Source organism: Plecotus auritus, assembly GCF_963455305.1.
Source record: "Plecotus auritus genome assembly, chromosome: 4".
Taxonomy (NCBI): Eukaryota; Metazoa; Chordata; class Mammalia; order Chiroptera; family Vespertilionidae; genus Plecotus; species Plecotus auritus.
The window spans coordinates 154,610,632-154,682,720 of record NC_137775.1 but is presented as its reverse complement, the minus strand read 5'-3'; the positions used below and the strand labels follow the sequence as shown (position 1 = coordinate 154,682,720).

At 37.1% G+C, this 72,089-nt stretch overlaps 1 protein-coding gene across 1 annotated transcript; it reads left to right on the top strand.

The window, feature by feature from the left end:
• Window positions 1-15,809: 15,809 nt before the first annotated feature.
• On the top strand, window positions 15,810-61,527 carry GNAT3 (G protein subunit alpha transducin 3; the record flags this gene model as incomplete). The annotated part of the gene is made up of 8 exons (XM_080667023.1): window positions 15,810-15,927; window positions 28,551-28,593; window positions 33,642-33,783; window positions 41,808-41,965; window positions 47,351-47,479; window positions 57,954-58,083; window positions 58,271-58,424; window positions 61,337-61,527. 8 exons carry the CDS (start codon window positions 15,810-15,812, stop codon window positions 61,525-61,527), a joined length of 1,065 nt encoding a protein of 354 aa, XP_080523149.1.
• Window positions 61,528-72,089: the final 10,562 nt, after the last annotated feature.

Here is a 72,089-nt window from a genome sequence, read left to right as displayed (position 1 = left end):
GGCACCAATTAGTCTGCTATTACAATAAATGAGAGAAGAAATAAATGAACAAAAGCAGTGGCAATATAAATGAAAAGGAGTCATGGTTCACATGTTAGAACTTGGAAGTCGTCACTACATCCTAACAAGTAAAAAGCTGAACAAACTGGACAATCTGCAACTCTTTTTAGATCCCTAAGAGAAGGTCAGAGGGGAAACTGTTGCCCCTGGATTGGAGAGACATAAAGGCAAAGGCAGAGAATCACAACCTAGCAGGCAGAAACCTCTGCAGGAACCACAGCCAGGTTAAGAAAACATAAACTAGAGCTGACAAATTGCTGCAGACTAATGTGGACACATCTCAAAGATAAAAACTCCAGGGGGAGCCAGTCATAGGAGGGGCCCCTATTTTGATGAGTTTTACCTCTTGGAGCCTGACCAGGTCCTCACAGTGAATATCAGAAGAATTCTTTTACGCTTCCAGCAAGGGGAGGGGAAAAGAAACCATTTTGAAACATGACAGAGCACTTTGTTCTTCTTAGCAAGGTCTGTCCTCAGCAGAAGCCATTTAACCAGAGCCTAACCTGTTGGGGATTTATCAGAACCTAAGTAAACCCGGGCAAGGAAAATGCACAACCCTAGTCTTCTGCAGACATCCCATCCCACCAAAGGGAGAGTGAGGGAGGCCTGAGAAGCACTTGGGAAGTTCACAGTCCAGAGGCACAGGCTTACTGAACTGAGACCTAATCGTAGCACTAAAGACTGCTTTTCGTCCACCACCATGCTGTACCACTACAGTACTAAAGGCCAATTTACAGCAGTTTCTTTTACCCAGTACAAGTACAAGGCATTCTAAAAGGCAAAACAAAACACACACACACAGTTTGAAGAGACAAAGCAAGCATCAGAACCAGACTCAGAGATGTGGCAGGGATGGGGGAATTACTACACTGGGAATTTAAAACAACTGTGATTAAGATGCCAGGGGATTTAGCAAATAAAGTTGAATTCATGCAAGAACAGATGGGCGATGTAAGCAGATATAGAAATTCTAAAACAAACAAACAAAACCCTCAAAAATAAGTGCTAGAGATTTTTTTTTTAAAAAAAGCACTAACATAAAGGAAAAAATGCCTCTTGAATAGGCCATTTATATTAAAAAGAGAGGTAACACAAATTACTAAAGTTAGAAATGAAAGAGAAGACATCATCCAGAACCCATAGAAATTAAAATAAATAGTAGTTCTATGCCCACAAATTTGATAATAATTAAGGTGAATTTGATAACCTAGACAAATTTTTGTAAGACACAAAGGAAGATACATACATGACAAATAAGCATATAAAAAGATGATCCACATCATCTGTCATCAGGGAAATAAAAATTAAAACAAAGATATATTCCTACACAGCTGTGAGAATAGGCAAAATTCAAAACACTGACAACACCAACTGCTGACGAGCATGTGGAGCAACAAGAACTCTCATCCATAGCTGGTGGGAATGCAAAATAGTACAGCCATTTTGAAAGACATTTAGTATTTTCTTACAAAACTAAACATACTCTTATGATATAATTCAGCAATTCCGCTCCCTGATCTTAACCAAAGAGTTCAAAACTTATGTCCACAGTAAAACCAGATGTTTATAGCAGCTTTAGTTTTAATTGCCAAAATGAGGGAGCAACCAAGATATCCTTCAGTGGGTGATTGAAATATAAATCTAGACAATGGAATATTTATTATTCAGTGATAAAAATAAACAAACTCTCAAGCCATAAGAAGACATGGAGGAAATTTAAATACCTATTGCTAAGTGAAAGAAGCCATTCTGAAAAGGCTACCTATGTTTTTTCAAATCCATAAAATATACATCACCAAAAGGCAATCTAATGTAAACTATGAATTTTGGGTGATGATGGCATGTCAATATAGGTTCATTAATTGTCGCAGAGGTATCATTCTGGTGTGGAGGCTATGCATGTGTTGGGAAGAGAGTATATGAGAAACCTCTGTAGCTTCTTCTCCGTTTTGCAGTAAACCTAAAACTGATCTAAAAAAAATAAAGTCTACTTTAAAAAAGTAAATAGACTGAGTGTTTCCACAGATGTGGGAATGAAGTGAAAGTGAGTAAGGAGGATGCCCTGGATGCCTGAGTCAAGATGGTGCTGTTCAGCACACACAAAAAATGCAGTGAGAGTTACAGGTTTGCTGGAGGTTGTAGTGGTGGCACTGGTGTTGTTGATAGTGGTGATCTGTTTTGGCTTGAGGCATGTTTCTTGGTGTGGTTCCCTGGGGAGCCAACTCTGAAACAGATTATTGGAAAGGAAGCTTATCAAGGAGTGTTCCTAGAATCAACATCTGTGGGGGAAGTAAAAGCAGCCGAGTTAGGCAGATGAAGTTGGACTTCAGTACAGTAATAATACTTCAGCCAGTCCCACAGGGAGCTCTGAAGCTCGGATGGCCCTCAGATTTGTCCTGACTTGAGACACCAGTCATCAAATGCAGACAGATGTGTAACCTTGGGGGAGGTGGACATGTGCAGCTGAAGGAAATTTCTAGGGAGAACTGACAGCTCACAGCTATCAGGCAGCACATTCTGGCAAGTAAGGAGGGTGTGGGTGACCAGGCACAACATCTACAATAGGATATCTTTGGAAATCCTAGTAAACATAGCCATTATTCCACCCACAGGATAAAGAGCTGTGCTGGAGATGTAATTATCACTGGTTACCTAGGTGAATGCTGTCAGAACATCTCTTTTCTGGAATAGGATCAGGAAGAATATCATTTTTTTTTTTAAACTGCCATATGCAAGGCACTGTTCTAACATTCTCTTGTGTGTTAGTTCATTTATTTGTGACAATAGGTACATTTTAATATCTTAATTTTTAGGGAAGACTTAAGCTCCTAGAGATCTGCCTGACTTCCCATTCTCCTATATTTTTCACTAAAAAGCTTTGATAGATTGATCTTTAGAGGTTAGAATAGGTCTGAATTATGAGGCTCTGTCTAGGCAGCCGTGGGCAAACTACGGCCCGCGGGCCGGATCCGGCCCGTTCGGCTGTTCTATCCAGCCCGTGAAGCTGAAAGAGCGGAGGGTTCTCTTGCTCTCCCCTCTGCTCCTTTACTTTGAATTTATATTAGTTCACACAAACACTCCATCCATGCTTTTGTTCCGGCCCTCTGGTCCAGTTTAAGAACCCATTGTGGCCCTCGAGTCAAAAAGTTTGCCCACCCCTGGAGTGGGAGGGTTTGGGGAAAGTGTGCCATTTGAAAAATGGGAAGTTCTGGGAGGCCGCTGAGCTTTTAAGAAAGAATGTGTCAGGAGAACAGAATAGATAAACTCTCAAAAGTGGGTTGGATGGTGAAAATAACTATTTCACTCACTTTTTAGTGTAAAAAAATTATCAGGCCAAATAAAATTAAGCCAGTGATTATTCAGTAATGTCAGCTGTACTTTCTAGGCAAATTCCATGGTAAATAATAAAACCTTTACTTTCTTTTTTTGTGTGTGTTTGTTTGTTTGTTAATTCTCACTCGAGGATATTTTTTTCATTGATTTTTAGAGAGAGTGGAAGAGAGAGGAATATATATATATATAAAGAGAGAGAGAGAGAGAGAGAGAGAAAGACATGGATGTGTCACATCGATTGGTTGTCTCCCACACAAACCCAGACCAAGGCCGGGGATGGACCCTCAACAAATATATATATGCCCTTGATTAGAATCAAACCTGGGACCCTTCAGTGTGCAGGCCAACACTCTATCCACTTAGCCAAACTGGCTAAGACAAGCCTTTTCTACATTCTACCAATGGTCTGTTACTACTCATAATGAGAAATGTTTGGGTGTGCATTATTGTTTTAAAGCTAATAAAAAGGAGAAACAACCTGAATCTTATTTTGCATCTGACCCACATTGAGTCAACACATAACACAATATAAATCCAATACCCTGACTGCACTTACTTAAAAGAAATTTTCCAATTTACATAGCACATTCTTTCAAGTTTAAAATGAATACAACCCTGATTTCCTGGGAATATATAGGATTCATGAAAATGATTCACATAGAAATAACTTCAGGGCACAGAGAGATAAAGCAAAGCATTTGTTTTGAGGAGCATTGAAAAACCATGGGAGATTTTGCCTTCAAAAGCACAGAACTGATGGAAGTGTGATGAGGTATGTTGGAGCCATATGGCAAAGAGATAAGGACTTCAAGACTCCCAATTTAATGGAGATTTCTGAATGGAGCTTGGGAAAATATATTTGGCCATACTTTGGAGACTGAATGAGAGAAGTGAGAGCACTCTGTCAGGTGAGGAAACCTATTATCATGGTTAAAATTTCATCATGATTTGAACTCAGGGATGGAGTGTTTTATATTCATAAACCTCACAAATTTGTGCCATCCCAGCCTAGATTTCTTCCTCAAAATTCTAAAATATTTTCCATTTTCAAAATAAAATAATGGTCTCTCTGTTGAGTACTAATCATGTATTTTCAAATGCCTACTATATGTTAGCTCAAGAAAATCTTGCTGTTATATCAACTTATAAAGTGTTAGTCTTATTATTTCTATTTCAAGTGTGTTTTCCTTCTTCCCAACTCCTGTCCATTTATATCATTATCTCTATTCAAAATAAAAAATTATTTACTATTTCATTATATTATCATCACAGTAAATTCACTGGTAACACTTTTATTTTACAAATGAGCTTAGTGAGGTTCAGAAAGATTGAATATATGATTAAATTTATAAAACAACATGCAGGCAGGATTTGAGGCCAAGGCTCTCTGTCTCCACAAATGTGCTCCTTTCACTGCACCAAATATTTATTCCATGTTCCTCTTTTTATCGAGAAATTATTACCTGCCCTGGCTGCTGTGGCTCAGCTATTTGGGCATCATCCAGTGCACTGAAGGGTTACAGGTTTGATTCCCAGTCAGGGCATATGCAAGAATTTCAGGCTAGATACCCAGGAGGGGGCCGTGCAGGACGCAGCAAATCAATGTTGCACTCTCACATCCCCTCCCTCAATGTTTCTCTCTCTCCCGCCTCCCTTTTTCTCCCTCTCTCTCTCAAAAAAAAAAAAAATTATTACCTTTTCCTAGGTATTGTTTCTTGTATTTGTACATTATTTTGAAATTACTTTCCCACATTTTGTATCCTAATACTCATCCTTTTTTGCTAATGTTTCAATTACTATGCTGGAATCCTGATTTGGTTTTCTGCTTCTATTCCCCTTTCTTCCAAGCCAGCTCACAAATCACTGTTAGTTTTTCTATTCTCAAAACACTGCTTCTATTTGGCTACTTCCTTACTCAAAAAAATATTTCTTGGCTTCTTCCAACCCTTACAATAAACTCCTTACCTTGGAAAACAATGCCCTTCACAATCTGTTTCAATCTGCTTTTCTAAATGTGTCTCACTGCTCCCAAATACACACAGTCCTCAAGTCAAACTGATCTATTCATGATAAGTCACACACTGAACTCACCGGTATCTGTGGAAATTCCTGCCTCTGGTTCTCACACATGCGGTTTCCTTCATCTGGAAAAATCATAAATGCTACCCTGTAGTGAATTCCTGTGACCCTCCAGGCACCATGATTTTTTTTACAGACATGATTTCTAATCTTCAAAAGAACTTTCTAAGTCTCTATTTCACAAGGAAAATAATAAGTCTTTCAATGTTAAGAAATTTGTACGAGATGACACAACTACTAAAAGAATGGTGTGGCTGCCTGGTATGTCTGCCTACAAATTCCATGAACTTTGAATATTCTATACTGAGCTCTGGATGCCTTTTCTTTTATCTACTTGAAATTTTAACTATAACTCAAAGTCTAGCTGAAAGCCTAACTTTCTCTTTTGAATTCATTAAATCTTGTTTGTGTTTGTATGTGTGTGAAACAATTAATTTGACATTGACCATAATCCCTTTCAGCCATAATTGTTTTTTTCATTTGCACTTGTACTATTGACTTAACTATATTTTGTAGTCATCAGGTGTGTCATCCTTTAGTATAACCATAGTTCAGAATTTTAGTAGAGTTGTAAATAGTGTTGAATAGGCAAAGATATTATTTAAGGATTATCTAGGGAAAAATAATTCAATGGAGACATGAAATTATTAAGAAGGAGAAATTATTAAAAAGGAGAAAAAATGCACAGTTATTAAAACCGATTAATTTCTCTTCCTGCTATCACTGAACAAGCAGTAATGCCTCTGACCCCTAGATGAATAGAAAATAGAAACTATGACAAAAATATGAAAATACTGGAACATGAGTTAGTGTCAGGAGAGTAATGGCTTTGTGATTGGTTTCAGACTTTCATGAGTTTCAGGTGGTGTGTCGAAAAAGAAAAATAGCCAGGTAGCATGGTTCATAGAAAAAAGACCAATATTGGTATATACAGTAAAGTTGGGAAGTAGAAAATATGACTGTAGTATTGATGCCTGTTGCTGAAAGTCATAAATTCACTGAAGACAATGGAAGTCCAAAAGTGATTAATTACCAACTTAGTGCAAAACCCAGAGGATCATCTGAGCTGCATGAAAGGTACTCTCATCTCCTACAGTGAAGATGGAGGTAGAACAAGTGATAATCAGACACAGGACTTAATTATAAGGTTAGGAAAGTTCCATAGAAAATTGAATTTTCAACTTTGGCAAGACTGCTATACCAAACTCAAGGTCCTCATTAAAAAAAAAGTTGGCGGGGGGGGGGGGGGGGGCGGGGGCGGCAGAGTCAGAGTAGTGATGCCTGGGTTGCTACACCAAAAAAATCTTGAATCCTTAGATTTCACTTGGACCCTCTGGGCTGGCAAAAGTGGTACTGTCTTCCCATTTAAAGGCTAGCACTCCCCCTTGCCTGAAGACAATGCAAAGGCCTTTGTCAGATGACATTCAACCTAGTGAGAATCTACGACCATTGCTCCTAGAGATCTGGCCAGTAACAATAATCTACTTATGACATAATCTGGCCAGGAAGTTCTGGACCTGTTATAGGAAGAAAGAGCCTGCAGACCATAAAAGCAGCAGAAACTAACCAGCATGTAGGAGCTGGAAGAGTGTGTATGTGTTTATGATTATATTCTAACTAGTGGCCCGGTGCATGAAATTCGTGCACAGGGGGTGGGTATCCCTCAGCCTGGTCTGCACCCTCTTCAATATGGGACCCCTCAGTGGAGGTCCAACTGCCGGTTTAGGCCCAATCCCTGATCAGGCAGGCAGGCAGGCAAGCAGTTGGGAGCCAGCAGTCCTGGATTGTGAGAGGGATGTCCAACTGCCCATTTAGGCCTGATCCCTAAATGGGCCTAAACGGGCAGTCAGACATCCCTCTCACAATCCAGGACTGCTGGCTCCCAACCGCTTGCCTGCCTGCCTGCCTGATTGCCCCTAACCATTTCTGCCTGCCAGCCTGATCACCCCCTAACCACTCCCCTGCCAGCCTGATCGACACCTAACCCTCCCCTGACAACCTGGTCACCCCTAACTGCCCTCCCCTGCTGGCCTGGTTGCCCCTAACTTCCCTCCCCTGCAGGCCAGGTCACCCCTAACTTCCCTCCCCGGCCAGCCTGGTCACCCCTAACTGCCCTCCCGGGTAGGCCTGGTCCCCCCCCAACTGCCCTCCCCTGCAGGGCTGGTCTCCCCCAACTGACCTCCCCTGCAGGCCTAGGTCCCCCCTAAATGCCCTCCCCTGCCAGCCATCTTGTGGTGGCCATCTTGTGTCCACATGGGGGCGGCCATCTTGTGTGTTGGAGTGATGGTTAATTTGCATATTACCTCTTTATTATATAGGATGGTGCTTGAACAAAGAAAGGTGGAACATAAAGATGAATAAAGGAGAGGTATTGTAGGAAAGCCCCTTCCTGTATTACAGGGTGCCAATACCCTGGGAGATTGTATTAACATGTTTTCTAGGATGGCTCTTGAAAACTTGGCTATAGAATTGTTCCCTGACAAATGGTAGACAAAGGTAACAAAAGGCTGAGGGAAGTTGGCATCCTAGATTGAGAAACCAATCAGACTTTTGAAAATGACCACATAGCTTTCCATGTATCAAAATAATAAGAAATGTACTAGTGAGGGGGGATTTCAGTATTATTAAGACAGTGTTATAGGCAGGGGTTAATGATAGAAAGTGCAGTTAGAGAGCTAGGCTTCCTCAAAGCAATGGAAATAATAATGCAAAATAATAGAGACCAAGTGCCAGCATTTAATTATGAGAACCAAAGTAGGTGTAACATTGTAATGATAGTCACAGTAGGAGTGATAGCTAGGAGAGCCTGATGTGCAGAGACCTATGGAAATCTACACGAATAAAAGAGAAATATGCAAATTGGCCGTGCCTTCATGACACCCACCAGCCAATCAGGAGTGAGTATGCAAATTAATCCAACAAAGATGATGGGTTAATTTGTATACACAGGCACTGAGTGGCTGGGGGTGAAGTGGCCACTTGCTGGGGACAGGTGTCCTTGGGACCCAGGCCACTCTGAGCTTGTAGGCCAGCCTTGGGCAAACTACGGCCCATGGGCTGGATCCGGCTATTCTATTCGGTTCTCTGGCTCTCCCCTCAGCTCCTTTACTTTGAATTTATATTAGTTCACACAAACACTCCATCCATGCTTTTGTTCCAGCTCTCCGGTCCAATTTAAGAACCCATTGTGGCCCTTGAGTCAAAAAGTTTGCCCACCCCTGCTGTAGGCCCATGCATAGGCCCAGAGCAGCCGGGGTCCTGGAGCGACTCCTGGACACTCCAGGCTTATGCGCACAGGTGCGGAGCAGCCGGGAGTGAGGCGGGAACATCCACTGTGTTCCTGTGGCAACGTGGCAGATGTTCCTGCCCCGCGACAGCGAGGGGCAAGCAGGGCCCCCACAGAGAACAATCCCAGGTCCCTGCTTGCCCTGTGGCGGCAAGCCAGAGAGCAGACAGCAGGGCCTTACTTGCCCCACCCTGGCGGCTAAGGGCAAGCAGGCCCCCACAGAGAGCAGACACCAGGGCCTGCAGTGGCATCAAGCAGGCAGGTCCACAGAGAGCAGAGAACCATGTGGAGCAGGCCTAAGCTGTCAGTTGGACATCCCCTGAGGGCTCCCAGATTGGAGAGGGTGCAGGTCGGGCTGAGGGACCCCCCCCGACCGGCCACAAATTTCATGCACCAGGCCCCTAGTAGTTAATAAAACAAAGTGTTTCCAAAGCCAAAATAAATGAGCAGGCAATATGAGTATTGCTCAACTTAACCAGAAAAGTCAAGTGTAATCGTTAGGCGGATAATGTCAAAAAATATCATGATCCCTTGTCCTATTTTCAGACCTAAGCTATTTCTCAAGCCATAACCCAATTACTGAAAGTTCCTCACAAAGGAAAAATTTGCAACTAAGACAAATACATATAGTGAAGATTTACTAAAGGTATTTTATGAGAGCTGAGTGGACCTTGATACTTGGGAACCAGCAGTAACATCATGGCCCTCATGTTACAGTAGAGACATATGGTTGCCAGGTAATAAATGGTGTCCTGGACCATATCAAGGTTACAGTGGATCCAGTGGATTCACAGACCCAGACAATAGTCATTTCTCAAGTACCCGAGTGTGTAATTGGAATGAAAATACATGGCATTTGGCAGAATCCCCACAATCACTCTTTTTATTTGTACAGTGAGTTATAGTGAATCATATCAAAAGGAATCTTCTGATATTCCCCAGCTGTTATGATCCTTAAAGGGGATATATGGGTCCAGTTTTTCATTCCAGCCTATATATATGAACAACTCATCTTGGGATTGATCTCTCATAGGATTGGCTAATTCTATGTTGCAACTACATTATAATCCAATTTCTCAATTTTTCCTTCTGCCAGTATTTCTTCCTTCAGTCATTTATATGGATTGTTCCAAAGGACACTTTCCAATAAACTTTCTACATGCATTTTTTATCTTTTTTTTTAAATATACTTTATTGATTTTTTACAGAGAGGAAGGGAGAGGGATAGAGAGTTAGAAACATCGATGAGAGAGAAACATCGATCAGCTGCCTCCTGCACACCTCCTACTGGGGATGTGCCCACAACCAAGGTACATGCCCTTGAACGGAATCGAACTTGGGACCTTTCAGTCCGCAGGCCGACACTCTATCCACTGAGCCAAACCAGTTAGGGCGCATTTTTTATCTTAAACTGTTTCATGGAACTTAATTTAAAACAATGACCTTCTTATTTCTTTCTTCCCTGAACATCCTATCTAATAAAAGGGTAATATGCAAATTAACCATCACTCCCTCACAAAGATGGTGGCGCCCATAGCCACAAGATGGTGGCACCCAGTCCTCTCAGGCCCGCCAGAGTCCCCCAGTCCCTGGGGAGTGGCAGCTGAGAGCGAGCAGCACGAGCAGCCTGGTGAAATGCTTGTTTCATTGCTGCACCCAGCTCGGGCCAGCCCCCTGGAGCCAGAGCAAACATGGACAGGGACAGGGGGCCGGCCCGCAGCCTCTGCAGCTGAGCGCAGGCCTGGAAAGGAGACAGCGGGTCCGCCTCCCGCAGAAGCAGCATGAGTCCCTCCCGCCTCCCGCAGAAGCCGCATGGCTCCTGTGGAAGCAGCGCGGCTCCTGTGGAAGCAGCGGGGCGCCCAGCAGCACACTGTGGTTCCCGCCAGCTCCCGCGGAAGCAGCGAGCAGCCTACTGTGCGCGATATCACGCAATGGGCTACTAGTACTATATAATAAAATGCTAACATGCAAATTGTTCCCTCAGGAGTTTGACCAACCAGGATTTCAACCACTTGCTGTAGCATGCGCTGACCACCAGGGAGCGGCATGGAATGAAGGAAGGCCCCAGCCGGCAGCTGGCAGCCAGCAGCCGGGGAAAGGAAGGCCCCGATTGGCCCTGATTGCTGGCCAGGCCTAGGGACCCTATCTGTGAAAGAATTTCATGCACCAGGCCTCTAGTATTATATAAAATTGTAATCTCTTATGCTCTCCACCACCCCATACTCTTTATGCCCATTCTGTTTTTGTTTTTTCTTAACATCACCATCTAAATTCTATGAACTTTAAATATTTATCATGTTTATTATCTTTGTGAACCCTGTACATACTCATACACTATAGAATTTAAGTATTTGAGAGATGATATCTGACTATTTTATTTATTGTTGAATCTTCAATGCCTGGTACATAACAATTGTTGAATATATCAATTGCTGAATAAGTGAATTCATGCAATTCTAGAGGTAATATTTCATACTTGCAATCATTTGGGGAAGCAGAATTATGTATTTCCAAGGTGGAGCAAAATGCTGTCAAACATCATATATTTATTGGTCACTCACTATACATTAATTATTTCAGTAAACACTGTTTTCTTCTGTGTACTCTCAGGGAAGAGCCAGCACAGTAGAGAAGAACCAGAGAGTGCAATTACTGAACAGTATCCTGACCATTTAATGAGGAAGGACAAATTCACTGGCAGAACATTCCTCTTAGGAATTGGGAAAGTAAAGAATCACCCAGTGGGTGGCAGTAGATTTGAAGCACAATGGAGAACATATATATTAGGTTCTTTCTTAAAGAAGGGGTACTATGGGAAAAGTCAGCTATGGAAGAAGATATTCTTAGTGAAGAAAATAAAAGCATGAGTGAAAGGTAAATTGGGACACCTAATTAGGAAAGACATAATAGTGGAGCTAAATTAGAGAATGTGTTAGGAGAAGTAACGGGAAATACATTTGCATTGTTGGGTTCTGCTAACTAGATTACTGAGAGTATGGCAGCAGGACTAACACAGGTGTCAGTAAAAAAATAAGGAGTTCTGTGTGTGTGTGTGTGTGTGTGTGTGTGTGTGTGTGTGTGTGTGTTCATTAAGAAAATATAATAGTAAAACTTGGGTTTTAGAGAATTTAACCTGGCACATACAGGTTAGACTGGGATAGGGCAGAGACCAGAATCATGAAACCAAAGTAGGAGGTGGTTGCAATAATCAGGACTGAAATTACTGAGAAATAAGATTAAGGGAACATGTAGTGGAAATGCTGTATTAAAGGTACATATAAAAAATCTTGAAAGAGACAGAGTTTGGGACAAGAAGAAGCCCCTTGAAAAGTAATTCTGACTCTCATCTTTGTCCGTTAGGCTTATAACATTTTTTATCTCCAAAAATCATTATATATAATTATACGCTTATCCATAAAGAAGAGTATGTGGCATAAGTAAGGTGGAAATACTCAACTCCAATGAATAAATATACACATTTGTGTCACCTCTTAAGATATAAGAGCTGCTTAATATTGGCATTGTAAACTTATTGCACTATCTGAATGTGCTAATTTGAAACGGCAAGTTTTGTTGGTCCTATTCCCTGAAGATCAAAAGACTTCTCTCAGAAGTCCCCAAAGACATGAACTATCTGGAGGAAATACCATGCACAGAGCTCCCAGAAGTGCAAATGTGAGTACCATTAGCAAAGGAGAGAGGGTTTGCCGCAAATTCCATGGGAATATGCATGGATAAAAGTCATTGCTAAGGCAGCTACGACTCAAACTACCCAGGGACCCAATACTTGAAGTAAACAATTCCTATAAGATATGAAAACAAAATAAAAACGAATACAGATAGCAGCCTGTATTGATAATTTCCAGAAGGAAATTGAGCCTTTGGAGACACTCCTTGTAGTCAGCCACATGTCACATGCTCAGGGGAAATCCAGTTTGATAACTGCAGAAGCCTAGGTAATACTGACAAAAGAGACATCTGCAAAAGCATAGGTTAAAAACTCCATATTAAAAGCAGATGGGAAATAATTGCATGTGACTGCAAGCTAGGTATTGAATAATAAATTTAAAATAGTGATTACTCAAAGCTTTCAAAAGCTAATGTCTTCTTCTGAAGGTTCCACAGAGACCTTGACCCAAAATAGCAAGAGGAAAAATTACTCATGCCACCTTGCTTGTGGGTTTTCAGTGACCTTTAGCGCTGAGGGCTCATTCTCTGTATTTTACTTTAAGTCCATTTTTCTTTCCTGCACAGCCTGGTACCAAAACAAGATATTCCAAATCAGGTGATGCTGTGATTTTAAAAAGAAAATCCAACAAGGTCCTTAGAAGTCATTTTCAATAATTATTCTTAAAAAAATCGCAATGTTCCAACATAATGTCTCCTGCTTTCTGTGGGTGTGTGCGTGGGTTGTGCTTCCAAGTGTGTGTGCACGCGCATGTGTGCACACAGGGCAATCTATCTCTTTTAGCTGGTTAATATGTGGAACTCTAACATGACAGTGTCTGTGATAGTTGCTTATCTTCTAAAATAAAATTTATGGCCATATGTTTCCCTGAATAAAAACATCTAATTTCCTATTGTCATCTTCTATCAATTTTTCCTCACTATGGAACAAGATTTAAAGATAGAAAGGGAATGTGCAGGTGTTATTTTTAAGGCTGATAAAAAAGTGTAAATGTTGGGCTAACAGTTGTAATTGTATTTATTGACATTATTTCAGACTAACATTGGACTTCATTGATTTTTTTAATGACTCTAAAATTTCTAGGGTATTGCAAGAGACCAATTATGACATTGAACCTTGGGAAGAATCCCTAACCATACTGTCACCTCAGCATAGCACAACAAGAAGAAGAGACCCTAAGTCTCTATCAATTCATTAGCAAGAAATCATTTTTTAACATTTCCTATGGCTAGCACTGTGCAAAATAAACTGGAGGACATCCAAGTTAATAAGATATTGTCACCACTCTAGTGTAATTTTTTATTTTACTTTCATCATTTTCTTAAGTCCAAAAAGCTGTAATCCTAAGTGAAGCAACATGGACTAAAAACTCCAGCTTATTAGTGAAGCTGTGTCCCAGGCACCCGGGGGAAAGGGCTGAGAAAAGAACCTTCCTTTCCTCTCTGGTTCACACAAACTCCCTCCCCTAAATATAGATGCATCTTGATATTTTTGCAAAGAATTTTTAGTCATTGATGAAAAAAAAATCTCATAATGTTGATGATGAAAGATTCTGGGATACACCAAAAAGTGGAAATTCATAATTTTATATGATGAAAAAAATGTACACTTCTACTCCTAAAAAACTTGGTCAGTTTAGCCAGTAACTCTCTTAAGAGACTTAGTAAAACCCATACCCTTTCAAAACCAGAAAAGCAATGGGGTATATTTATTTGAAATAAAATTATAGAAAGTATCTATACAGTTCATAATTGCTATGGAACATTCATGAATCTGTGTACTCAGGGTACTATGTGTATTCAATCTTGATATAAGAACAATAGGCAAAAAGAAATTTATTCCAATGTTTGTGTTCTTTTGTGTTGCTATCAGAGTAAACTCTGTTCATGGGTGAGTATAAATAGTCAGTGCAAATCTTGTTCTTCAGGAGCAGGCCCTTTGCATTGTAAAAGCAATGCTACATGATTTGCACAAATCCTTGCATACTTACCTTTCCACAGCGTTGTATTATCATAACATGGCTTTGTAGGGATAAAATTCAGAAAGTTTTGATTATGCTTATGTATCTGCAACTTAATATTTTTTGTGAAAAGTAAACAAAGCAGGAATATGTATTTAATTTGGCAGCCTATTTCCTTCTTGTATGAATATGCAAAAACCCACCTGTTCAAACTTTGTACATGATCCACAAGAAGAACAGTACTGACATGGTAATGGACTAACTATATTCTAGCATTTTCTGGTTAGGCACATCCACAGATCCCAAAATGTACATTGAATAATTTGCTGCCACAGGTAGCCATGTCTGTTTCTAAGGAAAATATTGATTCACTACCTAACAAGAACTTTATGCTTCAAATAAACAAAAAAATTATACAACATAATCTCTGTCCCCAAGCTTGCAGATCTTCAAGAAGTACATGGTACCTATGGTGGTAGTTGAAAGGCATGGAACATATTTAGATGTATTTACTCTTCTTATGTTTCAGGAAGAACCAAACTACCTACTGTTTCAAAGAACATTGCTTTTTATTCCCTTGATACCAAATCAATAAAAGTCCTTCCAGAACAACAGCTGTTGCTTAATAGCCTCAAAGAGTCAATGCACTACCGAAATTGAACACAGTTCAGTGTCTACACCAAGTGGGTCCTCAATTAAAGTTGATGGATTGACTTTCTCAGGAGCAATAAAAGCTCAATTTATGGAGATGCATCCTGTGAGACTAAAATCAATAATTTAAGAACACTGTGTGTTGAATTCTATGTGACAATACAATAATATGTATAACTATAAGAACTATATCTTTTCCATCTTTTAAAGTTGTTTTCTAGTTAATCGACAGATGCTGAGATTCTCAATAATGTTGTGTCATCATCTAATCACAATGAGACTATAAATTTGGATGAATGAATATAAATAATCTGATAGTAATATTAAATTAATTATGAAGAATTTGGAGACTCAAATATCTGAAGATAAGATGCAAGCTTGTTGTTTAGTTATCAGAACTTAAAATCACAGTAATAAAGATTGCCTATTAGGGTGAAACATTTTGTTTGAGATGCTCATTGCATATTATCTTTAGTATATAGATTTTGACAACTTTCTACATTATCATATGCCATGGTTTAAGGAAGATGAACAGATTTTTAAAGATGAACCAGAAATAGCCATTTAATTTGATCAGGTGACACCCTTAGATCAGGTGACAGCTCAGAAAGCATCTCCTTAGTCAAAGTAGAATCTTTGAGCATGAGAGAATGGTCTGTTGGGTACTTTAACAGAGAACTGCTTTTGCATCCTACACTCAAACCAGAGTTGTGCTCTATATCTGGAAAAGTTTGAGCAAATAATCCGACGTGATGGGAAGCGGAATTAGTTCAGAGAGTAAGGAGTCAGCCAAAAGGTCAAAAGAACTGGAGAAAAAGCTTCAGGAAGATGCTGAGCGAGATGCAAGAACTGTAAAGTTGTTGTTATTAGGTAATATTTTACTTCCTTTTGCTTTCAGACCCCTGATGTTTTCTTCAATTGTGTTGTATTTACTTTCCTGAAGTTTAATTTTAAGTGTATTACCTTATGGGATATTTATTATGAAAATGTGGAAACAAATAGACTTTATGTGCACTTTGTATATATTTACTCATTTTTATTTAGTATTTTATTATGTTTTTATTAGGTAGAGAGAAAATAGTAGATGACTCAATTTCTCTGTCAATAATACAATTAATTATAATTAAGACAAAACTCATATGCATTTATTATTTTATTGCTTCCTATCATAGCTCAATGTCTGCTTTTTAATACCGAAAACAATCCTTTAATTACAAGTTATAAAGGTTTGTGTTATTTTGTTTGAACAGAAATACATTGTTTGATATTCAAGTTAATGTTATTTAATTACTTGTGCTGCTAAAACCAATTAGTCTGAAGTTATTTCAAGAGTAATGATAAGGTGCTTAAAATTATATTAATAACATTATTCAGGCTTCTGAACACAATCTGTGATATTGTCTGAAATATACTCCATTTAAATCCTTTTAGGATAATTATATATTCATTCAGGTAAGGAATTAGGTCTCTTCTGTCTTTTCATTCCCTCAAAACTCAGCACAATATTTTATCACAGCTATAAATTCAATAAATTTTTGATAAATTGAAAGATAGAAAATAACCTATATGCCACACATTTTTCTAAACATTGAAAGATTCACTGGGTCACTGGAAGAGAAATATGTTTTTGAAATAAAAATAAAGACCTATAAAAGGATACAAAACAAGAGTTTTAATTTAATCATAGTTGGATGTTCCTCCTGCTTCTAGTTATACACAAAAGGACTTCATTTCAGAATTGTGAAATTTCACACCAAATGTCCTCATACTTTATTGAATTTATTGGGGTGACATTGGTTAATAGGTTTCAAGTATACATTTCAATGATACTTGAATTGTATATTGCATTGTGTGCCCACCACCCACAGTCAAATCAGCTGCCATCACCATACATGTGGCCCCTTTATCCTTTACTACCCTTCCAGCCCCTTCCCTCCCGTAACCACCATACTGTTGTCTGTCTATGAGTTCCAGTTTTATATTCCACATATGAGTGAAATGACATAGTTTATAGCTTTTACTGAATGATACACTTTGCTTAGCATAATAGTCTCACTTTTTTAAAGTGACCTTTTACTCCCAGTGGCAAGTGTCTCAGAAGCCAGCTGTGGGATTCCCAGCACTTGTTCCTCAAAGGAAAGGACATATTCTCTCCCTTCACGCACAGGTGCTGTGGCTGCACACTAGTCCACAGCATTGGCAAGTAACCACCTAGACTCGAGGTTGGTAACTTAAAGGATGTTGGGGCCAGCTCTTATGAAACCAGCAAACATACTTTCCCTAAAACTCCAAAGTATTCTAAGGGGCTTTGATCAAGAGTGAATGTAATATGGACATAGAAAAGCAAAGAAAAGGTGAGAGGGAAAGCCAAGCATTCCTACAAACATCTTTAAGTGTTTTTTGTTTTGTTTTTTTCCCCTTCAGGTCTAAAACCTTTACTTCTTTATTTTTCTATGTGTTTATATTGTCAATACCACACTATATTTTTTCAATGCTGGCATCTGAGTTTTATTATTTTAAAATATTATTCCAATTTTCTGGCTCTTAGAAACATAAACCTATATGGAGTCTAAAGATTTTTAAGAATCTACTTTAAATGAACTTACATTTGCTAAGTTAATCAATATTTTCAAAATTTCCAGAGGGTTGTACTTATTCAAAAACGTATATTTGGCCCAGTCAGTGTGGCTCAGTGGTTGAGCATGGAACTATGAACCAGGAGATCACAGTTCGATTCCTGGTCAGGGCACATGCCCAGGTTGAGGACTCAATCCCCAGGGTGGGGGAGGTTGTGTGGGAGGCAGCCAGTCAATGCTTCTCTCTCATCATTGATGTTTCTCCCTGTCTCCCTCCCTTCCTCTCTGAAATCAATAAAAATATTTAAAAAAAAAAAGAATGGCAGATGGCAGCATCTAATAGCTTACTATAATGTCCCTTTTCCCCGACAGGCAAAAAGCACTTAGGCAAATGTTTTTCATATATTTGGTTGTTTGTTTTAGATTAATTTATCTCTAATAATCAGGAAAGCTTAAACATTGACTCACAAGTTTCTCACATAAAAGATGTAAAACATTTATTAAGGTATTCCATATTTTAGCCAAATGATGGTATTTGCTAATGAGATTAAATATCCTGTCTCGCTAGGAATGACTCTTGTTAACTACAGTTTAATAGAACCTCTTTATATAGTAATATCACAGAACATTTTTATATTTACTTTTTCATTCAAACCCTGTACTATTGATTGAAGAACAATATGTGCCTTTTAAATCATTTAACAACATGAGTAGTTAATAAAAAGTTTTATACCCCTCCAAACTGTTAGGAGGAAAGGAGGGCAGTGAAACCTTTACTTGTGTAGAGACCCCATGTTCTACATAAAATAAAATATGCTTCCATTTAAGATTTTAGACTTAAATTCAGAACCCATCTCCTATTTAAGCTTCCTCTAAATACTGACTCATAAATACATCAAATAGATTTTGAACCCAGAGAAATAGGATTCAAGATAAAACTGAGGGTGAGACTCATCAAAGTACAATGATATTCATTTTATTTATTAGATCCCAATGCTAACAAAGTAGAAGTCATGGGTTTAATTCCAGCCTCAATGTTTTATATTCAAATAGAATAAATTTGCTATTTAGAATTGTTCCCCCTTTAATATATCTGGACATGTCACTCTCTGACCATTATTTTATATTCTACTAAAGGTCTGGTGCACAAATTTGTGCACAGGTGGGGTCAGGCCAGCATGCCCCAATGGGGCCTATCAGGTTGGGCCGGTGGGGGGAGGGGATGCGGGAGGTTGGCCAGCCCCGCCCCCAATAGAGGGGACTGATTGGGGATGGGGACAGCCGGGGGTGGGGGGTACAGGCAGTTGGCCAGCTGGCCCCTCCCCTGCTGGGGGCCGGGCCAGCCAGGGGTAGGGGCTGCCGCAGTGCATGTAATAAGGACCAGTCGTTCTGATCATTCTAGTTGGTCCATCGTTCTGGTCACTTGGCTTTTATATATATAGATTCTCACTCATACTTTTCCACATTTTGTGAATTAGTTCTTTGATTTCATTATATTTCCCTACAATCAAAGTCACCTATATTAGCTATGTTCCTCCTAAAATTCTGAAATACTCTGTCCCCTTAATCTTCTACCTTAATTGACATCATAACTTCAACCCTGCATGATCCCTCTAAGGCTCTCCATTTACCATTGTTCTATGACACTATTTCCAATAACTTTCTCCACAGTGATGCTATTTAATAACTTTTCAGCCCTTCCTGCTGATCTAACACCCCTCCCAGGTAAACTCCTAATTCCCTTCATTTCCAAGTGTTGTAGAATAAAATGGTAGATCATTTTCAGTTTTCTGGCTGACAAATTGCTGTTTTCAACTTTACCTGGGCCAATAATTATTTTACTTGTTCCTACTTTTCTACTAAAATACTCTATCAGGCAGCTGTGTCTGCATTCCCAGCTTCACTGTCATCCGGAACCTCCTTCCCTCCCACCTCAGCCTAGATGGTTACCCAGGTACAAGGTACTGATCCATCATCTACTCCCACCAGTTTTAAGAAAGTAGTAGTATTTCATTTTCATTTAAGGCCAAGGTTATCTTTGGACCTTAGTATTTTTCAGTTTGTACTCTTTCTTGGGGGCCTCATATCAGGGCTTAACTATCACTTCTTGAAGAATGACTCTAGCATCCATTCTTTTGTCCAGTTTCTTGATCCATATTTGCAAATTTCTGTTATTTGTCAATGACCTCATTGCACTTTTGGAGATCTCAAAAGAATTTTCTAAGGTTATCTGGCTGCCCATTCATCCCCAAAATTTGTTTTTAAGAATTCTCCAATTATGCTAGCTCAGTATCTCAATCTTCTTTAGCTCCTTTTTTTCTGATCCTTTGCCACAAAATTTAGCTTTAGCTCTATCTCTGATAAAATGGTTCTCATATTTTTTTGTTTTTCTCACTGCTTCTGTTATGGCTTTCAATATAAAAGAAATCCTATGAAATAGATATTATTATTTTGATTATTTAGAGAGAAGAAAATGAGAACCAGGAAGGTAATTTAGTTTCTAAGATCACAAATTAATTAACAGGATAACAAAGCCTTTTATTTTTATCTGTGTCAGTTTTAAATTAGTACCTGAATTCTATGTACTATGAGAACATAGAACATGTCTGCTTTTACTCTCCCCTGAATTCCTACTTAGCACAGCATGCTTAGCACAGGACAGCATGAATGCATGAAAAAATGCCAGAATCAGAGTGTAAAATATTTCTGTAAGTTGTTCATAGTGCTTCAAGCATATAATTGAATCTACCTATTATCTGTTTCTATCTAAAATAGGTCTGTGTGGGGGAAAAATCACATAATTCCATATTTCACTTTCTTCATTTTTTATCCTAAAGGTATATTAATAAGATAAGAAAGATGATATGTTCATTAAAAATACTTCAAACTCCAAAAAGGCTCATGTTATGTTTCGAAAACAGGGTGTGGCAACAGTAGGTTCACAATAGTGAGCATGCACAACTGTAAATCTACTTTTGCCCACTCATGCATTATCAGATATTTTTAAAACAAGTATAAATTGGAAGCATTCAAATAAAACTTCATTTGAAAGTAAAGATAGTATAGATCCACAATATTCTTTATCACTAGTGAAACGTGCTTAGTTGGACTGATAAAGTATTTTATAGTTATGATGCTCATTATTACCAGGTAAGATATCACAGAAATAGGTACTCAGACATTCTAATCATCATACAAATATATCTGACACCATAAGCTTACTGATGTGATTCACTGAAAAAAACACCCACAATATTACTTATTAAACTATTTACATTGATTTTAATCATCAGACAGTTACAGAATATTGGACACTACATTGAAGTTCATTTGAGCCAAAACTGGTAACAATTGCCAGGAAGCAAGATTTCAAATGCTAAAAAAATAAAAAATAATAAAAATAAAAAAAAGCTTTAGCTGGTTTGGGTCAGTGGATAGAGCGTCAGCTCACAAACTAAAGGATAGTGGGTTCGATTCCTTTCGATTCCTGTCCAGGGCACATGTGGTTGCAGGTCTGAGGTGTGTGCAGGAGGAAACCAATCAATGTGAGACACATCCATGTTTCTCTATCTCCCCTCCTCCCTTCCACTCTTTCTAAAAAAATCAATGAAAAAATATCCTCGAGTGAGGATTTAAAAAAAAAAAAAAAGATTTCAAATGCTCCTGAGTATAAGTTTTGCAGTTTATTTTATACATTTGAAATTAAGGAGGGAACATAATGAATGTTACATGAAGGTGGGAGAAAGCAAGGTGGGGATTGGATTACAGGATAGTTAATAAGATTATGTACTTTTAGAGGGTGGTTACTTATTTTAAAGGTGTATTAACATAAAATAATGTACAGAAACAATAGAGAGGTCTTGCTTAAGGAATATAAAACTTTTACTAGAGAAGTTATATGACAAGGGCATAACAACCCACCATGACCTGCCCCGTTAGGAATTTATTATTAGACTAGCAGCCCATTGCAGGAAGATTCCTGCAATAGGGCTTCCTGTAGTGGTCTTCCCCGCCCCGCCTGCTTCCCTCCCTTCTCCCCCACCCCGCCTGCTTCCCTCTCTTCTCCCCCCCCCCCCCCCCCCCCGCCACCCCCCGCCTGCTTCCCTCCCTTCTCCCCCCCCCCCCCCCCCCCCCCCCCCCCGCCACCCCCTGCCTGCTTCCCTTCCTTCTCAGCTGCCCCGCTTGCTTGCTTCTCCACAGCTTCCATCCCTTCTGCAGCATTTGGCTTCCTTCTACACTGTCTTCAGTCTTGGCTCTGTGCCTGGATATGCAAATCAACCACCATCTTGGTTGGGTTAATTCACTCCTGATTGGCTGGTGGGCGTGGCTTGTGGGCATAGCAGAGGTACAGTCAATTTGCATGTTTCTCTTTTATTAGATAGGATCATCACTCTGTGAGGTTACTTTGCACAGAACCCCCTTTTCCTCCATAATAAAATATTTTTAAAATAGCGATGGTGGGGAAAGTTATCCCAAGAATGGTTAAAATATTATTAGAATGTTCATTAATATTACTTACCACATTATCAAATTGAAGGAGAAAAATCAACATAACTATATTAGGAAATACACATGCACACATACATGTTCATGTGTGAACATGCACACACAATAAACGTTTTTCATCCATTCTTTTTCCCCCCCTCTTTCTTTTCTTTATTAAGGTATTACATATGTGTCCTTATCCTTCCCTTCCCCCCACCCCCGACCCCGGCTCATGCCCTCACCCCCCCACCCCCGCCGGTGTCTGTGTCCATTGGTTATGCTTATATGCATGCATATAAATCCTTTGGTTGATCTCTCCCCTTTACCCCCACCCTACCCTACCTTTCCTCTGAGGTTTGATGGTCTGATCGATTCTTGATAGAAACTATTATCAAAGTAGAAATACTAGTAGAAGGCAATTTCCTTAACCAGATAAACAACATATACAAAAACCTTCAGTAACTGTCATACTCAAGGGGAAACATTTAGCATTGTTGAATATAGACAGTGACTGAACAAGGACTTACTATGATTAATGGGAACTACATAGTTTCCTGACTTTGACCTTCTCCTCTTCAATGCTTTTTTCAGGGATTTGGGTGAAGGTGGGTAAGGCAGTATTTCACACTTGAGTGTCTGGAAGAACAGAGTGACATACAAAGTCAAAATTCCAGGTGACCTCAATCAGCAGAAATATTTGACCCAAATGAGCAAAGTGGAATCTAAAAGATGTCTTTAATTTTGGTTCAAAATTCAATTATACCATGTAGTATGTGAGAGAATTTGTTTGTTAAGAGATGATGTGAAAAAGAAATTAGAAAAAGTTAACTGCTATAAACTCAATACAAGAATTTGGTAAACAATGTGATAAAGCCACAAAGAAAAAAATAAAGAAGACACTCTAATCATGGCCCCTATTCAGAAAAGTGTTCTATTTAAATACAGTATCATGAGCAAGGCAAGCCCAGTTTCTATCCCTATCCTACTATATCAGAACATCGGTGCTGTTGACAAATCTCCTGATATCTACAGAAAAACTTTAGTACCAGTGTTTCAAAAAAACATTGGAGTGTGTTTCAGAGGGTAAGGGGTATAAAAGTCATGTTCTACGAGTAAAAATTAAAGGAATAGAACATTTTATATTTGAAAATTTTCTTAGAAAATGGAGCTTGCTTCAAATATAAGGAAATGTTCGGAGCTCACTACATGTTAAAGTATGTTCTAGGTATTTTATATCTCTAATTTAATCTTCCCAAACCCTAATAGGCAGATAGTAATAATCCAGTTTTATAAAAAGGATACTGACTCTCAGATTAAATATAATCAAGACACCCAGTCAATGTCAGAAATGAGTGCAAGCTCATATTTCTTTAATTCAAAAACATGAGTATTTTTCTATTCATTTTTCCACCCTCAATCTAGAATGTCTGAAAGGTTGTCATATGGCAGAGACAGATAATTTTGTCATTGTTCCATGTGAAAGAGAAATAGTGAGTGGAAAAAAATTAAGTTGGCTCAAAAAAGACTACCTTAAGAATCTTAATTACCAAGTCTTCAAAAAGATGACAGTAGACGTTGCATACCAATATGTCTCTGAAAGTACACTGCTTTCATATTGATTTAAAATAAGTAAATTTAAAATAATTTATGCATTTAAATCATTTTGATTTGACATTAGTAGTACATACTAAAAAGAAAGCAACCTTATAGCAGTAATATGGGAGTCAGCTGACATACTTCTTTGTCTTAAATAGATCTGGGATTTTGGATGAGTGTCATAATCTCTACAGGACTCCTTTTTCTCACACTAGAATGATGAGATCTGCATAGATGGCTGATTTTTAAGGATTCTTCCTACTGTACCATTATGGGATTTTAAAGACCACCTACAAAATATTTTATGCATGATAAGAAGTCAATGTGTTTATTCTAATTTTTCCTGTTTTAACAAGTTGTATCAAATGAGCAATTAAGCCTTGAATGTGTTCAGTGAAGTACAGTTACGGGTATAGATATCATAAAGCTTTAAAATTGTTTTTGGTTATTTTTTTCACAAATTGTTATTTTTTTCACAAATTGTTATTTTTATCACAAGTAAAAAATATGGAATAAAATTCCCAATTTATTCTTGCTAGGAATAAAATAATTTATGCATATTAATGTATGCATTAAGTATAAACTTAGATATTTAATTAATTGGAACATTATCTACTTCAAAGAAATGCATGTATATTTTATTAAAAGTCCCTTGGTACGCCTTCACCCAGAAAATAATTTTAGTAATGACTACAGTTTGGAAGGAAGAAATTATTTCAGGATGCTCTCAGCCTATGCAAATATACTGTCTTTATATCTATATTTGGCAGTGTAACATGATCTAATCTTTAAAAAAATGGAAAGTTATTGTGAACTAAGACCTAGAATCATTGTGAGAACGGGACTCAATAATTTATTTCTGAAATAGCTTTGCAATAGAGTTTTAAATAGTAAATGAGATTTTGGACAAATTGGCTTTTCTTCAGGAACTTTATTCTGTTAGTGCTGTAGTTGACTATCCTGGACCTTCATATAGAAGACAGAAGTCACTTCAAAAAACAAGGAATAATTCAGAGACCTTTTGTAAGGTCTTCAAATGGTAATACTAATGTTTCATATATAGTTTCACACAGAAACTATAAGCTATTTTAAAAATGCTTATTTACTCGGCTTACCTAAATCACATCATGAATGACCAACTAAATTATAAAGAATCCTTCTATGATAATAACCACTTAGCCTCCAAAATACTTTTGGAAACTTGCCAGGTAATCATCAGTATGATTACTAATAGGCCATATTTATGAAGTATGAAAGACAAGTAAGAATGTACCTTAATTCTGACACAGTCAAAAAGTCACTTTTACCCCAAGTTATGATAAACTTTTGACCAGTCCATCATACAGAGTGAATATAATAAAATTTGGTTGTATTTAGAAATTTTTATGTGTGCAAAATGTTTCTTAATTGATAATGTATTAGTCCACAACACATATGCTAGTACAATTCTGGAAAATCATTTTACAAATGTTTTTTTCTTATTCTCAAGATAGATAATTTATTTAAATAAAAATGATCTAAATTACTTTCATTTCACTTAGAAATACTAGATATTATAGTATTACTTAAGAAAATGTGTTTGATGGTCAGAAATTAGACATTCTTCCTCAGTCTCAGAGTTTCTTCAAAGCTGAAACATATAATTTTATTAACCAACTAGAGGCCCGGTGCACAAATTCGTGCACGGGTGGGGTCCCTTGGCCTGGCCGGCAATCTGGGCCAATCAGGGCCGTCTCACCCAGTCCCAATCGAGGCCCATCAGGGCCGGCTGGGGGAAGGGACCACAGGAGGTTGGCCAGCTGCAGGAGGTTGGCTGTGGGAGCGCACTGACTACCAGGGGAGCAGGCTTAAGCCAGTAGTTATACATTGTTAGCTCTGTTGTGGAGGTGGGAGAGGCTCCCGCCACTGCCGCTGCGCTCGCCACCCATGAGCCAGCTTCTGGCTGAGCGGTGCTCCCCCTGTGGAAGCTCACTGACCACTAGGGGGCAGCTACTGCATTGAGTATCTGCCCCTGGTGGTCAGTGCACGTCATAGCAATGGGTCGTTCTGGTTGTTCTGCCATTAGGGTCAATTTGCATATTACCCTTTTATTATATAGGATAGATGTCACCCCAATGAATTTAATAAAAATTAAATTTAAATAGGGTAGTCAGGGTCCTCTGATTCAATATATATCTATATATATAAAAGCCAAGCGACTGGAATGATGGAAAGATAGAAAGACCAGTGGCTATGATGCACACTGCAGTGGCCAACCAGCCCAATTGGGGCCCCGATTGGCCCCTCCCAACCGCCCACAGCTCCTCCCCCCAGCCAGCCATGCTCCCAATTAGCACCCTCACCCAATTGGGGGTGGGGTAGGCTAGCCAACCTCCCAGGTCCCCTCCCCCCCACCAGCCCAGCTCCGATAGGCCCCCATCAGGGTGGGCAGATGGACCCCATCCGTGCACAAATTCATGCACCAGGCCTCTAGTTTTGATATAATTTGAATAAAATTCTGTAATTCAGTGTTGCCAAAATCATACTAGTTTTGCTTACATAAAATTGTACTAGACTTGCCATGGCTGGTGTGGCTCATTTGGTTGGGCATCATCCATGCACCAAAAGGTTGCTGGTTCAATTCCTGGTCAGGGCACATGCCTGGGTAGTGGGTTCCATCCCTGGTGGGGGACATGCAGGAGGCAGCCAATCCATATCTAGCTCTCACACCAATGCTTCTCTCTCTCTCTTCCTTCCTTTCTCTCTAAAAATCAATCAAAAATCTTTTTTTTTTAAAAAATCATAACAGACTTGGTAAAATAAGGCAGTTGACTGCCATGATGGGAAAAAATATTTCTATGCATATTAGTTTTTCTGATTTTTGGATTTTTCCTGGGATATTTTTAAATTGCCTTAGTTTGCTATTTTGAAATCTGTCCAAAATTAACAGGCAAACTAAGACTTTAAAAATATCCTTGGACCCAATTTCTGGAACTGTCAGTAATATATCAAACTTTGATTCTCTAAGTGATAGATAAATTAGTATGAGAAGACTAAAAATTTACTCATTGGCACTTTAGATCAGGCACTTGGTCAATATATTTCAATATCATATTTTCATTGATAAATGTTAGTCGTAACCCAAGGCACATTCTAAAATATATGATTTCATATCATTATAAAATACTGAGTATTCCTCAATATTTCAGAGATTTATTGGTGATTCTATCTAAAATTTTGTAAACAAATTTGTACTATCAGATTTTACCAGCTCTTATTGATGCCTTACTTTTCTCCTCTCTATAAAACCAGAACTTTCGCCAAAACCAGTTTTGCTCAGTGGATAGAGCGTCGGCCTGCGGACTGAAGGGTCCCAGGTTCAATTCCGGTCAAGGGCACATACCTTGGTTGTGGGCACATCCCCAGTGAGGGGTGTGCAGGAGGCAGCTGATCGATGTTTCTCTCTCATCGATGTTTTTAATTCTCTATCCCTCTCCCTTCCTCTCTGTAAAAAATCAATAAAATATATTAAAAAAAAAAAAAACAGAACTTTTAAACTTCAAGAAGTTGCCTGAATTTGCTCCTCCCTACCCTATCCCTCACATGTTTAGGACTCATAGACAAGTAAAAACTAAAAAGTTTGGGTTATATTCTATTTATACCCTATATATTATAATAATTTTTATCAAATTCTCTTATCATTTTCACTCTCAGGTAATATTCAGTTTTGGTCTCTTTTCATGAGTCAGCCATCCTTATATTGTTAAGTAGAGGCCCAGCACATGAAATCGTGTGCGGGTGGGGTTCCTAGGCCTAGCCTGCAATCAGGGCCATCTTCCTCCTGCTTGCCAGTCTCCAGTCCTGCCTTGCCCCGCCGCCACCCACCCTGGTTCCCTGTGGTTCCCTGTTTGCCATCCAGCGATTGCAGCCTGTGGCCGGGGGGAGGGACCAAGAGGTCTGCTTTCTGCCTGCTTGCCAGTCCCCAGTCCTGCCCTGCTGCCACTCACCCCGGTTCCCCATGGTTCCCCGTTGGCCATCCAGCAATCAGAGCCTGCGGGCTGTGGAGAGGGACCTAGAGGTGGTCAGTGCATCTCATAGTGACTGGTCGATTGGTCGTTCCGGTCAATATGCCATTATGGTCGCTGGACTGTTATTATATAGGATAATTTTAAACATTCTTATATGAATCCTCTTGAGTCCCCTTGCACTTATTCTACTGTTTAAAATACAACTTCTCTGTAGGCCTTTTAATTTGTTTATTATTTCTCTTCTGTTTCCTTTGTTTAAACAGAAGAGAAAGTGCCTGTGTAGCAACGTAAATATGATGATGATGACAAGAGCCCCTTCTTCAATCACAATAGGCTTTGAATAATTCTGGAAATAAAAAGTTATTTCTTAGTTTTTTTGTACATAGTTTTTGTTGTTATTATTCAATCCAATAGGATATATGCAGAGACATTCTGGGAGAATGAGAGTGATCTAGAAACTATAAAGTTTGGACCATTTCTTTAAGATACAAAGCCAAGAGATATAATCTTTCTAAAGTATCTTCAAATATAATAATAGGATTTTTTTTCCTAATGACATGTAATTCTTGCTTTAGAATATACATTCTACCTTGAAACCAAACTATATCTGGATCTATCATCAGTATAGGTAGGTTTCATTTCCTTCTGCTATCCTGGAAAGTAGACACCTAATACCTTTCAAGACTTAAAAGAAAAATTATCCTGCTTTTTACATAGGAAAGCTGTCTGTTAAGGATTTACCTATGAGATAGTGATGTCGCAGGTTTTAATCTGTATATGAATTTGATGTACATATATCAGTTGATAACACTCCCATCTTTCTTTTCAGGAGCAGGAGAATCTGGAAAAAGTACTATTGTTAAACAAATGAAGTGAGTATATATTATTTTAAATGTTTACTATTTAATATCTGTCCATCTATTTGACCATTTTAAAAATAAATACCTCTGGGAAATGTGATTGATAATCTAAATCTGCGATTTTCAACAGGTGTGCCATGGCACACTGGTATGCCACAAGAATTTTTAAAACATGCAACACCTGACTATTTAGTCAGGGGCACTGACCTCTTTTCCCTTAGGTTGTCAAATAAAAAAAAATAACAACAGCCAACATAATAGTTATCCAGTGTGAATGCTCTGTATGAACCATAAATATAGAGTTGCATCATATTGGTTACATCACATAATAACATAGCATCTGATTGGTTCATTCTTGGTACCAGAAATCCTTATATACAAGAATAGGCACCTGATTTTTTATTTTATTTTTTATTCTTGTTAATCCTCACCCAAGGATATTTAGACATCGATGTGAGAGAAACATCAATTGGTTGCCTCCCGCAGGCGCTCCAAGGGGGAATGAACCTGCAACCCAGGTATGTGCCCTTGACCAGGAATCAAACCTTTAACCCTTTGGTGTGCAGGTCGATGTTCTACCACTGAGCCAACAGTGGCCAGGGCAGCACCTAATTTTTTAAAAAGTCACTTTGGAGCAAAAAGGGTAGGTAATTACTATTATTATCATTTCTTTGTAAATATATCAAAATTATATTTATTTTTTGTAAGATTGGCAAAAATATAACTTTTTTTGGTGTGCTGCAGAATTTTAGTAATTAGTTAATGTGAGCCGTGAAATAAAAAAGCCAGAAGATTGCTGATCCAAATCACCCATAGTAGCAGAGCTATCACAATTTCTGTGCAAATATTCCTCCTTCCTTTAGCAGAAAACATAGGAGATCAGTAATACTATAATTTCCACTTTTCTCTTAAATTTTGCCTCTTCACATGATGAATACCAAAAGCAGTTATACTATAAATATATTAATCTGAGTATAAATAGAACTTTAATATTGTGGTCATAAGCCAGAAAGATTTTGAAATATGTCAGTCAATGATCCATTTGAATTTAGGAGAAAACTATTTTTAGCTTAATTAGTATTTTGCCTACCTGAGAATAAAATGGATATTTATTTAAAGTTATGACTACCATGGACTTAAATATATTTTCTTTACTTTTTTCTCTTTATAATGAGATAAGTACACCTGCATTTCTTAATAGTGAGATGATGAACACAAAAACTCTATGATTGCAGAATGTGGTACCTAAATAAATAAAATGGCAATTGATAAGTGAAGATAAGTATGTGAAATTTCATGGCTCTGTCACTGCTGGAGAATTTTGAAGGACAATTGCTGCAACAGGAGAAGATGATAATCATTTTTAGCTTATTTCTGATGAAATGTTCAAGGATTTTGTTCTTCAGCTCATATCATGAGGGAATGACTCCAGTTAATGATGAAATTGTAATCTAAACCGCTGTGTTTTTTTCTTATTTCTAAGTAATGTGATGTGAGTTCCATATCAACCAATATTTAAATCCCACTTTTGAATGCTGTCACCTATATCTGTAACTACATTTTTTACCTTTTCTCCTGTCTTTGAAGTTCAGAGCTCCTTTATCCAGATCCCTACTCATATTGCTTTCGGGTTCTCAGATCAATCCCTGCACCCAAGTCATCTTGTATTTCTTTATAGTATTACCACTATGTTCACCTATTTTTTTCTTGCAGGTTATAATCATGCTTGAATCCCTCTCATCCTTCTTACTTTTGCATTCTCTATAAAGTTAAATGCAGTAAGAAAAGATATGACCATTGGGCTATATAAAAACTAAAACTTTTAAATATATTTAACCATAAATAAAATTAAACAGAAAATAGAAAATTTTAAAAAAATTATAATAAATAATTGAATACCATAATATGTAAAGAGCTATTGATGGTTAAGAAAAACAATTAACTGCCCAATATATATAAACCAGTAGCCCTGCGCACCAATCCGTGTGCCAGTAGCTTGCCAGTAGCTCGCTGCCGCCCTCCAGTAGCTCTCCACCCGCTGCCCTGCCCTCCTGTAGCTCCCCCCATCCCCTCCCTCATAGCTTGCTGCCCTGCCCCCTCCTGTAGCTCTACACTGTCCCCTGGTAGCTCACTGCCCCACCCTCCTGCTGATCCATGATCCGGTCATTACACGGTTGGTCATTACGCTTCATGGCGTAATGACCATTTGCATATTACATCTTTATTATATAGGATGTGAAGAGACTATGAACAGTTTATAAAAGACAAAATTTGAATATCTATTAAATATATATTTTGTTTAACCTCACTAATATAAAAAAATTAAACAATAATGAGCTGTTTCTCACCTTATTAAATTAGCAAACAATAATTTCAAAGTAATATTAACTAATAAGAGTGATGTTTTGAAAAATAAATATTTCTTATTACTACTTGTAAACTTGTTATAGCAAATTTATAGAAATAATTTTGGCAATTATGCACAGTAAGTGGATAAAATAATTATTAACCTTTTAAACATATTTTTGAGAATTTTTAATAATACAATAATTTAAATATGAAAATAAAATAATATAAATATTAAAATGTATGCACAAAGAGACATATCCATCTTATTTCAAATATTGAAATATAAGATAGGATAAAATACCCTAAATTAAAATTAAAGTTAATCAAATAGTTTGTGACATCATGCGATTATTCACCTTTAAGACTTTGTGTCCATTACAAGTTATATGTATATGAAAATTTTTTAATAAAAGAAAATACTAATGTTAACTGAAAAACCAAGATACAAAATTGCATAAACAGCTGTAGTTCAACAATGACAAAATAGATACTGTTTCTCCTGGTTCTGCCCATCTCTCCCTCCTCTTCTCAGAGTCTTTTAGGAATAGTCAGCATGTTCACTGGCTAAGATCATAGGCTCTAATATCAGATTGCATTTGCTGCCCAGGTGTACCATAAACGAAAGTTAGGCTAGTTAGTCAATGTATCTGACTTCTTTTCTTACCTGCAAAATTTAGATGATAATTTTACCTACTTTAAAGAGCTTATTGCAAAAAATGAGAAAAGAAGGCAAATAGAGCCCTTAAAACAGTGTGTGGCACATATTGAAAGCTTGATGATTGTGATCATTATATTTGGTCATACTGATTCCTAGGTTGTTCTCTTCCTCTTGATTATCTGGAAATAACTATTTATCCTAGAAAATTCAACTGTTTATCACTACACCTAGGCAGTCTACCCTGATCCCTTACTCCCAATAAAATATATCACTTTTTCTTTTCTAGTTCACTGTACCATGCAGAGGTTGTTGCTATACATTGCCACACTGTACAAAAATCAGATATGCTCTCCTTCCTATAATCCAGTGGTCTCTAATAGAACGTTCCACGGTGATAGAGAGGTTATATAGCTCTACTCTTCACCACCGTAGCTCCTAGCCACATGGAGGTATTAAGTACTTCATTGGAGCTGGTGTGATTGAGGAATTAATTTTTAATATCTTTTAATTTGAATTAATGTGTCTAGTGACTAGTCTATTTTGGGGGGGAAGGGGGAGAAGAGGGACTTGTTTAATTTATTCATTTTCTTCAGTGCATAATGTAATATGTTACAGAAAATGCCCAGCAAAAGCTTATTACATTGAACAGAGCTAGGAATTAACTTGCAGGTAGAGAGCTCTATTTCACAGAAATACATTTGTGCAGCTCCTAAAGTTACTTCAAGTCCCACTGCAGCTGGGTTTTTTAAAGTCTGTTTTTGTCATTTCCTTTGTGAGAGATGTTTCCTTTTTCAATGGTAAAAGGAAAGGGATCAGTACTTGTGCCAGGAAGAAAATCTAAATGACCCTTATTTGTGATTGGCATTCTGATTTAATAATTAAAATAATTTTCCAGTTTTAATTTTTGACTAAGAACTGGAATTTCTTTAATAAACTTATTCCTAATATATCCATGAAATATTTTACTGCATTTTCTATAGCCTTTAATTGACTATTTTATTTGCTTTAATTGTTTAATATGTCAAGCTAAACATGGCCATATTTACATTACAAATACAGCAATTATTGGCATAAGATATTAAAAGTAGAATAGATGTAGGTACTGTCTCTACTCCTTTCACTGAAGAATCCATTTGAAGATTTTAATATCTTGGGAGATATTGTGTTCTTTTCCCCCCCTATGCTAAAATTTCTAGGTAAATGTATACAACACAAATCTTTAACAACATGACATCCCAAATAATGCCTAATGAGCACAAAGCATTTCCCAAACAATAAGAAAAAAAAAAAAAAACAGCCAAAAGAAACAAGAACACATTATGTAATAGGGATGCAATAAAGTAATTAGCATATGCAAAGATTTTAGCTTTTAATAGGTAAATCTATTTTAATCTATTTCTAAAACTATTGTAATATTTTTGAGTTCTGATTGAATGAGGAAGGAAAAGAAGAGTTCAGCCAAATTAAATGTCTGGACATTTCAGCTTTGAGTACTCAGTGGCACGCATACACATGTAATGTTACAGGAATTTAACAGCCAGGAATTACCTACATTAAAAAAAAGATGCCTTTGTTACTGCTATAAATAGAAAGCATGCACTCCTATTTGTTAGAGTGTCTTAAGTGAGAGGAAAAGACATAAATTTCATACTAAATTACTTCTTTTCCTCTTGATATCGTGTGTAAACACTACTTATGCAACTTTGTCCTGGGGATCTGGGAGTTTTTTCTCTTGAAAAGAAATAAGCTTTCTAAATAAAATGTTTATGATTTTCCCATTTTTAATAGCACTTTATCTAGAGCAAATCCTAAGTTGTCTTTGTGTTTAGCATCAGGAACTCAGAAAGAAAATATTGTATTAAACCCAAATGATAATAAAAATCCAAAAAACAAAAAAAAAATTTGTTCAGATTTAGCATATATGTATGGACAAAATTCTTCTTTTTTCAACAAATATATACTTTAATTTTATTCAAGCAGATTATTGTTGTGTTTTAGTATTTAAAAAAATCAATTGTTTGACTCACAAAAGCTTTTCATGTTTAAATTATAGGATCATCCATAAGAACGGTTACAGTGAGCAAGAATGCATGGAGTTCAAAGCAGTAATTTACAGTAACACATTGCAATCTATCCTAGCTATTGTGAAAGCCATGACCACTCTCGGGATTGATTATGAAAATGCCAGAAGTGCAGTAAGTATGCTAATAATCACAGTCTTATGTCCGACAATGGAGCATGAGCGATAAAACAGTGGGACTTAATAAACTTATAGTACTAATCTATGCCAAAAATTTAAGGATATGAAATATGAATTTTGGAAACATTAATTCTGTTTAGTGTAAGATTTCCTATTTCCCTTTAAATGAAAATTTTCTTTTATAATCCTATTCAACATTAGCTATTCCTAGAAGTAAAACCTAATATCCAATAATATACTATATTAGAGAAAAATACTGTTTATATTTGCTAAATACAAAAGAGTTTATTCCATAAAATCAAACTGCAAGATCTTTGCATTTATTTTCTTAGTTTCATTGGGATTCATTTCATGGAGACTTTATTTGTAATAAAAACACTGCAATTATTATGTTCAGTGATCATTACAAAGACTCCGTGGCATAGAACCGATTATTTAATAATGTTATTTTTAAAAAGAATTCAAAATTATGTGTTTAAAATGTTTCTATAATAAATATATTCAAGTAGTCATAGTTTTGTTATTAAGATAGCAACTAAGTAGTTTCATTTTTCTTCTATTTTCTATTTTGTAATGTAATTATTTTATGTTAAAATACATTTAAAATAAACTTGTTTTAAAACAGTGTATGTGGAAGCATATAAAACCATTTCAGTTGACAAACTAAGCATGTAGTATTATCCAAAGAACAATAGTTAGCCACACCCAAAAAAGGGAGTCACTGTGTACAATTCTTAGGAAGAACTCACCCATTTCCCTATCCCCTCCGGGAGCAGCTGGTTGCATCCGATGTCAATTGAATTGTTTCCAAAGTAATTCTTAGATACCTTGATATATGAAAATAAAAACAGAGAACAGAATAGTAAGTACAAAGGAAAAAAATGACATTTATACTTTTCCCCATTTTATCAGTAGTTTGACCATGTAAATGACCATTGGAAGCCATTAGGATGAAAAGAAAAATGTCTCATGTTATTATTTTTTTCCTATTTTTCTTAAAGCATAGTTGACATACAATATTACACGGTTCCAGGTGTACAGCATAATTATTCAACATTTATGTACCTTATGAAGTGATCACCACAATTTATCTAGTAACTATCTGTCACAGTACAAAGTTAATTTGATACTATAGATGATATTCCCTATGCAGTACATTGCATCCTGGTGATTGATTGATTTTGTAACTGGAAGTTTGTACCTCTTATTTCCCTTCACTCTAGTTACTCCTCCCCACATATAGTGAAATCATAACCTATTTGTCTTTCTCTGACTTATTTTACTCCAAGTCCATCCATATTGTTGCAAATGGTAAGGTTTCATTTTTTTATGACTGAGTAATATTCCATTGTACATATGTGTGTAGATGTATGTGTCTTTATATATGTGTGTGTGCATAAAAAAACAACTGTTTTACTCATTTTTCTATTTATGGACACTCATGTTGCTTGCATATCTTGGCTATTGTGAATAATGCTGCAATGAACATAAGGATGCATATATCTTTCCAAATTAGTGTTTTTGTTTTCTTCTTGATAGCTACCCAGTAGTGAACTTGCTGGATCACATAGTAGTTCTATTTTTTTGGTTTTCTGAGGAACCTCATGCTACTAATTTTAAAGAATATAGTAAATTCCATTTAGCTCTGCCTCTTCCTGACAAAGAGCATGGAAATGTCCTTGGGGCAAATACTTTGTAAAGCAGAGTCAGGACTTCTGCTAGGCGCTCCTTCATTTTCAGCTTACCCCACAACTTGGCTCCAGTAAGTCACTTACTTCTCCAGGTTACAGTTTTTCTCCTTCATGTAAAAGGGAAACTTGCAAGAACTGAACTCCAAATATCCTTCCTCTTTTTATCATCCTGAGATGTAGTGACCACGTTGTTATTCAAGGGTAGTTTAGTTTTCACTCTGCCTTTTCCTACAAACGTAGGATGTTGAACTGGCCCTTAAAAGACAACCTGAACAAACCCTTTTACTTAAAGATGTGAAAAAATAAGTGTCAGAAAGGGTTGGCCTCCCTTCAATTGCTGGAGCTTAGAGCAAAATCCACTTCTCCTGGCTTCTATTAGGGTATTTCTTCCTATGCAAGGTATTTTGTAAAAATACTTGTAATGATTACATTCTTTCTTCTAAGCAGTAATAATTCCTGAAATAGGTGATCTTTCTGCATTCATTTGAGAATGATTTACTGTTTTAATTCGCATGTGTAATATTCCATATGTTAGCATCACTGAAGTTTGAAATCACAACCTTGCCTATTGCTACTTATTTAAATACTAGGGGCCCAGTGCATGAATTCGTGCACCTTGAAAGGAACTGTGGGCCACAAGGCTGTGGTGGGCACAGGGGCGGGTCTTGGCCCATCCTCTGCACCCCCGCCCAGCCCCTCCTGCCGTGGCCCCAGCCCCCTGTCTGCCGGCAGCCCCATTCCCACTGCCACTGCTCCCTCGTGCTGACATGCTGACGGCGATGCCAGCACTGCTCGCATCTGCTGACTGCATGAAATGAATGGGGCCAGCGCCAGCAGCAGGTGCAAGCGACGGCTGCGGCCCCCGATCACCCTTCAGGAGCAGGAGGAGGTGGAGAAGCCCTCAGGGACAATCGGGGCTGGCAGCTGCCACTCGCACCTGCTGACGGCGCTTAGCTATTGGGGCCAGCACCGGGCGCTGGCAGCAGGTGCGGCCAGCACCGGGCGCTGGCAGCAGGTGCGGCCAGCACCGGGCGCTGGCAGCAGGTGCGAATTCTGGGCGGGACCGCAGCATGCGGGAACAAAGAATTTTCAGTAACCACCAGAGGCTCGCCCCAATGACAGCGACCGGCGCTCCACCTTGGTCTGGTACCCCCATTCACCTGCTCCACCATCCTGCCACGGCCGACGCTGCCATGTTTCATGCACGCCCCCTGGTGGTCAGTGCATGACATAGCAACCAGTGGTTCGGTTGTTCCGCCATTCGGTCTATTTGCATATTAGGGTTTTATATAGAGAGATATTGTGTGCTTAATATAGCCCAGTGTTTGCAAAAAGGTGATGCCAGCAATCACTAAAGACCTGAAATCTGTTGGTTAAAAGTCTTAATGATCTGACATTCAGGTGGAATGAAGATAATAGATTCTGTACATTGCTGCCATTATGCTTACTGAAAAATAAAAGAAATGTAATTTTTTCAAAATGTGCACTGAATGGGAAAAAAAAAACAGATTAATTTAAGCAGCACTAAGCAACTGGCACAACTTCTCAGGAGTACCTATGTTCTCAAGTAGCAAGCATCACCGTTGTCAGGCACTACACAGCTCATATTTTTATTTAAATAACATAAATGATAGCCTTTTCAATCACAATCTTTAGTATTTGATTTTAGGATTAATGCATTTTCTGCCTCTGACTTAAACTGTGTATTCAACAGATTAATTGCTAAGCACTTTACCTATGTATACAATTCAGAGTTCTCATTTCCTACAGCTTTATCTTTTTTTTTTGTTTATTTATGCCAGGTTATATATTCTTACATAGCCATTGTACATTATCACACAGATTGCCATTCAAAGAGGGAAAGAGTCTTAACCAAAAATTTACATGAGTTTTTTGGTTCTGGTTTCTTAAGTTTAGACCATTTACTTAATGTCTCTAATTTCAGCTACCTTACCCACAAAATATTAGTGCTTTCCTTACTGAATTATAATGACTATTATAGAATGAAGCAGAAACATAAGATATCCATTTGAACACCAAGAATTGCAGAATGTAAGCTCCCAGTGAATATTAGATATAATTACTTTTCAGTAACCACTTTGAATATAGGCAAATTAAAATGTATCATTTTAGACTGCACATCTAACATGTACCTGGGTTGCAGGCCCCGATGCATGTGAGAGCCAACCAGTTGATGTGTCTCTCACATTGATGTGTCTCTCCCCCTCCCTTCCACTCTAAAAATCAATGGAAAAAATATCCTCAGGTGAGGATTAACTAAAAAATAGAAAAAGAAAAGAAAAGAAAAGAAAAGAAAGGGGGCTTGTTCTTACTTGTTTTGGTTTAATATCTAATAGACGGATTTCAGGAATATAGCGCTTATAAAGAGAATAAAGCTGAAGAAATAAGACAGAGTAGAATAAAGGCATTTAGTAAATTTCCATTTACCCCTTATGAATATTATTATATTCTACTTTAGAACTTCTGAAACATCCACTAAACCAGCATAAAATAATGTTAAAAGTTATAACACTTTTATCACACAATCTGGGTGTTTTTGTAACTGTCTTTGACATAGCACCCTGCAAAGTGAACCCTACAATCCGAACCAAAGAACATTGATTCCTAAAGATGGTCTATGCTACAAGTTCTGTGATCAAATAAGTCCAGGATACTTACACACTATTATAACTTCTTGGAAATTTGCAAACAATATTAGTTATCAAAGGCTCTAAATATCTGAAGCAACAAGTTTGGCATTTTAAAACTGGTATTTTCCCAAATAACGAAATTATGATATATTTTCCTTCATTTGATAGATTTTTTTTTTTTTGCAATCTTTGGAAATATGAGTCTAGGGTTCAGAACGCATATTCATGAGGATCTAGGACCATCTCAAGTTCCTAATATTCACGAGGAAGTTCTAGGTAACCTGTACAGAAAATATATATTTTGCATTCTAAGCAACAATCCCAGAACTATGCAACCTTGAATTGGCCATTCTAGAACCACCATAATTTCCATGCTTTTCCAAATAAATTATAAGGAAATAAAATTTCTTCAGGATGCCACTCATCCCCACTAGGGGCTATAGAAAAAAAATGTGGGAAATTATTGGAGATTCGCTTAAAGTTTCCCTACAAGTGTGGTCTGAGATAATTAATATATTTATTTTATTGATTCATTCATTCAACAATACTTCAGGCATGAATTATGTATTAGATTATCTTCCCAGTCTTAAGGATGTAGAAGTGAACAAAATAATGAAATCTCTGTCTTCAAGTGCTTAAAGTGTAATATAAAAGATACAAAATAAAGACGTGTACTACATAAGTACTAATAAGTACTATGAAAAAAATCAAGGAGGATAAGGGGTTAGCTAGAGAGTAATAGAAAAAGGATGGCCATGAATGGTATCCATGAGGGGATGGTATTTGGGAAAAGACCAAATGAAGCAGGAAGTGAGCAACAAGGAAGACATGAAATGGGGGCTTGCTGAATTCAAGAAAGAGGAAGGAGTCCTGTAGTTCTTGAGGAAATGGGGAAAGGGAGATGGGGTGAGAGGAGGAAAGAGAGAAATAAGGGTGAAAAGAAAGGCATGAGTCAAAAATAGAGAATCGTGTGAGCAATAATAAGAGATTTGAAAGTACTGGAGTTTTGAAAATATGGGAGTAAGATAAGCAGTAGGAGTTCAGTTTTCAATCAATTTGGATATTAGGTAGAAGACAAGTTCTTATTAATACCTGTGTTATATATTTTAAAAATTCAATTTTTTTTGGTGGAACCAAGCCCTTAAACACATGAATTTTGATTCTTTAAATTGCCATCTTAGCTGTAGTATGTCCAATAAGGCATTACTTATGTGAGTTAAAGATACCAAAAAAAAAAAAAAATTGTGTATATTGATTCTTAACTCAGCCCTCACATTTGAGTCACTGGAGAAATTCTTTAAAATACCTTTGCAGAAATTGACATCAGAGATTCTGGATCATTTTGTTTGTGTTGAGTTCCTGGTATCAATATTTTTAAGAAGTGCTCCATTGGCTTATAATGTACAGCCCTGTTTGAAAATCACCTCCAATCAACTTCAGTCATGAATGCAATAAAATAAAAAACAAAATATCTCAAAATACAAAAGCCAAACTGATAGGATTGCTTGCTCTTGGGGGAGGTAGTAAGATTGATGTAGTGGTCAAAGAGGACTTTGACACATTTAAATGCTCAAAGTGAGACTATGTTCATGATATCTATACAAACAAAGCATATTTAAATTAAAATGGAAAATTTCAAAGAGAAACAAAAGAGTTTATTAGCTTGGTTTATAAAGGTACTAGAGGCCCAGTGAACAAATTTGTGCACCAGTGGGGTCCCACGGCCGAAACTGACTCTCTGACATCCCCTGAGGGGTCCTGGATTGCCTGAGAGTGCAGGCAGAGGGACCCCATGGGTGCATGATTGAAGCTGGGGACACGGGAGGATGGACAGCCAGGATGGAGCCACGGAAAAGCTCCAGAGTATGTCCGGCCCATCGCACTCAGTCCCAATCAGCCGGACCCCAGCAGCAAGCTAACCTACCAGTCAGTGCGTCTGCCCCCTGGTGGTCAGTGCACGTCATAGCGAGCGGTTGAGTGGCCTTACCATATCATTAGCATATTACGCTTTGATTGGTTGACTGGACAACCAGACAACCGGATACTTAGCATATTAGGCTTTTATTATATAGGATGCTAACAAGGCATGTAATTTTTCCCCTGTAGGGACAAAACTGTTTGAGCAACTGTCTCATTGCATCATTTCTTCTAAATGGCATTTTAATAGTGGAAAGAGGCAAATGAGATGATGCCAGCAAAAGTGGCTGGATCATATTTCAGCCACTTTGCAGTTCTCTATCAGCCAACAAATCAGGAAGAAGTATTTAAAACTTACCTTGTGCTGATGCAAGAAAATGAGGTTTAAGCCTCTGATTTAGGCCACTTAAAAATGTTGGCCTAATGGTCATTTGATCAGTTTGGTTTGGCAATAAAATCTCAATGTGAAGAAAGTCAAAAATAAGGTTTTTAATCTTAAGAGAGCCTCTCTCTAACATTGAGAAACATACCCTTAAGTTTCTCACCGGATTTTTAATAAAACAGTGAAATAAACGTGGCATCAATTTACAATAAGAATAATAAATTGTATCAGAAAACCAGCAAGTTCTTATTGGACATACTCCTAACATTTCACAAAATATATTTGGGTTTGACTCTTATTCTGATGCTTATTTTTCTTTATTGGTTCATCAAATTAAGCACTGACTCTTAGATTCCTCATTTGTAAAATGGGAAAAAATACAGTGTCTATGCGACTGTTCTGAGGATTGTGTGAGATATTACATGTGCTGTCTTGGAAGTATAAGAATATGTACAGGAAAGATTATGAGCTTTGGAATCAGACAAGGAGAATGTGAGCCCAGACTTCATTTGCCTGGTCTATATTGGTCAACAATTATTCTGAAAATCAAATTCTTATTCTTAAAATACTTTTGTCACAAAACAGATTTGATAAATAGTTTAGGTAAACTGTGGACTATATTATTTACTCAGTGTACTTTTATATCTGCTCTTTTCAACTCCAAATATTCTATCAGGACTAACACAATTTTTGCTTTTTTCTCTATTTTCCTTTCTGTTTTCCTCTTTTTTTTTTTCATTGTCTTAACTTTGCCCTATTAATTTGCCCCCAAAGGCATGCAATTAACAACACTACATTGGATGTTCAAAATTTTAAGTATATTAAAATGTTTACCATTAGTAATATGATTACAAATAGGTACATGGTGGCAAATAATATTGTATATAAATTTTTAAGTATGATTTTAGAATACTGAGTTTTATTTTCAATTTCTCTAATTCTTATTTGATATTTTCATTTCCTAGGGGAAAAAAAATGTGGCCATTATCAAAAGGACACTATGTGCCAATTTAGATCAGATCCATTACCCTTTTATGAGCATTTGACCATCTGAGAGCTCAATGGACTTATATCAAGCAATTGTCATCCCTTTTTACATCACAATCAAAACTTAATGATTTATAGCAAAATATATATCAAAATATCCTATCTTTTTATTATAATATTTAAGTATATTAATTTTTGCAATAGAGAACTCTTTTGGGTATTAGCCAGTGATCATAAGGTACTTTAGATATATTATTTACATGTTCAATGGAATTATTACCTAAAGAAATCATATAAAATCATCCAGTTTAAATGTTCTATTTTAAAAAAAAGAATATGTGATTTCAAATAATGACACATTTTTATTCTTTTCATAAAAACATTGCCATAGGAAGACCAAAGACAACTTTATGTGATGGCCAATACCCTAGAAGATGGGGGAATGACGCGGGACCTGGCGGAGGTAATAAAACGGCTGTGGAGAGATCCGGGGATTCAGGCCTGCTTTGAAAGGTCAGCTGAGTATCAGCTCAACGATTCAGCAGCTTAGTAAGTGAATACATTTTGGCAGGAATTGTAGTGGAAATATTTACAGTTAAGAATTATAACTGTATACTCTGCACTCATACTCACAAATAAGAAAAATAAATGGTTTTTCATTTTATTATACTAAAATAAAAAGTAATTCAAGAGAAATGAAAAAGATCAAAATGATATAAATGAGATGTAAAAAAATATAACCAGGGGAGCATCCTATATAATAAAACCCTAATATGCAAATCAACCGAACAGTGGAATGACAGGTCGCTATGACGCGCACTGACCACCAGGGGGCAGGTGCTCAATGCAGGAGCTGCCCCCTGGTGGTCAGTGCACTCCCACAGGGGGAGCGCCACTCAGCCAGAAGCCAGGCTCACAGCTGACGAGTTCAGAGCTAAGGAGCAGCGAGCTGTGTGGTAAGGAACAGTTAGCAGGTGGGCAATTAGGAGTGAGGGGTCCTGGACTGCGAGCGGGATGTCCGACTGCTGGCTTAGGCCTGACCCTGGGGGTATCAGGCCTAAGCTGGCAGTTAGACATCTCCTGAGGGGTCCTGGACTGCGAGAGGGTGCAAGCCAGGCTGAGGGCCCCCCCCCTCCGCCGCACCTCCCCTCAGTGCATGAATGTCGTGAACCAGGCCTCTAGTTTTAAATAACTAATTTTGAAATTATTTTCCTGAGAAGATCTATATGTTTTAAATATGTTCTCCAGACCAGCTGGTGTTGCTCAGTGGTTGAGTGTCGACCTAGGAACCAGGAGGTCACTGTTGGATTCCAGGTCAAGGCACATGCCTTATTATACTTGTAGCAGTTGCAGCTACCAAGATTATTAGCTGGTAATGGCAAGCAGAAATTTAGGGGAAAAAAAGCTCAATTCCTTAAGAAAGTATTTAATCTCTGACCTACCCTAGAACTACTCTGTAACTGGACTACTGCTGTTATGTAAGATTAAAAATAAAAATAAAATCCTTGTGCCCTAGCCGGTTTGGCTCAGTGGATAGGGCATTGGCCTGTAGACTGAAAAGTCCCAGGTTCAATTCTGGTAAGGGGCACATGCCCAGTGAGGGGCGTGCAGGAGGCATCCCATCAATGGTTCTCTCTAATCAATTATGTTTCTATCTTTCTATCCTTCTCCCTTTCTCTCTGAAATCAATAAATATACAAATATATATATATATATACATATATATATGTATACATATATATATATATATTTTTTTTAAAAAAGACAAATGGCTACTAATTCATTAATAAATAAATAAATAGACAGATAGGTAGATAGATAGATAAACATGTTTTCTCCAAACTAAAAAGAATCAATCATTTTGCATCATACTCAACATAAACACAGCATGATGACATGCACACTAAGGTTGGGCTATTAATTTCATCTCTATTCATGTTATTGAAGTCATGGTCTGCGGTAATCTGATTAATGACACATGCTTTGTTCGAAGAGTTCTAGAAAAAGTAGTGTATTGATATTCACAATACTTGTACATTGTCTAATTCTATTTTGAGTCTCAAGAAAGACTATATAATTTTCATAGCTATCATCCAGTTTGCAATTATCAGCTACAAAGAAGTTAAGAAGTTGTGACACTATAATTTCACTAGAGGCCCGGTGCATGAATTTGTGCTCCAGTGGGGTCCCTTGGCCTGGCCTGCAGTATTGGACTGAAACCAGCTCTCTGACATCTCCCAAGGGGCCACGGATTGCGAGAGGGTGCAGGCCAAGCTGAGGGACCCCACCAGTGCACAATCAGGGCCAGGGAGGGACCCAGGAGGTTGGCCAACGGGAAGGGACTGCGGGAGGGCTCCAGGGCATGTCCAACCCATATTACTCAGTCCTGATCAGCCAGACCCCAGCAGCAAGCTAACCTACCGGTTGGAGCGTCTGCCCCCTGGTGGTCAGTGCATGTCATAACAAGAGGTTGAGAGGCCTTAGCACAGGGGTGGGCAAACTTTTTGACTCGAGGGCCACAATGGGTTCTTAAACTGGACCGCAGGGCCGGAACAAAAGCATAGATGGAGTGTTTGTGTGAACTAATATAAATTCAAAGTAAACATCATTACATAAAAGGGTATGGTATTTTTTTTTTATTTCAATAGTTTTATTCATTTCAAACATTTTAACAAGAAGAATGTAAACACTAATTATTATAATTTGAAACTTCAAAAAATGGAGGAATCATAGCACAATAACATACCTTATATTGAAGATGGCAAAGGCAAAATAAAATTGCCTAACAAAGGAAAGGTACAAAAGCCTTTCAAATTAAACTTATATATAATAAAATAATTTAAAACTAAAACAAATAGAAAAGAACAAAATGTGTAAACAGTAAATTAAACATTTTCTTCAGTGCAACTTCCAAATTATGCCTGGGACGTAGATGTAGATGGCAATGTAGACTGGGTTGAAAGGTTTTTGGTCTTTAAAACATCAACTTCAGTGGGAACAGTGTTGTTGGTCTCCTTTTTAGCTAATGCTCTGATACTGTGCTCTCCAGGGGCATGTCTCCCTACATCACCATGATAACGTGTCTACGCATTCCCAGGGTGATGTCGGGGGACGCGTCCGTGGGCATTACAAGGAGCCTCTGGAAGATTGAGAGGTTGTTCCTTCTACTGAATGGGCGGATATAAATCCGCCCACTCAGAAGAAGGAGCTGCGGCTGTGTTTCCCGACGTTGCCATGTTAACACTGCTGCTGGTGAAGGAGCGGAGGGGAGATCAAGAGAACCCTCCGCTCTTTCGGCTCCACGGGCTGTAGTTTGCCCACGGCTGCCTTAGCATATCATTAGCATATTACGCTTTGATTGGTTGAACAGCCAACTGGTTGACCAGACACTTAGCATATTAGGCTTTTATTATATAGGATTATCAAAATGACTTTAGGTTTCTACTTTAGTAACTGGTTCTTATCTTATCCCAAGGTCACAGATATTTACATTATGATTCATAACAGTAGCAAAATTACAGTTATGAAGTAGCAACAAAAATAATTTTATGGTTGGGGGTCACCACAACATGAAGAACTGTATTAAAGGGTGGAGGCATTAGAAAGGTTGAGAACCACTGCTCTAATCCAACAGACTCATATATTTAGGGCCTGTGGTTTGGTTTGTTTTAGTCTACAGGCTTGAGCACCCAAATCCTATATTTGTTTATAAAAACAAACATTTTAAATGCAAATCTGTCACCCTGCTAATGCTTCTGCTTTGCTTGAAATGATTTATATATACAAATAAAAGTACATTAAAATGTGACTTTACCAAAACATTCATTTGCCTATTATTAAAATAAATTAAATATCTAACATGGCAGGTATGTTTCTGTTTTGTTTCATTTTGTTTTTGCTTCTGCATGAACCAATTGACCAATAATATACCTACCACTGATGCAGACTTTGTCCATAAAAAATGCACAAAGAAACTTGATTCACAAAATAAAAAATAGGTAAGCTAGGAAAATATTCCAATACTTTCTTCTGACATATTTATATCTTTATTTTTTTCTCAGTTTTTTAAAAGATAAATTAAACTCTGTTAGAATAAAACGGAGTGATATATTTTCACATTATTACATATATGTGTTTCTGGATTGTGATTGTCTATTTGTCCTTGGCCAAAATTTTTGCCTATTTTAAGTTTATTTCAGCTTAAAAGGAGAAAGATCTTTCAAGAATATATGATCTATATTGCTGTTGAATTTATTTTTTAATTATTTTTTTGATAATTACTTTTTTATTGTTTAAAGTATTACACATAGTAGTACATATATCTCCTTTTTTTTCCCCCATTGACCTTCCCCCAGCCTCCCCTACCCACTGGCACATGCCCTCATCCCACCCCCGCCCAGTGTCTTGTGTCCATTGGTGCGCTTATATTCATGAACACAAGTCATTCGGTTGATCTTTTCTCCCCCTCCCCAACACTCTCCAGCCTTCCCGCTGTAATTTGACAGTCTGTTTGATGCTTTACTGCCTCTGTATCTATCTTTTTGTTCATCAGGTTATAATGTTCTTTATTTTCCATAAATGAGTGAGATCATGTGGTATTTTTCTTTCATTTCCTGGCTTATTTCACTTAGCATAATGCTCTCCATTTCCATCCATGCTGCTATAAAAAAGAAGGAATTCTTACCGTTTGGATTTATTTTTTTAACCAATGACAAATAACTTTGCTTTTTTAAGGCATTGTGGTAGGTGCTAAGACATAAACAGTTCTTCAACTTAGTCCCTGGAAATTTCAACTTTTAAATGACTAATATTCAAGTGCATCCTACCTCTCAAATTTTATCCGAATGAATGAAAACCCATCATTATTTTTATATTTAAGCTATTCGTGTAAACTTGGTTCATTATATTGAACAATTTTGTCATAAAAACCTTACTGGTCTATTGCTACATCTAACATTTTTCCAGAAATATCCATATTGCTAAGCTACTAAAACCTTTGTATCAAAAATCTAGAACAGTGATTTTTCAACTGTTTTTAAAGCAATAAAACACTTTGTTTTAGGATCTGGTTTCAAGGATGAAGCTAAGAGTAGTTTCTTTCCTCTAATCCAGCAGACTCATCTTATAGAGCACTGAGCTTAATCAGACTTCTTCCCTGTCTTTCATCACTCCTAGACACTGTGAGCAGAAAGAGAACAGAATCATCCTGGTAATAGTAGGGTTTTTAAATGTGGCCTCCGAAGAGTGTGACACACTGATGCAGTGATGGAAGAGTAGAGGAAGTAGAAGTGGGTACAGTGTGTAGGTTCAGCTTTCTGTCCCCAGGAGTGCTACTGGCTCAGGGGTGGGTCAGCAATTTCGTGAATTAGTTCCACTGTGAACAAGCAAGAAAGTCAAACATTTCTTCTGTTATTGGACTAAGTGGATATAGTCATGGAACTTCATGAAATTTGTTCAGAATCTTAAGCTAGAAAAATCCATGGAAAACAACACAACAACTTTCAGATCATGATATTAAAACCAATCACTTTTAAAATTCAGTGCCTACATACAAACTGCAACATTTTGAGACTAGTCCAGTGATCATAATTACAAGGTAACATTTTTGGAGGATGTAAGTCTAATAGAGAGAACTTTCCTCTTAAATGTCTATCTACACACCAGCAAGCATATCACATACACCTTATAAAATACAAGCAAAGGCAACATTTATCTATCTGCTTTTAAAAGTGTCCCTACCCCCACAGGTCAGCTGTATACCACACTCAGTGTAATGCAACATCTCTGCCACCAAGTTCTTATAATTCTGATGAACAGAGTTTGAAAATCACCAATCTAGATTTTTATAATTTTAATGGACTTTAAACAACAAAAAATCATTTACAAAATTAAAGACATATATGCTATTTTGTTTTGTTTGTTTGTTTTTATTAGCTACCTTAATGATTTGGACAGAATAACAGCTCCTGGTTATATTCCAAATGAGCAAGATGTTCTACATTCTCGAGTGAAAACAACAGGAATCATTGAAACTCAATTCTCCTTTAAAGACCTGCATTTCAGGTATAAGCAAATATATTTTTTAACTATTAATAAAAACCATGTCATGCTCAATATTTCTGCACAGAGAAAAGCTCTAGTTCATGGTTAAGTGCAGTGACTCCCTGAGAATGCTCACTAGGCCCAGTTCACTTTCTTTACCGCTGTCCTTGCCTGCCCGCCGATAGCCTCACACGTGGACCCTCAGCCTGAGTTCCACCCTCTCTTCCAAGAACAGGTGGGAGCTAGACTTTATTTTCCTCATCCTTGAAACTGATACCCCACTTAAAAAAGAAAATATATTTAAATAACATTTAAGCAACAGGTGCTGGAGGTCCTATTTCCTTTGCCTTCCAAGCCTCCCATTTGCTTGAAATACTTCTATGAATTTACTTCCTTAATTTAAAAATGCAAATAATTGAGAAGAGAATTATTTGAATATGATGCTGTGTACTGGAACAGCAAGGCCTACTTTATAAGTACGGTTTGGTTATGAAAATGATCCCATTAGTTTCATTGTCTTTGCATTATCAAGACCATCTTAGAAATTCTATTGCAATTGGACTTGAGCTCCCCAAGGAAAACCCTTCTATTATAGAAAGAAATAAAAATCCTTATTGTAGTGGTAGAAAGTGTCCCTTGACACTTAAGCACCTCTCCCTACCAATTGTGGATAAGGTGGAATATTAAACATTAAAACCAGGTTCTGTATGTATCCTTTAGTAATGAAAAAAGTCAGTAGGGTATAATTAATAAAGTCATTCATGCATGCAGTAATGAAAATATTTTTGGAAAGTAGGAAGAAAAAAGGTGCCATTAACTATTTGTATCAATTTGTGGGGGGGGGGATCCATTTTAGTGGGGAAATGTTTTAAGGCATTTTAAGTATTAAAATTGGTAATACACAATATCTAATTACAATAGTTATTACAGGATCATTTACAAATCAGTGTGGAAGAAAGCTCTTTAAAATTTATCCCTAAATCTCAGGCCCACAAATAGTTAATTTTCTGAAAGGTGAGTGACAGAGCAAACCAGGGTAAAGGACTGCAAAGACTGGAATTGACGGCCCCTGTTGGTTAGGTGGTAAGCAAAGCTTATCTGCAGTCCTGTCATCACGGCGGAGCATTTCCTCTTTGGCAACTGCTTTCTCCAGGCTCCTGATCTTTGGTCTAGTTTCTGGGGTTTTCCTTTGGGAGCTCAATTCCAATTGCTCTGTCCTCTGCCTGCCCTAAGTCTCTCAAAGCATTTCTGGCACAGTTGCCTTTTCTTTCTTACGCTCCTTCCTCCTCTCCAAATTTCTCACTGAAACACAGAGGGAGGAATAAGCCTTGGGTCTAGTCCTTCCAAGTTTCCATCCCCAGTTCTCCATTAAAGAACAGCAGTTGTTGAGGAACAAAGGCACCTTTTCTTTACTTGTCTAATGAGTTTACTGTAAAGTCCTAGCAGAAAGTTATCACTTGATGTTAGCATGTCTTACACAAGCTAATAGAATTTCCCAGATCCTAGATTGTCTGGCTGATAGGTTAGTTTTGAAAATTAATGTCAGATATCAAACACCTAGAAGTTCACAATCCTGGTCATTCTAAGAAACCCTGGTCTGTTAGTATCTTCTCAGAAATAGGTAGGCACCATCATAAATTATCTTTTTTTTATAAATAGCTGTTCCTCAAACATTCAAGGCACAGAGCCTCTGTACTTGCTGTTCTCTTTGCCTAAAATGTTCTGGCCGTGGATGTCTGCAAGGACCGGCTCCTTCTTAAGTCCTCAAATCAAATGTTATCTCCTCAGGGAGCCTTGACCATCCTATCTATTAATCATCCTTGCATATCCCTGTCACTCTACACTCAGCAGTGTGCTGGTAAACATATAAGAACAAGCTCTCGGGGGCAGGGAGAGGGGGAAGGCTTATCTGTGGCCCTTGATTATTTCCTTGGTGTAAATAACCTGACAATGTCCAATTTCAACTGACCAACATGTTGTCACTCATGTAGAGTTGGGAAGAATTGCAAAGAAACAGCACTTACTAGCTACACCAGTGTGAGCCGGTGTCATATCATTGATATATTAAACTATATTTTTCTCTTTTGAAAAACAAATATATGAAATTGTTTCTTTATCAGTTTGCTCTTTTTGTTTCTGTTTCTGCCTCATATGCTCTGAGCTCCAGGAGGCCAAGGGCCATGTTTGTTTACAGCTCTATCTTCTGTGATTATCAGCATGGCTAGCACAGAGTGGGCACACAGTCAGTTCCTGCTAGGTAAATACATGTACTAGTTCAAACATTCTATGTACATTATCTTTACACCCTCACTGTAATATAACCAGCGGGGCATTGCAATCCTTATGTAGACTCAAAAATCAAGAAATGGAAGCCCAGCCAGCGTGGCTCAGCGGTTGAGTGTCGACCTGTGAACCAGGAGGTCACAGTTTGATTCCTGGTTGCAGGCTTGATACCCCACTAAGGGGCAAGCAGGGGGCAAACAGGAGGCAGCTGACCAATGATTCTCTCTCATCATTGATGTTTATATATATATCTCTCTCCCTCCCCCATCCTCTCTGAAATCAATATATCCTATCTAATAAAAGAGTAATATGCAAATTGACCATACCCCTGCTACACCCACAAGCCACGCCCACCAGCCAATCAGGAGCAAGTATGCAAATTAACCCAACAAAGATGGCTGCGGCCACGAAGCAAGCAGAAGGCTTGGGTTTCGCCGGTAGTGGAGGAAGCCAAGCTTTCCGCACACCCTGGCTGGCCTAGGCCTCCATTCACGGCTACAAAGTTTCAATTATAGAAGATAAATAAATCCCAGATACCAGGGCCTCTGCTTGGGTCGCTGGGGGGCGTGGCAAGCTTGCAAACCACCACAGGCTCCTCGCCCAGGCCGCCCCATGCCCCAAGGGAGCCCCACCCTGATCTGGGACACCCTTCAGGGCAAACCAGCTGGCCCCTACCCGTGCACCAGGCCTCTATCCTATCTAATCCTATCTAATAAAAGGATAATATGCAAATTGACCATCACTCCAAAACACAAGATTGCTGCCTCCGTGTGGTCAAAGATGGCTGCCCCCATGTGGACACAAGATGGCTGCCACAAGATGGCCAGCAGGGGAGGACAGTTGTGGGCAATCAGGCCATCAGGGGAGGGCAGTTAGGGGGTGACCAGGCCGGCAGAGGAGGGCAGTTGGGGGCAAACAGGCTGGCAGGGGAGCAGTTAGGCATCAATCAGGCTGGCAGGGGAGTGGTTAGGGGGTGATCAGGCTGGCAGGCAGAAGCGGTTAGGGGCAATCAGGAAGGCAGGCAGGCGAGCAGTTGGGAGCCAGCAGTCCTGGATTGTGAGAGAGATGTCCGACTGCCCGTTTAGGCCCGATACTACCGGGACATCCCTTGAGGGTTCCCAGATTGAAGAGGGTGCAGGCTGGGCTGAGGGACATGCCCCTCCCCCCAGTGCATGAATTTCATGCACTGGGCCTCTACTATATATATAAGAAATGGAAGCTAGAACTAGGTGAAAGATTTCCCCAAGATCATATATAGAAGTATTAGAAATGTGACTAGCATGCACAAATTTCTAATTTCAAAGACTGCACTTTTTACACTGCATGTCACTGATGGGCTATGGATAAATTGGTATGAAAACTATTCTTTTTCTATAATGTATGTGCTTCTTCTAGTATTTTTGGTCATTCATAAGTCCCTCCAGAGAGAAGAGGGACAGGGAATAAAATCAAATGACAGCCTGTTGGGGAGATATCTTTGAGCTGGCAGGCCCCTATGGGACTTCACAAGCCTGTGCTTCTAAAACCAGGGCACATGATGATTGCCAATGAACTCACTAAACCTCAGAAGTCATGTTCATTTCCTGGAACATCTATTTCACTCAGAACTAAATATAAATATTCATAAATGTATAAAGCAAATATTCTGAGAATACATTTGCATTTTAAAAATAACAGTGTTTTAAATATATTTTTTCTCACAATAGGCCTCTTCAGGTTAGACCTCTAGACCTTCATTAGTACATGATTGGTTTTTTGCCCTTTTGTAGTTCAGTAGTTAATTTTGTACACATCATATTAACTCCTATAGGTATGGGTTCTCCTATTCTACTTTCATACACTGCTGGCCCTTGTGGAGGAATGAGAAACATTTTGCTAATTCTTTATTACAATATCAATGCCAAAATGTAAGCTCTTGTGAATTGAATTATGAAACCCTGTTAGCACTTATTTTGACACTAGAGGCTGGGTGCACGAATTTGTGCACGGGTGGAGTCCCTCAGGGTGGCCTGCAGAGATTGGGCCCCAGCTCGTGCCCCCAGCCTTGCAGCCCTGCAGCCCTGCCTGGCACCCCGTCTTGGCCTGGCACCGCCCCCCTCACCTGCTCCACTATCCCGCCTGTGGGAGGATCAACCAGGGCCAGGGCCCTTGCCTGACTTCCTCAGCGCCTGGGAGCCAGGTGGCAGCCCTGCACCCCACCGCTGCCACAGGTCACCAACTGCGGGGTGATCGGCAGGGCGATAGGGCCCCCACTCACACCGCCTTGGCCTTGCGCCACCCGCTCACCTGCTCCACCATCCCGCCGTAGTCCTGCTCTTGTCGGGGCCCATCAGGGCTGGCAGTGCCTCCACTGCCACCCGCTGCCAGCACCATGTCGCCGACGCCCACCGTGTTCTGCGCCACCCTCTGGTGGTCAGTGCACGTCATAGTGAGCAGTCGAACTCCTAATTGAACGACCGCCCAAAAGGAAAATTTGTGTATTAGGCTTTTATTATATAGGATAGCAATTTCTACACTATGCAACTACTACCTCTTTGCCATCCACTAAAACCACGTTTCAGCTCTTTTCTTTTCTTAATAGGTTTTTTTTCTCATTGACTTAAGAGGATAAGTTATTAAAGGCATCTTCTATGAGGAAGAAAATGCAGAAAATTTCTCTACAAAATATTTTTTAAATATTTAAAATTTACTATGAAAATATTAAAGAACAGAGTTATGCTTTTTATAGAACTCTTTAAAATATATTTTTATTGATTTCAGAGAGGAAGGGAGAGGGAGAGAAAGGTAGAAACATCAATGATGAGAGAGAATTGGCTGTCTCCTCCACAACCCCCACTGGGGATCAAGCCCACAACCTGGGCATGTGTCTTGACCAGGAATCAAACTGTGACCTCCTGGTTCATAGGTCGATGCTCAACCACTGAGCCACACCAGCTGGAATTTAGGGAATTCTTTAAAATCAATTAAATATGTTTTTAAGTTGAGTCACAGCAATATTAATCCCTTAATAAATTCTCACAATTAAGTCATCTTTTTTTCTTTTTCTCTAGTGCTGAATAAAATTATCTAAAAGCACACAGGCATTTGTAGTGTAAAATTTTGTAGTATTTCAAAATAGGAAATATAAAAACAATGTACATCCCAATTTATTTCAGAAAGCATCCAGGTATTAAAATATAGTGCATTAGCATTGATTTGTATTCACATAGCATAAATCATCATATCACTATTTAAAAACCAAATACTAAATTTACATATTAAATTATTCAGGAATTTTAAACAGGAACTTCAAAATGAAAAATTATCTCTGCCAATGTACTGTATCATTTTCATGTATCACCTAATTTAGTAGAAATTACCTTAGAGTTCTTATCAAATCAGAATGCCAACTGTCAAACTGATAAAATTAATTACCTATACAGATGTTAAAGTACTACATAAATGAAAAATGCAATGCAAATGCAAGACCTTTTATTTTTGTAAAATAATTCTTCAGGACAAAGAATTTACAGATTTATCAGAATTTATTAACAATTATAGAGAAGTCACTTTTCATGATTAAAAAACAATTGACAGAACATAAAACTATGCAGAAGTCAATGAAAAGAGGTCAGAAAATATTACAACATAAAGCTTGAGATATTTTAAATTCAATATAATTATTTCCAACGTTCGAATGGATCTCATATAAAATAAATTATAATTTTCCTGAATTTGGAGTCATGCGCACTGTGTTAATTTCTGGGAGGTAGATCATCTCATCTCAGGACTGAGTCTGGTGTCTACCCAGCAGCTATATTTCAACTTAGCTTTGTTATTCTCTACTAGGTCTCATAGAGCAATAACTCAGGTATACTATCTATTTGATTAAGTTATGTTTATGGTTAATATTACCAAAATAGTAAGTTATAGAACATAATGTGTGATTTATTCTAGTGATAGAATTTATTTTAATGAATTTATAAATTATATCATTCAATAATTAGAGAATTATATAGTGGGCATTTTAAGTTCTAAACATGCACATAGACTTAGCAAAAAGTACGTATATAATGGTACTAACAATTATGGGAGTTTAGAGACCCTGGCTCTCTTATGGTTGTAAGTCCTTTTGATTCTGTTTTTTTAACCCCAAACAATTAAGGATTTTAGAATGACCTCTGTGCATATACTTTATGTCTGCAAGTATCTACCCTGATTTTTAGAACAGGGCACAGGACGAAGACTTGATAAGGCCATTTTGCTATGGCTCTGTAGTGATGACACAGATCCAGCTGTTAACCCTGTCATGTAGCCATCGTAAGCGGTTATGGCAATTGTGTTAAAACCAGTTATCTTGAATAAATCTCATAATTTAATAATTTAAAATAATAATTTAAGTTCATAATTTAAATAAAGTCCTACTCAGATTAGATCTTATTTTTCTGTGGTCAAATATGTAGATGTCAATAATTATAATTTTTCTAAGAGAATCACATGCTTACAGGATGAGCAAAAACATTTAACAAATAAATTAGCTGCGGTAGCATTATTTATTTTTAGCTATCCTATGTTGTATAATGGTTTTGTAAGCACTGTAAAGGTCAGATTAATAATAATCTATTCTGATATGAAGTATGAATAATCTTGTGTGGTAAATATTTAGCCAATTGTTTACCATAAACCCATAAAACTCAAAAATTTATAATAGACTATAAACTCAACTGTTTAGTCAACTGCTTAATATAAAGCTATAAAACTCTGATGACTTGGCCTATATTAATGCTATGGGCAATTTAACAAATTATTGATGTTCAGCTATGAGTTAAAAGCCTGACCAGTCAATTTACATACATTTCAGGCATTTAAAAAGTTTTTAAAAAAGAATTCTAACTTAAGTACCTCACTTAAAAAGAAAATATGTATTACCAAAAATAAGAGCAAAATCCTTTACCCAAAATGAGAACTGTAAGTTCCAAACACTATTATTATGGCACTCTGGTTACCTTAACTGTTTACGAAATTAAGGGTATTCAAGCTATATCACATGTCCATTCATCAGATTAATTGCCCATATAGAGCCCAAATCAAATGTTCATCAGCAAGTATATGTGTTCTTTGTGTTTATTTTTGTTTTTCACAGCATGGTCATGATGGAATATAAACACACACACATGTATAAAATCACTTCCTCAGTGAAATGTATAATAAATAAATGCTCTACTTTGGGAATCTCCAAATTGTATCAATAGGATGTTATGCTTTATAGCTCTAAAATAAGCCTCAAATTAAAATTTAGAGAAACCCCTAAAGTGAAAAGTGATGTATGAAAAATAAATTATGACAACAGCAGAAAAGCATAATGTAAGTTTTCTTAGAGCTAACATTATATCCTGCAGAATCTATAGAAAAGCAAAACTCCAGCTATTGGTCTGATTTTCTAATGAATATTTCAGTTCTATAATGTTTTCATTACTAGGGACTCTCTATAAATTACTTTTAAATTAAAAATCTATCAACATGAGAGAAACAAGATTATTCTCTCAGAGATAAAATATTTGGTTACCATGCAAGGAATCTGAGCAGTTATCTAAAGTCACATTAAGAATATTCTCAGATTTGCAAAATTTGAATATATCTGATCAAAAATATAAAAGTGATTAAATAAAGAAAGTACCAATCAAAATAGATGGAGATAGGTTCACTGTCCATAAAAGAAGATAAAAGAGGCCCAAAACAAATGCTAATAGGACTAACTCAAGCCCTGTTTAATAGGGAAAACTTAATCAATATATCTTGGAAATTGGCTCCTATGGCACCCTCATTCTTACTGTGAAATATGAACATTTGGCACTCAGTACAAATATCCCATTCATCCAGTGACTTTTGTTCTGGCTCTGTGATTAGTTAGTTCTCCTTTATAGAATACCCACCATGGAAGCAAACCCTGAAGAGAGAATTAGAGCAAAAAAAGAAACAAGAATTATGGAGGTTCTTACATGTTAAAATTGAGTGGGTGGGAATACAAGGGGTGGTTTTAGTTTGACAAAGCCCACCATAAGTTTAAACCTAGTGATGTACACTCCATCCTCAACTCCACAAGTTAATCCACAAGTTAATACATTTTTGTCCAATGACAGTATCACATTTATTTGCCAACAAATGATCCACTATATATTTATATATGGTTAAATGGAGAACACGTGAAACACCTAGAATCCAGGCTGTCTACAGTATCTCCATTCGTAAAATGAAACAAAACACCTGGAAGGTGGAGAATATGCCCAGGGAACTGTTTGGCACATAGAACTGTCTGACCAGAGGAGGAAGGACAGACTCCATAGCAAAGGTAATTGCAACTCACTTGATGAGGGTTTGAGACTTAACCAGATAATATGTCCTACTCGGGGACCTCTGGTCAAAGAAAGTAGATTTAAACTTAATGATATTCACAACACACCATGTTCTCTCATTCCTTACACATGCACTTTACATTAAAATAACCCCTCCATGCCAGTAACACGGAATATACTCATTTATTTAGCAAATTTTTATTGCATGTCTATTGTGTATCAGGGATAGTGCCTGCCACTCGGGATATAGCCATCACTACTATAGATAAAGTCCCTGCCCTCATGAGGCCACTATTCTATTAGGGAGATAACAGATACTAAATATGTAAAACACATAAATAACCAAACCAGTTAACGACTGATTGTGACAATTACTATAAAGGAAATTAAGAGAGTGGTGTGATAGAAAGTGAGGGATGGAGAGAGCTTTCTTGTGGAGGAGACATTAACACTGAGACCTGTTGAGAAAGAAGGGTTACATAAGGAAAAAGGGAATCATGTCACATGGAAAGGAGAGAGACAACAAAAGTCCTGAAAAAGCAAAATTTAGGTTTATAGGAAAGGAACTGAAAGAATAACCTTGTGATTGGGCAGCATTAAAAAGAGGAACATGGGATGAACTAAGCTTGGATAGGTAAGCAAGAACCAAAATAGCTGTGGTCTTAGTGGTCATTAAGCCAGTTTGTGTTTGATTCTAAGGGGGGAAAGACGCCACTGAAAAGCAGACCTCTGGCAATGGCCCTGGTCAGAAATGTTGGTGGTTTATCGAAGAGGAAAGGAGTTGGAAAGAAGTGGTTGAATTAGAAACTGCATTTTTGATGTGTTCTAAATGGATGGTAAGGGGATGTGGGGCATTAAAAATTTAGTTTCTGTATTGAATTGCCATGTCCACATTGGTGCCTCGTACCAAAATACAAAAACAGAAGGAGAACCAAATATTCAAATATACCTCCACTGAGTAAGTTTCATGATCCCTCAGGCTGAAATAAATCTCCCTCTAGGCTCACACTCTACCTTGTAGATTAGAATTTTATTAAATAACATTATAATAACATATTTGTTTTTCTATCACACAGAGAGTGCTTTGAAGATAGTGAGGATATTTTTTCATCTTTGCGGCAGTAGGTCTTAGCACAATGTCTAGTGCATGGATTTATTTCTGGGCTCTCTATTCTGTTTCATTGTGTCTATGTATCTTTTTATGCCAATATCATACTGTTTTAATTAATATAGCTTTGCAATATAGTTTGAAATCAAGGAGTTTGATGTCTCCAGCTTTGTTCTTCTTCCTCTAGATTGCTTTGGTTATTTGGGTCTTCTGTGGTTCCATACAGATTTTAGGATTGTTCTATTTCTTTGAAAAATACCATTGGGATTTTAATATGGATTGCATTGAATCTGTAGCATGGGCATTTTAACAATATTAATTCTTCCAATCATGATCAAGTTCAATAATCATTTGAATGAATGAATGTAGGAAGAGCTAAGAAAACAGTCCAGGAATTATATTATCAGAACTATGTTAGTTTCCAATCTCCTTGTGGATTATATTAATTTAAGAGTATATATAAACTTTGATCAAAATCTCCTAAAGCTAATGAATTTCTTACTAAAACTCTAAGCTACCTTAAATTTCCCACATGCTCAAAGTCAGTGTGTGATTTATTTTACTATAGTTTGCATGAAGTAAAAAAAGAAAATGATGAAATTTCTTCTTTGGTCCTTGAGCTGAAAATTGGCCAAATAAGATGTATTTTATAATGAATAAAAATCAAAAGGCTACCTTCTAGAGATATAAAAGTATCCATTTAAAATTATAAAAGATAATGAGAATTTTGGAGGCTATTTGCAAGTTTTGTTATTCTATTATTTTTTTTAAGAATGTTCGATGTTGGTGGACAGAGATCTGAAAGAAAGAAGTGGATTCACTGCTTCGAAGGAGTTACATGCATTATATTTTGTGCAGCACTCAGTGCCTATGACATGGTCCTAGTGGAAGATGAAGAAGTGGTAAGTCTAAAAAAAATATAAGGCCAGGGTGAAAAACAAGCATTTTCAGTTTGCAATATTACTACCACATTTTCCAACGTAATTAAAGCCTTCCAAAGATGTTATTTCTAGATCCTTGTTTATCATGTCCAAGATTAATATTTTGCAAATAATAATTCTATACATTCTCATCTTTTAAACCAAACAGAACAGAATGCATGAAAGCCTTCATCTGTTCAACAGCATCTGTAATCACAAGTACTTTGCCACCACCTCCATTGTCCTGTTTCTCAATAAAAAAGATCTCTTTCAAGAAAAAGTCACCAAAGTGCATCTTAGTATCTGCTTTCCAGAGTACACTGGTAAGATAATTTTCATATAATTACAGAGTAGTAAAAATTTATATAGATACATATTTCCTTATCTGGATCTTGACATGCAATATTTATGAGGTTGAGGCCTGTAGTACATTTTGAGTCATGTGTGTGATCCAAACTGGAAAGAATTTTATAAGAGAAAACGTCCCTACTTTGCATTAAAGCAAAGCTCTAATAAATAAATAGGAGATGGTTAGATAGACTAGAGTTTTAGTGCTGGTCCTATTAATCAGTAATTATAAATGTCAGGTTCTCTAGAAGGGTTCTCTAGAAGTTTCCCTTTGGAAACTTTTTTTTTTTTTGCAGTTATATGCTCTGTTGTCAGTGAAATTGGGTAAGATGGAAATATTTATGATTTATATACAAATACAAGCAATTTCACCACTTGATAAATGAGTAACCCAGATGTTACTAGGACTATGACATTCTGTCAAAATGACTATATGTACTAGTCTATAATTAGTGCTTGTATCTTTCTTCTGAATTTATAAATGTTAATTATATCTTCACACATTTATCATATGATTAAATATCATGATTCTATATTGAATATTACAAATTTTTATTTTATTTTAATTGACTTCAGAGAGGAAAGGAGAGGGAGAGATAGAAACATCAATGATGAAAGAGAATCATTGATCGGCTGCCTTCTGCATGCCCCACAACTGGGGATCAAGCTCGCAACCCGGGCATGTGCCCTTGACCAGAATCTAAGGAACCAGGGACCCTTCAGTCTGCAGGTCAATGCTCTATCCACTGAGCCAAACAGGCTAGGGCTTAAATATTACAAATTAAATAATAGACTTACAATAATGCTTTCTTTTAAGTACTAGAGTGTACTTCTTAGAGCAGTTTTTAGTTTAGAAGAGAAAATACAGAGTTCCCATATACTTCTCTCTGGTCAGCTCCCACAGTTTCCCCTATTATTAACATCTTACATTGCTGCAGTCTTGTTACAGTTGATGAACAGATATTGGTACATTATTAACTAAAGTCAGCAATTTCGGTCTAACTGGTTTGGCTCAGTGGATAGAGGGTCAGCCTGTGGACTGAAGGGTCCCAAGTTCGATTCTGGTCAAGTGCATATACTTTGGTTGTGGGCACATCCCCAGTAGGGAGTGTGCAGGAGGCAACTGATTGATGTTTCTCTCTCATCGATGTTTCTAACTCTCTATCCCTCTCCCTTCCTCTCTGTAAAAAAAAAAAAAAAAAAAAAAAAAAAAAAATCAATAAAATATAAAAATAAATAAATAAACAAACAAATAAATAAAGTCAGCAGTTTGCATTAGCGTTAAGTCTTTGTGTTGTACAGGTCTATGGGTTTTATCAAATGCCTGTCATGTGTCCACCATTACTGTGTTTTACAGAATACTTTCACTGCCTTACAAATCCCTGTGCTCCACATTCATACTCCTCCCCACCCTCCAACCCTTGGAAACCACTGTTATTTTCACTGTTTCTATAATCTTGTCCTTTCCAGCATGTCATATAGCTGGAATTATACAGTATGTGGCATTTTCTAATGCCTTTCGCTTTTCAATATTAAATGCAATATGCACTTAAATGTCCATATCTTTTCATGGATTGATAGCCCATTTGTTTTGATTGTGGAATAATATTTCATTCTATAAACAAACCACTCTCTGTATCCTTTCACCTATTGAAGGATATCTTGGTTGCTTCCAATTTGGGGCAATTATGGATAAAGCTGCTATAAAACACCCATGTGCAGGTTTTTGTGTGTACATAAGTTATTGTGTAAATGCCTAGGAGTATAATTTCTGGATTGTATGCTAAGACTACCTTTAACTTTGTAAGAAATTGACAAATCGCCTTCACAAGTGGCTGTATCCTTTTTGCATCCCCATCAGCAATAAATAAGAGCTCCTGTGGCTCCACATCTTTGCCAGCGTTCGGTGTTGTCAGTGTTTTTGGAATCTTAGCTGTGACGTTGTTTTAAAGATAGTCCCTTGTTGCATTTTCCCCTGGTAATAATAAACAAAATCTCACCTTCTTGGACAATCTTTATGCTACCATTCTATCCTGTGTTAGGTCCCCACTCAGCACATTCTGCTAAAGCCACCAGCAGGTCATTTTTAGGTGTCCTATATTTGTTAGCCTTCTTATTTTATTTCTGCCTTTTCCAATTGACCTATTGTGTGTCCTGCTACTAGTCTAACTTCCTTAAGCACAGCCTTCATTGACTCTTTATTTAACTTTACTAAAACATCAGTCAAGAATAGTTCTTTATCTTACATTTCTCTTTTTAGCTACTTTGTTTAGTTAGCAACATAGTTCATAATCTGGCCCATACCACCTACACTACTTGACTTCCTTCAATCCCTCTACAAAAGTCTTTGATTTTTTATCAAACCAGATTCTCCAAAATGCACATTAACTTCTCAACCCGACCCTGAGGTCTAGTGGTACAGGCCATCCTCACTCTCACTTTTGGTTTTCGCTCATATAATTTTTCTGTTCTCTTCTAGCTATTCCTTAAGGAACAGCTCAAATACCACCTCACTCTGCAGGTTACTTTATAACTTTTATTCTTCATTTTGTTCATATGAAACCAAATGCACATATACACAGACTTTGTGTATATATACAGACTTCATTACTCACTTACTTGGTTGTGTAAATATATTTGTATTTCTCCTCTATTGATGTAGAGGTTAAATATTAGCCACTTGAAACCCTCAGTGATTAAGTATAGTTCCCAGCACAAAGTAGGCATTACATAAATCCTGGATAACTGACCATTGCCAATATTGACTTTTTAGTACAGAGTACATCAAATAGAAACACACAAAGTAAAAATCTTAAAACTTACTGATATTATTTATAATTTTATTTCTCATGCAATTAATGTTTACTTTAACTTCTTTTTTAACAAGGGCCGAATACATTTGAAGATGCAGGGAACTACATCAAGAACCAGTTTCTAGACCTGAATTTAAGAAAAGAAGATAAGGAAATTTATTCCCACATGACCTGTGCTACAGATACCCAAAATGTCAAGTTCGTGTTCGATGCAGTTACAGATATAATAATCAAAGAGAATCTAAAAGATTGTGGACTTTTCTAATCAACTTTTTTTTTTCCCTTCCATTCTTGCTTATGTATGTTTTTCAAGATATAAAAGGAAAGGTGCTGTGTTTTTTAATAGATATTTATGTATCTAGAAATATAAGTAGCATTATAAAGCAAAAAGTTTTCATGCTAAGTTTGAATTTATTGTCACCTGTATCTGGATCAGTTTTTATTTCTGTGGGACATTGAGGATGAGGTGTCTTTGATGTCCTCAGGTCTGAAAACTGGTACATATCGGAAATTCTATATCAGTACAAATCACTGACATTGAGTTTGCTTGGAAATTAAGTTCTGCATTGTAGGTTATTTTTGATCGTAGAACAATTAAAAACTCAAGGTAATCCATATTATTTCCATTGGCCAGATTTTGGGAGGCATTCATTTTGGTTGATAATGTAACTGTGCCTGTACTGTAGAGACTATTCAAAGGTGACACATGTAGTATTTTACTGGCCCATTATTCCTATTCAGCCAGCTGCAAATGAAATGTTCACTTGTTGATGCAAAATTATATATGCAAAAAAAAATGCATGCAATTTTATCTGTTTCCTTTTTTCCTTAGAAAATAGTATTAATGCTTAATTTACCTGTAGAATTGAAGATTTTGATAATCTATCTCTGCTGGTTGAAAACAGGGGACAATGTATGGTCAAGTACACAGGGTAAGGCTGTTAACAAGAGTTCTCAATGGAACACTCATTTCCCCCATTTTATTCCAGAACAGCAAGGAACATTATTGCAATTATGGTTTTGGGTCAATTCTTAGACTGCAAGAGAGAAAACTAATTCAGTGTCTTATAATTAGTATATCTTATTTTTTAAATAAGAAGTAGAAAGAAAGAACAAGTAATTAGGAGTTTTTTTAGAAGAGAAACACTGAGCTTCTCTCTTAAGTACCATTTGGTTCATGCTAAATGTCACATGCTAGTAGTCATTTGGTTCATGCTAAATGTCACATGCTAGTAGTCATTTGGTTCATGCTAAATGTCACATGCTAGTGGTCAAAGCCTCCTTTTTAAAAGTTAATTTGATGCCCTGCAATCTAAATCATATTATTTATGAAAAAAATCCTTTTCTTTTTTAATGTGTGTACCATTTACAACATACTAGTATACTTTTCCAAGCATATCTCATTATTGTTTATTCTCAACACTTGTAGAAGAAGCTGATATAGATCAGAATAGTAGGTCAATGCATGAAATTTAGTACTCTGAAAAAATAGCTAATTGGGTGTTTACAATGTAGATGAGATGAAGAAAACATAAATCAAGCAATATGCCAATCTGTAGCTCCATTTGCTGTAGCTGCTACTTCATTGTTCTGTAACATATTTTCTTTCCAAAAACATAAGGATGATCACTATTCAGTAAGTAACCTTTACTAGAGTGTCCCTGGGTTTATCTTCAAAACCACAAAAGCAGGTATAAATAAATTTGTCTAAGAAAAACTATTTTTAAATTTCTTTGCTGAATATACATTTTTAAGGAGCCTAAGATACCAACAACAACAAAAGCATGAAAATATATTTAGCTCGGGCACTCAATAACATTTTCTGGCTAAAAACAACATCTATGTGACAACATCCCAACACTTTGCTAGGAGATATTCAGTGCTATGAGACTATAAATGAAGATTACAAATGCTATAATTTCTTCCATGGTGCTTTGTCTTTTTTCTTTCTACTCTACTTTAAACGGTTTGTTTCCCTCAGGGTGAGAAGAATTTTCCAGAAAAGATTAAGATACGTTTTGAAATGTTACTATTATTGTTATTTAGATTTTGACTCTGGCTTACCATTAGGATTCCTCTGTTAGGTAACACAGGTAGAAAGGGTTGGGTACAAAATGGTTCAATTAGTCTTTTAAAAATGCAAAACTAATTTCAATCTGTGCAAAAACTGACAGGCATCAATATTTACTTATGAAATATTGTAATCTGAGAACTTTAAAAATATGCTAAATGACCAATCTATAACTAGAGGTAAGTTTGGATTATTAAAACAAATAAAAACATCTTAAATTTATTCCAATCCCAATTGAAATAAGAAAATTCTTCCAAATCAAAAACATTTACTATGCTAAGAAATAATTTTAATTAAACAGAGAAATGTTTAATAGAGAAAATATAAAATAGATGTTGGCATTATTTCTTCAATGATTGAAACCTTAAATTTGAGGTTTTTTTTTTATTTTACATTAACATTTTAATTAAAAATGGTTGGTGTAGATGCACAGCATTTTGGGCTAATTTTTAAAAAATAACAAAATGAAAAATATAGGAAGCTATGCTTTAGCTGGAAGAAATGCATACTGAGACTAGAAATGTTCAAGTTGCTTAGAACTGAAACACCTATTTCAATTGAAAATTCAATGTTTAACTGTACAGTTAGGTGTGTGTGTGTTTTGTTTGTTTGTTTGTTTGCATTTATAGTGTCTCAAAGAAGCAGTCTTAGTTGTTTTCATTTAAACTTCAAACCTGATTATACTGATATTTTCCTTTTGTGTTATTTGAGGTTTCTCTTCCTGACTCAGACTATTCCTGAATCCTGCTTAGCTTAGATTTCTAACACTCCCAGCTTATACATGTCTAAGATTTGTCCAGTTGTAGTCACATGCACTACCTCAGGGATCTGGTGCAGGTCTGTATCTAATGAGGTCATTCACAACTAGCCCTTGCAGAGGCTTTCCAAAAGCATGAACAGGTCAATAGACAAGTCTTTGTATCATGGGACTAGTGACTAGAGAGAGACATGAAAAAAAGAATATTAATTAGGTATTATTTTGGTGTCAAAATAAAATTATTGGCAACTCTACAGCATGCTTTATGGAAAAGCGCTTTAAAAATCTGTGGAATCTATAATATACATGCAACATTTTGTTGATTGACAAAATTTATAAAATATATCAATTTTTACATACATGACACAAATGGGCAAACTACTTTTTCAGGTCATGGACATGCCTACTACAGTTATTTTGCTTGACCCAGTATCCTATTTAATCACAAAATGTATTTTAAGGTACTTGCAGAGAATCACTCAGGCTTGACTTCTAATCTAACAATATGTATATGAGGGAAAGTGTTTTGTGTTGATTTATGTGTTTTTACTATGTTACACCACCTCAGGATCAGAGCTGGATATGCTGATTAACATATATGGCTACTAAAAATAAAATATTGGTAAGGACTATAAGAGAAATTATGAATCTTCTACCTTTGATTAACTTTAAAAACAGGAGAGACAGGCCTCTGCCTGGGATGGAGTAAGTGCTCACTAGAGAATAGACGCAGGAAAGGCTCTCTTCCCATCCATGTAGGTCTTTTCTGTCTTACAAACTAGTCTGTAGCCACAGGGGGGCACACTTACATCATGTGTTTTTCTACTCAAATGTTGCAAACATAATAAACTTGGATTACCAATAACTTTAATGAAACACATAATTAAAATCCTATTAAGAACCATAGTTTATGTTGTGCTTCTAGTTCAGTAGTAAATGATAATCTCCTGATAATCATAATATGCACTATTTTAGTCAAATTTGTGAATAACAAAGCTATTGAAACATCTTCAAGTTTGTTTAGTGTTATGACAATATCTAGTCTCTTCTCAAACTCTTTTTTTGACATTTTCAAACTGTTGCTTAAATCTAATTTACCATTAATTTTGTAAAATGTGGGTGTTGTGTGTTTTTTCAGTAACCTGTATTGTGCTGAAATCTTGATTAGCTTCCAAAGGTAGAAGAAAAATTATTTGATGCCTAACTGCTATGTTTTGTGAATAGTAATGAATTGGCTGCTTATTATTGTGTACCTTTTCAGTAAATCAAAGTAAAATTTTACTCTGCTGTAACATTAACCATTCCATTATTTTCTTTATTAAAACTTTTTCACAATCATCAAATCAAGAGGAAAATGAGTGCTCTGTGACATTTGACTATTACCAGCACATGGCTGGCAACACACTTTTCATTAGTAATAGCATAATTTTTATTTTAAACCACATTGGTCACGCTAGTCAAGAAATAGAGTCACATGACCAAAAAAGGAAATTAAAAAATGTCAATTTACTTCACAGGGACAGTGATGGCCCTCTTATTACTATACTTTTCAGATAAAAACTAATATATGAGACACACAAGCAAAACAGAGATTATTTTATTTAAACGATATTTATATTTTCAAAATTGGTCAGATTGAAACAAAACTTAGCACATTCTGAATGTGATTGAAAATTGTTTTTTCAATGTACATTGCTGTCAGTTTTAAAAAATGGTCACATATTAAATGCCATTATAATATTGAAACCGATGGAGATTGTTTCCATTTTAACATAGTAAAAGCCTTACATTGGAGAAAATGACTGTACTTAAAGTTAGCATAAGGAAGTTTGGAATAAAAAGGACTCCATGCAAAATACCAAAGAAAAAACTGATATATGCTGCAATTATCCAATGATAATTTGACTATTTTAACACACAAAATATTAATATACAAGTGTACACTTATAATAGCACAGTTAAATAATTTATCAGCAAAAGAGACATTTTTATTTCCCTTGGAGTTAGATTATTCATTATAGTGAGTCCACAAATGTTTAATCGGTTTCTACTATATTCAAGAAACAATCACTTCAAATTTTTATTCACATATATAGGGTGCTCCCCAACAATACCCGTAGCAGAGCGGCATAATCATCTCCAATTTTTGCAAAAAAGAGTAGAGAATTTTATTATAAAAACATATAAACCACAAAGACATGCTTATTCCTCGCTTTTAATTCTATTCTTTTGTAAATATCAAAAGAAGTACTGCTAAGCAATAGCCACACTGTTTTGCTATAAGACATTACTGTAAGTATCTGGACACTTGTATTCCAACCCACCATGCTGAGACGATTTCATTAAACTCACAGATTCCAATAGCATATTACTCATCAGGTGATTCATTGTGCATCTGTGGCAAAATGTTTTTCTGAACTACGTTCCCAGAACAGGGGACCTGGGAACTGTACAGATTCACTGTAGAGAATCTTGGGCTGTGCCTGTGAACTTAAGTTTGTCTCATCAACAGGTCCACCGTGGGACACTGAACAATTCATTTTTTTTCCCCAGTGACTATTTTTCTTACATATGGATTGAACAATCACCACAGACCCAGACCCATACAGACTGAGCTTCTGAGTGAGCAGTTTCTTTTGAAAACTGATACCAGAGTAAGTGTGCCCTAATGGAGTTACTAAAAGAAAAACAACACAGGAAGAGAAATTACATGGAAATGATTTTTCATTAATATGTGACTTGTTTAAAAATTGTGATTTCCTTTTCTTTTCAGTTTCATACTGAGGGTTACCAAGTGTAATTTGTTCCTAGGAAGAAGCATCTAGAATCTAACACTGCCCCTCCTACAGGCTTTGCATGGACAACAATTCATTGTTCACCCTGGAGCATAGATCATCCCTTGACATCCAAGGGAGAGATAATTCATTGGTTAATGTATAAAAATTTTATCAAAGAATAATAAAATTGATGACAACTTGGTAAACTTACCAAACATTTAATTATATCTTATCTAATAAAAGAGTAATATGCAAATTGACCATACCCCTGCTACACCCACAAGCCACGCCCACCAGCTAATCAGGAGCAAGTATGCAAGTTAACCCAACCAAGATGGCTGCAGCCATGGAGCGAGCAGGAGGCTTGGGTTTAGCTGGTAATGGAGGAAGCCAAGCTTTCCGCACACCCCAGCAGGCCCAGGCCTCCACTCAAGGCAACAAAGTTTCAATTATAGAAGATAAATAAATCCAAACAAAAATGTCTGCAGCCATGGAGCAAGCAGGAGACTTGGCTCCGCTCAAGGCTATAAAGTTTCAATTATAGAAGATAAATAAATTCCAGATACCAGGGCCTCCACTTGGGTCCCCAGGGGGCGTGGCCAGACTGCAAACCACCACAGGCCCCTCGCCCAGGCCGCCCCACGTCCCAAGGGAATCCCCACCCTGATCCCGTACACCCTTCAGGGCAAACCAGCTGGCCCCCACCCATGCACCAGGCCCCTATCCTATCTAATAAAAGAGTAATATGCAGATTAACCATCACTCCAACACACAATATGGCTGCCCCCATGTGGTCAAAGATGGATGCCCCATGTAGACACAAGATGGCCACCACAAGATGGCCAGCAGGGGAGGGCAGTTGGGAGGGACCAGGACTGCAAGGGAGGGCAGTGGGGGGCGATCAAGCCTGCAGGGGAGAGCTGTTGGGGGGGACCAGGCCTGCAGGGGAGGACAGTTAGGGGCAGACAGGGTGGCACGGGAGCAGTTAGGCATCAATCAGGCTGGCAGGGGAGTGGTTAGGGGGTGATCAGACTGGCAGGCAGAAGCGGTTAGGGGCAATCAGGAAGACAGGCAGGCGAGCAGTTGGGAGCCAGCAGTCCTGGATTGTGAGAGGGATGTCCGACTGCCCGTTTAAGCCTGATCCTACCTGGGTCCCAGATTGGAGAGGGTACAGAGGGACCCAGGTAGGATCGGGCCTAAACACACACCCCTGTGCACAAATTTTGTACACTGGGCCTCTAGTATTTAAAATAAGTGAATGTATAAATTATCTTTTATATTATCATTATAACAATGCTAAAGATAATTTTTAAAAGAATAATTTGGCACTCATTCTCCCTTGTATCTCACATATGTAAAAGAATTAATAAATATTTAATAAATTAATAAGCAATGCATAGTCCTCATAATTATTATCAGCCTGAAACAAATGTTCCAGATTCAAATACCCCCCTTCTCTCTAGGACCACCATCTCTGCACGGTTGGCAGCTTAAAAGTAATTAGTTAGTTTTACTTTTTTTAAAAATCTTCTGGAAGCTGAGATCATTCTTCTGCTAAAATAAAGTTTCAGGATAATTCCTAGTGCTCAGGGCACGTGGCCCAGTCCCTCAGATAGCAGGTCCTTGGTGGTGGTGTTTCATTGCCAGAACTGCCCTCTGCAACGCATGCCTTAAGAGTTCCTTATTCTTCAAACCTTAAGTCTGTGTCACCTCTTGAGACAGAGGTTCCAGAATTCACAGAAGTTCACCTGCTTCCTACTGTTATAGCTCATTATAACAATTCTACTCTTTCCAACTTAAAATTTACAATAAAATATTTATGTGTTATTGTTTGATTTATTTTTTTCACTTTACTGTAAGCTCCCTTAGTGCAGAGTCCATATTTGGGCTTTCCACAGTTGCGCTTAATGCCAAGTAGGAAATTAATGAACATTTGTGAATTAATGAACAAATGAACCAATGATTACCGATTCCTTCTAGAAAGTTTCTTTTTTCTTGGCTTCCATAATGCCATATTTCCCTGCTTTTTCTTCCTTCTGTTTGGCTCCTTCTCACCAAACTCCTCTGATCATTTCATAAATGTTAGTTTTACTAAAAATACTTCTACAGATCATATTCTCTTATTACTCTACCTATTCTCTTAAGTACTTTTATGGTTTCCTTTTTTTCCTAGGCAAGATCATTCTTCTAATCTCTAATTATAAATATAATCTTAACTGCCTCTTGAAACATAGACAAATAAACTCAACATTTTCAAAAATAAACTCACGATTTAATGAGTTTAATTAAAATTAAACACACCACATCTATGCCATCTCCCCATGATTTCTCTCAGTTGTTCAATCCAGACAGTAGGTTTTAATATTCTTTCGTTATGTTGCCCATCTCAAATTGCTCAACAAGTTCTATTGATTCTACATGCTAAGTTTTGTAAAGCATAGAGTCAAGGTGCTAAATACAATCTTCTACACCATCTTATGCTTCAGGAAGACCTAAAACACCTTTGCTAAATGTAGTTTAAAAAGTGTTTCATAAACGAATGAAAACTTCCAGTTCCTTAGTCTTTCTTGAACTCACAAATTTAAGCCCAATCATTTGAGAGTTGTAAATAATTTTTACATAATTCATGGGACCTCTTCAATAAAAAGTTGAATAAAAACTTTTAGGAAAGACTTAATAAATTTCTACTGTTTGTGTGCTATCCGTGTGTTTGTTTCCATTCTAAAAATATAACTAGCATCAGTTTCAATTTTTAAAGAGGTTTCAAGAGACAAATTTTTCCTCACGAATAATAATGACTAGACCAAATTACAATCAGATTGAAATCTATTAAACTCACACTGTGAAAGGTGAATGTGCACAATTTGACTGTCTGATGATCATATAACAGTCTACAAAATTTGTTGTGATATTTACCTGCTGATAAAAATATTTTCAATTAGAAATTCTATTACCATTTTTAATCTAAATTAAGTCTTACCCCATGAAAAGCCAATTTCCAAACCTCATCCAGCAGAGGCCTAGCAGATGTCTGTTTATGTTATCTTTATGAGCTATGACAACAAAAAGCCATAGCAATTTACAAGTGCTCCAAACCCAGGAGGCTGGCATATCAAACATCCACATACTAATTTTGACATTAATCTCCAACCATCAGCTGACTAAGGATGTTAGAGCTGTATTGGAAACACGTTGCAGTTTTAAATCACTTCATCAAGTAACTCATGTTAGTGCTATATTTTATTACTATTCCAACAGGAGTGGCAAGAAGCATCAATGATATATATATAGCTGATACCTAAGTTATATAAGCTAAATATAATAAAACTGTCATCCAGAATTCAAAGGGCATTAGTTATTTTTTATCATCTACCTATATGGGGGATTTCTTATTAAATAGGGTGTTTTCAAGATAGTAGAGGATTTGCTCCTTTAAATCCTGGTATCTTAAACCATAAAGAATACTTCAATTGTATTATAGACAGTCCTATCTATCAGAGCTAGGGTATAGTCAACATATTTTATCCTTTCCTTGATGTCCCATAGTCATTAGGATGAACAATACTTATTCTATTGTAATGCAATGATAACCTGGGTTTTAATTTAGGAGTGTGGGTTTTATTTTATTCATTGCCATAGGGACTCACATGTGTGAGGAGCTAATATAAGTTATCGGGAGAAAAAGCTCTTGCCTTTCAAGAAAAACAAGCAAGATAAACCTCTCTAGTGTGGAAAAAACATAAGTAGGAGAGAACAGTGTCAAGTAAGGATTGTTCAATTGGACATCTGAGCTTTCTCAGCTCTCGTTGATTAGCTGCCTAGCATTGAGCAAAGTCCTTAACTCAGTTTCCACATACATAAAATGAGGACAATAATACCAGCTACAGGTCAGAGCCCAGGGATAAATTAGATAATGTGTATGGAGTGCTTAGAAGAGTGCCTGATAAATGTTAGAGATTATTGCTTATTAATGGAGGGAGCAAAAAATTAATTTGCAATTGTAATGTTGTATATAGAAATACAAAAAAGGGTTCATATTATAACAGAAAACGACTGGGTAGGAAGAAGGGGTTTAAGAAAGGTGGGCTAAAAAAGGGAGAGATTTAAAAGAAGTGTCCTCTAAAAGGTAAATACATGGATTAAAAAAGACGATTTTAGAGGATTATATATATTGGTAGTATTTGACTTTAGCAACCCTTATTTCACCTTTACTATACATATGCTTAGTAATTATATTCATTGTGTGAGGGCTAAGGATCATTTTTATTCATTTATTTGTTAATCCTTTCATCTATCTGTTTATCCAGCCACTAACCCATTCATTTATTCACTCAATTGCTCAACAAAGATCTAGTACTATAAATAGGCACTTTAAAAGTTACTGTGGAATCATTAAAGTTTAATATGAGGGCTCTGTCACCAAGATACTTTCAGATTAATAGAACAATTTCCCACCTTAGACTAATTGAGCAAAAATAAGAATTAAGAGATTAGTTTTGTTAAATTTTTTACATAGAAGGTTATATAAAGCTAAATGTTTCTTTAATGCTATATATCTTGAGAAGGAGAGACAGTATAAGAATTTCTTTTTGAAACCCTTATTTTTGCAGCTAGTGATTTGGGAAATATGGCTTGGGAGATCTTAGATAATAAGTTAACAACAATATCATTATTGCATGGACTTTGTGATTTTTTTTGGAGCAAATGCCTTTTCTACTTACTTCCTGGTTTTCAGTTCAGTATTAGGTGATGTGGCCAAAAACAAAGTTCAATGAAATAGGGACTATTTGTCCTTTAGACCATACACATGGGTTACACACTTCAGCACAATAAAGGGCTGCTTTGGTGATTGACAGAGTCCAGGTCTCTGGAGAGGAAGCAATGTCCTGGGCCTGAGGAGGCTATCTTGTGGCTAATGATTTTGTGCCAGGAGTTAGTACTGCTTTTTTTTTTTTTTTTAATGGAATTTAGATACTGATTTGTGCAGCAATTTTCTTTAATAATTTTTTTTTTAAATCTCTGGATAAGGAGGGGCCCTTGGAGTTCCCCAGGGACTTGACTTTTATCCTGACTCCCTGAAGTGAATTGAACAGCTGTGTTTAAGTTATTAAATTATAATACTTAAACCCAAATTCTACTCTAGCAGAAATCTTAATTGTTCCAAAATAGGAACCATTAGAATGTCACTAATCTGATTTATTATCACTTTAAAATGCTGAACC